Source organism: Elaeis guineensis, chromosome 7 (assembly GCF_000442705.2).
Source record: "Elaeis guineensis isolate ETL-2024a chromosome 7, EG11, whole genome shotgun sequence".
In the NCBI taxonomy this organism is placed as follows: domain Eukaryota; kingdom Viridiplantae; phylum Streptophyta; class Magnoliopsida; order Arecales; family Arecaceae; genus Elaeis; species Elaeis guineensis.
Genome location: NC_025999.2, coordinates 81,586,955 through 81,659,043, shown reverse-complemented (window position 1 = coordinate 81,659,043; position 72,089 = coordinate 81,586,955). Strand labels below are relative to the sequence as shown.

Here is a 72,089-nt window from a genome sequence, read left to right as displayed (position 1 = left end):
ACTTCTATCGATAGGATAAGAAATTTCTTTCTCCAAGAAAGATTGTCTGACAATCCTTCAGGAGAGAAAGCGTATGAGTAGAATCTCATATACTTCGATAGTAGGATCTATCATATACGCCATGATGTATACAAGATCGAATATGGTCTATTCATTGGGAGTAGTGAGTAAGTACCAATTTGATCCAGAAGAGAACCACTAGAAGGTTGTGACAATCCTTAAGTATTTGAGAAATACTAAGGACCAATGGCTTACCTATGAAAACACTGACTTGAAACTTATGAAATATACTAATTTTGATTTTCAGTCAGATCACGATTACAGCAAAAGCATGTCGGGCTACATGTTCACCATGAATGGAGGAGCGATTTGGCAAAAAAATTTCAAGCAACATATAGTGGCTGACTCAGTATGCGAAATGAAATATGTTACGGTATCTGATGCTTCAAAGGAAGCTGTTTGGTTGAAAAAATTTATCACTGAATTTGGAGTGATTTCCTCTAATGATGGTCCAGTTTTACTATATTATGATAGTACTAGAGCCATAGCATAAGCGAAGGAGCCCAAGTCCTACCACATAATCAGACACATTCTGCAATGCTATCATCTTGTCCATAAAATCATAGATCGAGATGACGTCGAGCTAAAAAAGATTAACAAAAAAGAGAACTTGATCAATCTTTTCACTAAAGCTCTCGGAATCAAAGAGTTTGATGATTATACATAGAAAATGGATATAAGATACTATCCTGATTGATTTTAGTCCAAGTGAGAATTATTGAAAATTATGTCCTAAGACCAATTGATTTATTATAAATAATTAAATTTTGTATATAAATTATTGATCAATGAATAAAATTATTTTGATATTTTCATCACAAGATAAACATCTTCATTATTAGAACTTTTGTGTTGTGATGAAGTCCTTGAAACTATATTATAATCGATAAAAAAAAATTTATCGAATAGTTATTTAGCATATTCATGACTAAATGATACATCATTAATAGGATGATGATGTTTATCGAGTGTAGATCATTGTGTACCATATAGATTGGTTGTCCTCATAATTAAGGAGTATGGAGATACTGGTATGGCATACAGATGAGATATAGGAGTACATCGTCACTGAATAAGTAACTCACATGTTGAGCGCTCTGCTGTCAAGAACAGCTCGTGAAACGTATGGGCATAAGTGTCCCTTAGATCTGAGATCACTATAGTGACTTGTAAGCAACTCACTGTGCTTAGGTATTAGACTACCTGTATTTCTAATGTAGTGTGGAAGGTTATTAGATACAATCAAATACTTGTAAAGTCTGTGTGTGAATCAAGATGGGATTGATCCATCTGAATTATAGGAGTTAATGCATCACTATATTTTAATTTAGTAAAATCTTGATCAAGATAATCTATGTGATGGATTTGAAAGATTGAAATATGATGTGGATGACTGTTTCAAGGTTGACAGTTAAATCCTAGGTCACTATGAGTATTAGAGTCAAAGAGATGAATTATGCAATAACCATATATCGAGGTTCTTGAATATTGCTTTACAAATATTCGACCTATTCGAACATTGAGTATCATTGCTAGATGGTCATTTTGATTAGTATAAGAAAGAGTTTTTATGCTGCTAGCTTAATGTTCGAACTTATGGAGTCACACACAAAAATCAAACAATGTAGGAAAGAATTGATCAGATATTTATATATTCGATTTGAAAGTATAAAATTTAATTAAACATGTAGATTAACTTGATTGAGAATTAAGTTATAGATCATATAGAATTAAATACTGACTATGTTCAACTAACACTGTGCATGAGGTGCAGATTTGACTCTAGGGATGAATTAAATCAAGTCAATTATCTAAGTAATTATAGGAGAATACATTGATTCTTAATTACTTTAGATCAGATCTAATCTAATTGGACTTAATTTTATTAAGGCTTGATTGGATTAATTTATCAAGTTGGATTTGGATAAGAATTCTAATTAGATTAAGATCAGCAGTCTTTTCGAATTTGATTCAATTCATATTCGAATTGGATTCAATTCATATTCGAATTGAATTCGAATTGATCCAAATATGAACTAAATCTGATTTGATGCACTTAACCATTTTTTTCAGACATTCTCTCTTCTTATGGACCAGCCAAGATGGTTGAGAAGGGCCTGAAAACTGCCCTCTCTCCTTGTACGTGTGCCATAATGAAAGGAGACACCTCTCCTACTTGGATTAGAATTTCTTGTGTTTTAGAAAGTTTGAATTTGATTCAAATATGAAAAGTCTTTTTCTTAGTACCCAAAAGAGTTTGATTTAATCTAGGATCTCTTGCCTATATAAGGAGGGGTGTGGAAAAGGAAGAAATCAATCAATTATTAGGCTAGGCATGGAGACAATCTTCCTTGGGCATCCCCTCCTATTGGCATGCTCCCTTGGGCATTTTCCTCCCTCTTGGCATCCTCTTTCCTTCTGTGGTGGCATGTGGAGCTCTTCGAAGGCCTTAAGATCTGATCACAAGGCTTCATCTCCTTCCTCTCTAAAGAAAGAGTTCATCCCTCTCTCCTACAGCGTTGGCGTGCACGTGAAGTAGAGGATCCACGCATCCGAATCTCGTGAAACATATTGATTAAGGAGCTTCTTCAATCTTGATCTTTTTTCACTGTGAATCAATATGAGAATTCATAAATATTATAAAAAATTTTAATTACTAATCTATTCTTCCTTCCAGGATCCAATGCGATTGAATGAATTTTTTCTTCACAAGGACTACGAGAAGTCTGAAGACTTCAAGAATGAAATCCTCGAGAGCAGCAATGCGGCCTACTAGGTCAGATATGAAGATGGCAGAGATACCATCGAAAATCTTGATTCGGATCTAGATTTGAGCAGCATCATTATCCTGACGGTAGAAGTAGAGCCAACCAATGAAATGACTACTCCGACTGAAGAAGCCATACCCACGTCGATCGAAATAGAGCTAGCTACTGAAGAAGGTCAAGAGACTAGAGCTGCGACGGTGATTGATGTAGCAATTGAGGAGATCGAGCAACAGTTAGCATAGATATCATAGATATTTATTTTTGTCATTGGATTGTAGTCCGACTTTTTCTTTTATAACCAGACCTTAGTCTGATTTTATAATCCTTTGTCGATAAATGAATGAAAGCAAATTTTTTTAAATATTGAACTTCTTGAACGTGTCATTTGTCGAAGAAAATCATTATCAGTGTAGACAAATATCAATCGACAATCGACTATCAATCGATGTGCCGACCAACAATCGGTATGCTGACTAACAATTGGTAGTTGACATCGTAGAATTTGCCTGTTAGTTAGGTATCAGCCAACTAAACTCTAGACATAAATTTTTTCAAATATTTGATATACGAGGGCTAACCAAATATCCTTCGACCAATTGGAGTCAAGTCGGTATATTTTCTGCTCGATCGAAGTTGAGACAACTTATTGTTCTGCTCAATTATAATTGAGTCGGCATATATAGTTGTCTGTCTGATGTCGATATATAGAGTCGATCGATCCGAGTCGGTGTATACAGTCGTCCGATCAGAATTGGATCGATATGTATATTGGCCGATTAATTGTCGACAGATATCATATTTGTAGATATAGTCGAGTATTCAAGGAACGTAAAAATCCGATTGTATCATTTCAAATAGGTTATACATGTAGACAACTTCATTGATAATACATTCTCAGATTGTCTACGTTCTACATTTGGGGGACAGTTATTTCATCGAGGATCTCTAGTTGGTACGTACTTGAACGAAGTATTTCGATCACCCTATAAGGTCATTCCTAATTTGGAGATAGTTTTCCTTGATCCAAAGATTTTGAAATTTCTATTTTTTTCAGGACCAAGTATCCAGGATAGAAGATCTTTGATTTGACTTTTGCATTGTAATATCGATCCCCTCTTTATCGGTATGTAGCCATTCATATTTGAGCTTGCTACCGAACCTCTGGGAGCAAGTCCAAGTCGGCTCTTTGACAGTCGGAGTTTCTTGGCTCTGCATACTATTCAACCTTCATTGATGGTAGTCCAATTTCCAATGGGATCACTGCTTCTATTCCATATGTAAGATTAAATAGTGACTCTTCTATCACAATGCGAGGAGTTATTGGATAGGCCCATAAGATAGGATATAGCTCTTCTACCCACAAGCCCTTAGCTTCAATTAGTCGAGTCTTGAGACTATGTAGGATTGTTTGATTTGTCACCTCTGCTTCACTATTAGATTGTTGATGGCTGACAAAGGTGAATTTATGCGTAATATGAAGTTTTGCACAAAACTCTCTAAATTTTTGATTGTCGAATTATCGGTCCTTGTCGGTGATAATGGTATGTAGCAATCCAAATCTACATATGATGGACTTCTGAATAAAGTCTTCCATCTTTTCTTTGATGATTTACGCCAGAGATTCAACTTCCATCTATTTAGTGAAATAGTCTACTACGATAACTAAAAATTTTTTTTGATCGATTGCCAGAGGGAAGGGACCGAGTATGTCGATTTTTCACTACGAGAATGGCCATAGTGCAATGATTGATGTCAATTGACTTACCAGTTGATGCTGTATGTTAGCATACCTTTAACATACTTCGCATCTCTGAGCAAGCTCAGCTGTATCTTTCCTTATGGTGGGCCAATAGTATCTCTGTTGTAAAATTTTATAGATCAGTGATTTATCCTCAAAGTAATTTTCACAAATCTCTTCGTGGACTTCTCAGAGAGCATAGTCGGCTTCGATAGGTCTCAGACACTTAAGCAGCGAAAAAGAGAATGATATTTTATATAGTTGCCTGTTCATCAACACATATTGAGATACCGTCCATCTTAGTCGTTTGGCTTTCAATAAATCTCCTAAAAGGGTACCATCGGTTAAGTATTGAATGATCAGATCTGTCCGGCTTGGTTCATCATTTATTTGATGCACTTCATCAACTTTGTCAATACTCAATTGTTCAAGATATTCAACGAACATTCTGTCGAGTAGATTGAAAGAAGTAGTCATTAGTCGAGATAGTGCATCAGCATGTGCATTTTCACTTCTTGAAATGTGAGAGATCTCAAAATATTTAAAGATTTGAATGAAATTTCTCACATTCTGAAGGTACTTCATCATGGTCGGATCTCGGGCTTCAAATTTTTTTTTGACCTGTCCGGTGATCAATTGAGTCGGTGAAAACTTTCAAGCTATCTACATCAAGCTCTCTCACAATCTTCAAGTCGGTAAGTAAGGCTTCATACTCGACTTAATTATTGGACACTTTGAAGTTGAACCGAAGAACGTATTCAGTCATAGTACCTTTAGAGTTAGTGAAGATGAGGCCGACCCCGCTTCCTTGGGCATTGGATGCTCCATCAATATGTAGCACCCATATCAATTCAGATTCGACCTCTAGATTCCCAACTTGATCCGACTTATCATCAGATTTATGATCAGAACTATCATCGGATATAGTACACTCAACAATAAAGTCAGTCAAGGTTTGAGCCTTCATTGATGGTCGTGGGTGACACTGTATATCAAATTCACTGAGTTTGATCGTCCACTTCACCATCCAATCAAAAGTATCTGGTTAACGTAAGATCACCTTCAAAGGTTGATCCGTCAAAATGACTATTGAGTGTGCGTGAAAGTACGATCAAAGTTGTTGAGTCGATATAATCAGAGTATAGATTATTTTCTCTATCTTCGAATATCTAATCTTGACATTGTGAAGTACTTTATTGGTATAGTATATTAATCGTTAAATCCAATTTTCATCCTTCTGGATAAAAATCGAGCTGACTACTTCTAAAAAACTTATCAAATAGAGATATAACACTTCTCACTCTTTTGGTTTTGTGAGTAGTGGGGGAGACATCAAGTATTTTTTTAGATCTTCGAAGGACCGTCGGTATTCATCCGACTATAAGAAGTCCTTCGTTTGCCATAGGATCTTGAAAAGGGGCAGACACCTTTCTACCACTTCGAAATAAATCAACTGAGTGCAGCAATCATTCCGTTTAGTTATTGTATCTTCTTCTTAAAACTAGGATGCTTCATGTCGATAATAGTCTTTATCTTCTTCGGATTAGCCTCGATTCTCTATTGTGATATAAAAAATTTGAAAAATTTTTCAGCAATCACCCCGAATACACATTTTGTCAAATTCAACTTCATCTGATGTTGTCGAAGTATGTCGAAGGCTTCTTCTAAGTCCCGAATATGGTCATGAGTTTCGACATTTTTCATCAGTATGTCGTCAACATAAATCTTCATATTACGTCTGATTTGTACCTTAAATACTTTGTTGACCAACCATTGGTAAGTCACTCTACTATTCTTCAAGTTGAATGGCATCACCTTATAGCAGTAAATATCTTTATCGGTTGTGAAGGTTGTGTTCTCCTCATCTTCAGATGCTATTCGAATCTGATTGTATCTCGAGAAGATGTCCATGAAACTCAGAAGTCTGTGCCCCAATGTTGCATCAACTAATTGGTCGATCTTCGGTAGAGGAAAGCTGTCCTTCGGATATATTTCGTTCAAATTGATATAGTCGATGCAAATTTTTTATTTTTTATTGACTTTTCTTATCATCACATTGTTGGCTAATCAATCCGGATAATTGGCTTCTCTGATGAAATCTACCGTAAGAAGTTTGTCCACTTCTTCATCGATGATCTTCTGTCTTTCCGACGTAAAAGGTCTTTTCTTCTGTCTTATCGATTTAATATTTGAATCGATGTTCAATCGATGAGTTATTATTTTTAGAAAAAATTCAGATATATCGACTGTCGACAAAGCAAAAACATCGACATTTGGCTCTCAGTAGTTCTACCAGCTGCTTTCGCTCTGACTCAAGTAATTGTGATCCGATTTGAATAGTTTTGATCAGGTCATCTTCTCTCTATGGGATCGAAACTAGTTGTTCGATGGGTTCGTCCCTTTCTTCGTTATCCCTCTGGTTCAGTTTGTCAACCGACAGAGGGTCTTCAGACTTGTTGCCTTCGGCAAAAATTATGAAGCAGCATCGGGCCAATTACTGATCCCCTTGCATCTCCCTGACACCACTCTTTGTTGAAAATCGGATGAGGAGATGATAAATCGAAACTATCACTCTCAATGCATTAAGTCTTGATCGTTCGAGTATGACGTTGTAAGCCGAAGAAACTCGAACAACCGAGAATGTTAAGAGGATGATGTTTATCATGGTTCAGTTCCTACAGTCAGAGGGAGAGTAATTTTGCCCTTCATACTGACTGCATCTCTAGTGAAACCGACCAAAGGTGCAAAGACTCTCCTAAGTCGGTCAATCGACAGTCGCATTTGAAAGAAAGCAGAGTAGAATAACACATCTGTAGAGCTTTTATTATCTACAATAATTTTTTTTATATCATAATTTGCTATCATCATTGAGACAACGACAGCATCATCATGAGGAGTTTGTACTCCTCGAATAACATCATCCAAAAAAGAGATTATATTATCATGTCATTGCTTTCTAGATGACTCTTCTTCGAAAATTGCTCCCCAGTCTCTTAATCGTCCGAAAATCATGTTGATGATTCTCACTTTGGTCGATTGTTGTTCATTTTCTGAGGTTGAAGCTGAGGTTATCAGTCGACAGGAGGAATTGAGTCGGGTGGTTGCATCGAAATTTTTTGAGGTAGTCTCGTCGAATCAGAACTTCTATTTCATCTTTGAATTGAATGCACTGTTTGGTGTCATGATCGTGATCATGATGGAACCAACAGTATTTTTTCTTATCGCGACTCCTCGGTGGTGCTTTCATTGGTGAAGGATGATGAAGGTACTCTTCTTCCTCAATCTCCAATATTAAAATCTGCACGCAAGGAGCAGAGAGAGAAGTGTAGGAGTCATATCTGGAATTAAAATTATTCGATCTCGAGCTCCACCGACAGAGTGAAGCTCTTTTGTTGTTTAATGTAAGACTTGGCTTAGTCGGAGCTCCACTCTTCTTTTATTTTTTCTTCTGACCTTTTTCTTCTGATTGATGTCGGTCAGTAGCACCTTCACCCACGCGAATATATTTATATGCGCACTCCAAAAGTTTGGCATATATTCGAGGGATGGTCTTATCCAGGGAGTATGTGAACTTAGATCCTCTCAGACCCGTCCTCATGGTCGAGATGGCTAAATCTTCATTGAGGTCTCAGACCTCAAGTGTGGAGGTGTTGAAACGCACCATGAAGCTTCTCAAAGTCTCTCCTTCATTCTACTTGATGGAGAAAAGACTGTCAAACATTCGTGGCATCCTCTTGTTGATGCTGAAGTAGGCCATAAATGATTGCTTTAATTGCTCAAAAGAGTAGATACTTCCTGGCTGGAGCCCAAAATACCATGCTCGAGTAGCTTTCCGAATTATAACCGAAAAGTCAAGGCATAAGAGGACGTCGGTTGCCCCCTGAATCATCATAAGAGCCTTATAGCTCTCCAAGTAATCGATAGGGTCTGTGGAGCAATCATAAGGCTCCATCTGTGACATCGATCTTGAACCAAGTCAAAATCAGTTCATCTAAGATGCATCGGGAGAAAGGTGGAGCAGTGTGGATGCCAAGGTCGTTGGATAACCCTCAGCCATCCATCCGAAGTTGAGCAAGTCGGTGGTCGATTTTTCTGAACTTATGTTCATAGTCGTTAAGCCACCGTTGCTGGAAGAATGCAGGGGTAGAATTCTCCGATGAACTGGATGAGGAAGCTAAGGGCATGTGTGGCCTCTTCCCCTTCTTGTCACTATAGTGGTGAGAGGGGGAAGGGGACCATTGCTGTCGTCGAGTGGCACGGTGGGACCAAATAGGCCCAATTGTTATTGGGGCTATTCATATGGCAGTCCAGTCCATCCCATTTACAGGATAGGATCGGGCCGGCCCTATTGGCCAAGCCCATTTTGACAGTCCTAATTGGAGGTGGAGGCGGAAGATCTTTCCGACAGGAAGATTGTCTAACAGAATCAGTGAAATTATTCTGGGCTCTTATCTTTATCATGACTGGATTCATTCTCCCCCCTTCCCAATGCTTCAATTTGTTGCGTTCAATCTCCGATTGCGTCTGACTCCAGTGAAGAGCAATCTGCAAAAGAAGTCCATTGGTCGAAATTATATCCAGCAGAAATCCTCCGATACTTAAGTCAGTAAAGAGTGATGAATAGTAGATATTTTAGAATAGAATCTGACAGAATCTCGCCCATAAGTGTCATTACCCTTACTATTCTCTTACCTCCCCTTTATATAGATAATTTGGATGTAATTATCTGTAACGGTTTGGCACGTGGGGTCCCACTTATCCCGGCATTATGTAATCATGAAGTGGACAGTTAATGCCCACTAATAATCGTGGTAAGTAGCCGTTACGCGCTTTTTGCACTGACGGTTTTTGATATACAGATTGTGTGTCGATGATGTGGGCATACCGACTGTATATCGATGTTTGTAATATATCGACTGACCATCAATTGGTGATTCTAATATACTGACTGACCATTGGTTATAAAGTCGATCGAGTCGTTATGATTGACTTGGATATGTCAGAAAAATTGATTGAGAATTACCGACTGTTTGTTGGTGTACCGAATGATAGTCGGATGTCCGTATCCTTGGTGCAAATAGAAAATCAGACGACGAGCTTTCTAGATATATCAAAGTTGAATCAGAACTCATTCATCAATCTAATTTTGACGGTTCTCCATAGGGTGTCAATACATATTCGAATGGTCAATCGTGAACCAGGGAAAGCAAGTCCGATTACCCCAACCCCAACAAATCTGTTGTTTACATATGAGAAATTTTTGTTGAGGATTTCTGATATTCTCTGTTAGAGGTGTACATAAATAATGAGGATTTTCAGAATATATGTTTTTATCAAATTCACACAAGCTTGCAGATTTACATCAGGACGGTAAACTTTGAAAGTATCTCCATCTAATTGAGTATCAGCATGAGATTGCCCCTTCATGGTTTGAAAAAATAATTAGAAATCCACCAAGAGTGCAAATTGAAAAAATCTGAAATAGTTATTCATTCTGATACATCAATGACAGATCATGCATGATGATTTTGAGACCTTCGTGGTGATCTCCCATTGGTTGTGATTATATATTTTATGAAAGGAACCAACAAGATGCGCATCTCGAAGGAGAGGCTAACAGTCTTGCAGCTTAGAACTAAAGATTTTCCCCATCTCCAGACATTCTTTCACTGCCAACCGAAGGATCATTAATGGTTTGAGTCATTGCTTGCACAAAAATTCTCTCATACTTGCTGGTTTAAACTCAAAACACCGTGAATCACCTTTGCTAAGACTTAATTATCCAACAGTGACTACACGTACTTTGGCAGTACAGACCAGAGCATACAACCAAACTTTTTCCCAACTATGATAGCAGTGGAGCCTTTTGATATTACTGTTAACTGGACAACTACATCCCTTTAGCCACTCGCTGGAAAACCATCTTTATAAAAAAACAAGTTTATGGCATTTTCCCTGAATATATCAACTTCCATAGTTAAGCAGCAAGAAGAGAGAGAAACAGGAACTCCTCATAACATCATTGTAGATAGCTACTTACATATATATATAAGCAGTAATATATAGTTACAACAAAACACTCCTTATAAGCAAAGACCAAAGTAGAGCCTGCAATCAGGGACTCAAGGGACTTCTCATGGGCTGGCTTCCATCTTGATCATAAAAGGTGAAGCAGCACTAGAGGAGGGCATGCCCGGATCATCATTGATGCCGTCATGGCTGCTGCTCCCCCTCATCCTCGACGTGCTGCCTCTCTCCCAGCTGCTTCTCTTCAGATGACTCCTAGCCACGCTCCTGTTGGCCCGACCTCTCTCCGGCTGCGGACGAACTTTTATTCCCCTTATCATCTGTCAGTTTTGCATGCATAACGCTCGAAAATTTCAGAAATTCAATCATCATGAGTAAAATGCTTCAAGGAAGCACGAAGAAAAAGTGGTAGGGAATCCCCCAACACATACATATTTTCCACACTTCATGTCGGAGTAAATGATGATGAAATCCCCTTCCTGCAGGCCGTTGGATCGAACAAATTCTCCTGAATCCCCACAACACATACATGAGACCAAAAGCAACAATAAGTATCAAAAGAATTTGACATTGAACAAGAGGAAGCTATCAAGATGAAAGATTTCCTTCCAAACTGTACCTGTGTTCTCCAGGAGATACATGCGGCTCTTGTTGTTGGGCCAAAATCTGCATCGATCACCAGATGATTATTTGCTCTCTTTTTTTAAAAGAAAATTATAGCAAACGTTTCTCTTTTCCAAACAAAAAAAAGAACTTGTGATGCATGCAAGAAGTAGATAGCATCAATCAAACTTAAATATATATTCTTTATACTTGATTTAATGAAACTACTTTACGTTAAAAAAAATTCTTTTTCCTTCTTTTGGGAGGCGTTACTCAAATCAAAAGAGCGCTATTACAACGTCAAGTACCTGTACCGCATGTTCCATACTTGGGAGGTGCCTATGTCCTCCACTGGAATTGATATCCCGTCCCTTGCTTCGAGCTCCGGTAGATGGATCTCCGCTTCCTTCTGGTGATACAGCAACATCAAATACTTCAAACCTTTGTTCAGACAAAGAAGAAAACCCTTCCATGGTGCCAAATTTGGGAGCAGAAAAAGGATGGAAACAAACTGTATATTAATTCAAACCGTGTCGGATTTCGCTCACTTTGGGTAGCACGATCCTCCCCAGGCTACCCACGTCACTCTGCTTCAACACCTTCTGAAACAAGAACCTCAAATTCTTCTCCCCTTTCAAACCCTACATCAAAAAAATTGCACCTTTTTCCTTGAATCCAGTTCCAGTCCTACCAACTCGACGGTCAATACAACGATACAAAGAAAGAATTAATGGAAAATTAGTCGAAGCCCACCTGCCGTCTGTCAGTAGACGATGCTGCATCTCGGTGAGAATTCTGCTGCTGTGGAGGCATGGATGGCGACAGCTGTGGTTGTTGCATGGAGGACTTAGGGGGTGGCGGCGCCTCCACCATCGGATTCTTTTGACGAGATGAGGAAGAAGAAGACCAGAAACTCCACGTCCTATTATTATTATTATTATTGTGATTATTATTATTATTATTGTTGTTATTATTATTAGCATTTGAGGAGCTGCTACTCGCTCCTTCAGCGGGAGCTCTCGAGGAGCTCGACTCAGCCTGGTGATGGTTCTGCTGCTGCTGCTGCTGTTGTGGCTGGCTGCGGTGGCTGTGGAGAGAAGATACGCGCCGCTGCCGAGCCATCCTCTTCTTCCGGGCCTCCTTCGTGACCGAGGCCATTCCACCGAGCCGCTGGCCTTGCTGGTACAGTGCATGGCCCGGGTACTGGTTGACAAAACCTCCCGGGTACTGTGCCTGCGGCATTGTAGCTGGATGAGGACCGGCGGCGCCCCCGAATGGCACGTACTGTGCCGGAGCTGCAGCATATTGCGAGGGCCATGCCGCAGCTGTGTGGTCCGCTGCATGCATGTCAGGTGATGGAGAAAATGGCTGGCCGTTGAGCACAATGCCGCTGGTGCCGCCTTGGTGGTAAGAGTAATTAGCAGCCGCTGCCGGACCAGGATATGCCGGCTCACCGCCGGAACTGCTACCACCGCCGCCACCATAGACCGGCATCATTACTGGGAATGCGACGCCGGTCGTTGGATCAACGTGATACGGAATATTCCAACCATGGCGTTGGGAATCTGCGTTGTAGCTGTAGTCAAGATTAGGGTTAGGGTTCACTGGAACGTCGGAGGACATAACAGGGAGATGGTGATTAGGAGAAGCAAATGGCTGCTGCTGGTGTTGGTGGTGGTAAGGGTACGGTGGTTGCGCGGCCCGTTCCGGCCGATCTTGGTGCTCGTTCTGGCTTCTACGGCGTTTCTTCTTCTGGAGGTGGTTGGCCTGGACCCAGGTGAGGACGAGCTTCAGCAGCTGTACTTGGGCTTGCCGGTTTCCACCGAGGTGGCGTACGGCGCAGTCTATGGTGGCTCTCTTCATCCGGATTTCTCTCAGATCCTGGGGAGAGATGGCGTCCCTGTTGATCCTCATCCATTCGAAGAACACCCTCGCCATTTCCTCCGGATCCTCCTCCGGTCCACCCACCGGCGCCCCCCTGGCAGCTCCCCCTCCGACTCCAGCCTCCCCGGGTGGCCTTACTTCTCCGGCCATAGCATGCAATGGTGGTGACGGCCCCGGGCCACTCGTGCTCGCTGTCGCTTCTCCATTCATCGTCATGCTGTCCGGAAACAGTGAAGCAGGGTTCCACTGCTCCGAGAGGTCGAAAAGGCCCATGTCGCCGAGAATGTCGAGCCCCTCCAACTCCATGCTCAAAAGATCGGACGCCACCTCCGACGGCATCATCCTCTCACCGTTGGAAGAGGACGCGACCGCCTGCAAGTCGCCCCCGCCGCTCCCACCGCCGTCCGAGCCGAAGAGGAAAGAGGAAGAAGACGAGGAGGATGAAGCGAGGCTTGTGTTGTGGAAAAGATTGCAAGCCGATGATGACGAAGGAGACCTGGCCGGTGAGGGGAGGCACGGGAAGTCGGGGAGGCAGGAGAAGGCCGCGTCGGAGAAGATGAGGTCGTCTCCTTCGATATCCAGCATTAGATCGTCCGGCGGATTGCTTGGTCCCTCGTCTGGAATCCAAATCCTCTTGCCCTTGTCTTTGTTATCCGCCGCTCCTGCCGGCGACGTCGCCACCGTGGCCGCGGCGGCAGCCATCGCCATTGCTTCCTCCGCAGCCTCTGCATGCTGCTGCTGATGCAGATGGTCACCGTCCGGCTCCATTTTCCGTACAACAAAACAAAGCCTTCCCCCGACACCGAACTCTAAATGCTCTCTCTCTCTCTCTCCCCGGTATTTTTCCTTTTTTTCCCCCCTTCCTCTCCTGTCAAATTGCTACTTCCCTACGTGGGGGAATCACCAGACGGGAAAACTATCTACAGGTCGGAAGTAAAGAAAAACTTCGTTTTTTTATCTACTTATTTTTAAATTTTTATGTACAAAATAGTACTGGAAACAAAAACCTGGATAACGATGTAAGGAAAGAGGTGGTACCAGGCAAGAAGAAAAGATTTAGATATATACTATAAAAGCAGAAACTAAAGAAAAGTAGGGGGCTTCAACAAAAGCATTCTGCACGGAGGGTGAGGAAAAGAAGCAGTGCATGCAGGACCCACTGGCTTCCCTTCTATGAGGAAGCAGCGAAAGCGACCGAAACCGCTCCTCCTCTCCCTTGCTTATATGGAAAGAAATAAGATATATATATTATATATGTGTCTATTCTAGAAAGAAGATACCAGATGAAAATATTAAAAAAATCAAGGCCAAAGCGCTGTTAAGGAAGTACAACGAGTAACAAAGAAGGAAAATATATTAAAAACAGAGATCTGATAAAAAAAAAAAGACAGAACACGAAGGGAAAAATAGAAAGAAGAGCACAAAAGATGGCTGAGAGCGGCAAGCCAGTTCCCTTCCCCGGCCAGCCGGAAACGGAAAGTCGGTCAATCGTTTCGTCGACGATCGAGCACCTCCCGGAGATTCCGAAAACCGGCACCGCTTCCGTTACCGAAAGCGCCACCAAAGCCCTGAACCCCAACCACCCCCCCACCCCTCTCTCTCTCTAACCCCAGTCCCACTTCCTTCACGTTCTCTCTCTCACACTCACTCTCTCTTCTTTCTCGCTTCCTCTCTCTCTCTTCTCTCTGAGTCCCAACTCCAAACTGTGGATAAGTACCACCATACCGGGGCTCCCCCTTTTTATATTATATTTGTGCTCTCCTCTTTTGCCTCTAGAAGTTTTTTTTTTTTTTTAGTTCTTCTTTTTTTTGTTGTAATAACAATAATAATAGTTTTGGACGATAGTGGGGGAGGAGGGGAAGTTACAACGTGGGTGGAGAAGTGGGTGAACGTAAATGCGGTGGCTCACAACTCTTAACTCTCCGGATTTTGCGCCCATCCAGCCCCCGCCATCCGTTGCAACGTGACCGGTCCCCGACGCGGCGCTCACGATCCGCCCTCGCTGTTCTGCCCTCAACAGCATCCACTCTGCCACCCTGACGTGTCCCCCAGCCATTGGCCGTCAGACCCGGGCCGAACCCTCGAGATGTTAGGCCCTCCTGTACTCCAAAAAAAACAAAAAAAAAAAATCTCCCAGAGGAAAAATTACGCGGATGACTTGTCACTCTCTACTAGTGCCACGTCATCATGGTGTTCTTTCCGTGTTTGGATTTTCCTGGAGGATTTCATGGAACGGGAAACCCACAGTAATAACTAATCGTTGAACGACTTGTTGGCAAGCGGTACTGCGCGCTGTTTGAGGTGACACACCGGATCAGCCGCGTGTATTTTTTGCTTGCTCGTTTGTTAGCGTGGGACCCAATCTGGTAACACGTGGTTTCGTCCCAAGTTGCACCTGAATAAAGTTTTCTTTTTTCTTTTTAACTTTTTATTTTTTTGCGCTTTAATTTTGTTTTTATGTTGGCTTTTAAGGTAGCGTACCAAGGGGGATGGCCTCACACGTTTTGTCTCGATTCGTCCTTTAAACGGCGGGTCCACACATCTGGTGCTACGTGTCCACCCACCGTGTGACGTCATCAGGCCCTGCATGATGGCTCCTAGTTCCCTACTGTTCATACTAGCTGTGCTATTCCGCTACGTGTCATATGCCTCGTCCGGATGTTTCTCTAACGGACCCTGGGGCATTGCCTTTCCCTCTTTTCGGATCCGGATCCTACTCGGTTGAACCCAACTTGTCAAACCGACCGCAATTAGGTTAAACAGGCTCAGGGTTGATGTTCGGATGCAACCATGGTTGCATAATGCCCATTATTTCCTGCAATTTATATTTGTTTGAGTGATATACATACATATATATTGGTGCATATATATATATATATATATATATATATGTGTGTATTTATGCATGTATGTGTTAGTATACATATTTATTTTGAATAATAATCAAATCAAGCAGGGTTTTTTTTTGTTTTTTTTTGGATAGTACGGCTACGTAGATGATGTATCATACCTGATATTGCAATTTGGCGTGTGGAATTAGTACGATTTTGAGTCTTTGATCCATGGAGCGAGTTTGGTCCGACTCGTACACGTTGCCATCTTTTGGACCTTATGGAAAGGTACCATACTTTTGTTTGCTTCTCTTGGGGCATCACCGTCACTTGGCACATGAATGATTGGATTGTAGCGAAGCGACATAAGAAAGGCAAAAAAAACAGATGGATCGTGCGTTTAGATGATGAATCCATGAGATAGCATTGTCCACTTTACATGAATACAAATACCATAACGTAACAATGATGATATGGCAATCTGAATCCGTATCTAGAATGGCAGCATTGTCTATATATTTAAATATCCTTTTAGTTTAGCCGAAACGGCAAACCTGCCGATATGCCTCACAAATACATCAACAGATAACATACAGAAATATCACCCAAAACCAAAAGCCCACACTGCATGTACGGTTGGCAATTCTGTCCACTATTTCATGTGATGAAATTAGTTTTAGATCCATTTTTATATTCCAATTTATCTAAATATAAAAAAATTTAAGTATTCAAATAATATCCATATTTGTATCCATATCCATTAAAAAAAATAGATATGAATATGAATAGATAATTATCCAATCTGCATATGAATATCCGATTCTATTAGCTAGTAATCCTATTTAATTTTATATAATACTTATAATTTTTAAAAATATATATATAATTATATTCATGTGCTATTAACTTGTTTTATCATCTACTTAGTAGTACCTTTAATTTTATGCTCATAAAATTTAATCATCTAACTTACATCCATTTTGATATCCATATTTATTATACAAATATAAATTTTTGTATTCAATTAATATCTATATGTATTTTTGTATATGTCAAACAAAATAAATATAGATATGGATATATAAATATCCGATTCATATGTGAGATTTCAACCCTAAATGATGGACTTGGTTATAGATTTATACATTCCTATGTGAGAGTACATCAGTGGAGGGCGAGACAATAATTTTCGAAGAATATTTAGATCTATAACCTGATAACAGTGGAACATATTAGCCACCTAGATATATTCTTGCTAGATGGATGAAGTACAAATTAGAATGGAATGAACTGATCCCGGTTAATTGACGTTAATCTCATCCCAAAAAATGTACCGAAAGAATGATGAACTTTTAAGGTAAAAAGAGCTAATCTAATTTCAAAAAGAGCAAAAAATAAACCCAAGAGAAAAATGAAAAGCAGAGTCAAAAAAAAAAAAAAAGATCTAGCTAAATTTATGATCAGATCAAACCTTAGATCGGTATATGAAATTAGAGCTAAACATAAAGCTATGATCAGGTGCTACATCAGTACTCAAAAAGATTAAATCCAAGACAAAGAGGACACGTACGTCTCATTTTCCCTTCTCGTTTCCAGTAGGCATTTCAAAACGACAGAGAGGACAGAGAGGACTCCTCTCCAGCCAGGCAGCAATACAATGCTGGTCAAAGATATGAGAGCATGGCATTTTGGCAACTTCCACCCCTGGATCAAAGTCCTCTAAACAAATGACACACTCACTCTCTTGGAAACCATCCGTCGTATAGATAACCCTCTCGAGTTTCCTGCCAGAAGACTTGCCCTCCGGTGTGCTGCCAAACCATTCTTTGCCATCAAATATTTCTCCTAAAGTAAGTGGCTCACTGATCTCCTGGACTCCTTCAAAAAATGCATGAAAGTCGGTATATTCGATAATAATATCGGCAATGAGCGCGAGACCATGGTTTTGCGCTGCTTCTGGGGCTGCTTGAGAAGCAAAAGAGCATATCTGGTTGATCCAGAAATCGTTATCTCTGGGATCAGAATGCTGGATGTGAGAGAGCATGTAGGAGACCTCCCTACGTCGAGCTTGCGGAAGCAAAACGTTGCCAAGGGTTGAAGTAAAGATAAAATCTTCGGACCTGCGCATAATCTCGGAGCTTTGATTCGAGAAGCGGGACCTTGTGACTAGAAGATACACGAGCACTGGAACTTCTGAGATTGGAGTTGTTGCAGATCTACTATTCCAAAGGGGAAATGTCGCACTTAGATGCATCAGTGTGTTGCCATGAGCGAGATTCCTTCGGTTCATGGTTGCCATTATTTGAGAAACTAAGGAGATGGCAAGCGAGCAAGATGATGAGTGAGAGAGAGAGAGAGAGCAAATTGTTGGGACGAAAAAAGAAGGGAAGTCTTTCGAATTTATAGTAGTTTCCTTTGTTTATCCACCTCATTTTGGGAAGAATGGTTTGGTTAAATTTTCAAAAAAAAAAAAAACCCTCAAAAAAGAACAAAAAGCAAAGAGTGGTGTCTTGGTGAGCAGCAACCTAATCTCCAACCTATACGATATGTGGTTTAATTACCCAGCATCCTCTTGGCAATCATCCACTCAGCTACCAAGCCTCCATTGGATCGAGTGCATGATTCATGGACGGTTGAGATGTGCTTTCGGAGGCGAAAAGAGCACCGATCATGTGCCCGCATAAAAGTTATTATGTACACGCGCGTATTGCCATCCTCACCGTCAAAAGGAAAGTTTTAATTCCCTGCCAAAAACTAAAAATAGTAAGGGAAGATGTCGTTACGACGGCTTGCAGAAATAAATTATACGACAACCGGCGATCAACCGTCCGCTTCTTTCTCAATTTAAGGATCGTGCCTTTAAGTTTTATTCGCACAGTATTGTATTATACGGACAAGGATGGGTCGGAATGGATGAAAGCAAATAAAAAGATTAGTTCCCCTTGGACGGTGCAATTGTTGACCTGCATTATATTTTTTGCCGTCTCCGTAAGACTCCCCTGTGTGGATAAGTTCATCCAGGATCGCCACCCCTGGCTCCAGAAACACACGTACGGAACCATTGGTTTTGGAGGGGCGCGGGGGTACATTAGATCCAATGCTCCCACGTGCATCATACCATCCGATCATGCAATAGTCACTTTGAAATAATCACTTGGAAATCTATGTAAATGGATGGACGAAGAAATTTAAAAATCTGTGCAGGATATGATTCAACAGTTGATATCATGAAAGAAGATCAACCATCCGAACCTCTTTTCCTACTTCACTCAATGCATAGTGCATTACATAAGGTGCTATATGCAATCCATGGACCAAGATTGTATTTTTGGCGTGAAAAAAAGATTCATTTTCTTTTACATGAATCCACCATTGGATTATCCACCGGTCGTTTTAAGATCTATGCAGGTAGATGAATGGAGTTCGAAGTGCTTTACGATCGATGGAATTGGGCCACGAAAGATAAATCCGTCGTTCCTGCAAAACCATGACACCCTAAACCCTGTAGGGTGGGTGATCCAAGCCGCTCTCCACCCGCTTGTGCGAATGGGAAGCGTGTGATGTTCTGTTTTATAAATTGTGCAGCATAACCTATCCAAACCTGATTTGGATTTTGTGGACTTTTGGGTCGAGGATGGGCCCAAAGTTAGACACGTAAACAAGTTCAAATCTTGTAATAACATCCCCAGTCAAGGACAAAGTTGGTGATTATACATATTGTATGTAACACGGTCTACATAGTTCTAATCTTATACCTTTTAACTTATTTTATCTTTTTGGTAAAGAAAGCGGCAACGATATGGTAAAATGTAGAAGAAAGCGACACAAGTACATGATGAGGGAGGAGCTGATACAGAAATATAAAGAACAAAAGAACCCCTCCCTCAGAACAAGAGTCTGGAAAAACAAAAATAGGTGCAGCACCAAACAAGGAAAATAGAACACAGCTCTTTGTATAGGTGATTCAAAACCATAAGATGAGGCGACGCGTTCCAGAAGATCATCATTTGGGTAAATAAATTCACAAGTTCTTGCAAGGATTCAAGAGCATAGGAGCAGAATAAAACGAAGATATCAGCAGTTAAGGGGTGAGTGCACAACATTGAAGAGCATCATTTGAAGCCGCTGACCTGTGAACTGAACCTGGACAGGAATACTATAAAAGCAACAGACAGCAGCCCAAACAATACAGCTACATGGAATATGTTGAGAATAAAAGGCTCTTTTTTGACATGGGTGCACACATAGGCTGATGCTTCAGATAACCATGGTGATTGAATTAAGATTTGCACCAATAAGCTTCAAATGAACCTGCAAAAAGTAAGTAGCAGTACCCAGAGAAGAATTCCATACCTTTTAAAGTATGGTGGGGCCAATAGTGAGGAAAAATATGGCCCAACAGTTCATCGCAAAATGCATAACAGGGTCAGCCCCTAATCTAAGAGCAGGATCACAACAAAACAAGATAATGTATCAGCTGGATGGCACTAAGCCAGCTTGGCCCCAGTGGATGAAGAAGAGAACCATGGAATGCAGATGAAGCCAAACTAAGAACGACTTGGTTGCCTCCAAAAGCCAATCTATTGAAGGCCTGCACATCGCTTGAGTGATAGTATCAGTATCAATGAGGTGAAATTGCATCACTATCAAGTAAAAATTCAGCTGGACAGTATCAACTGAACTTTCATTCACATCTCACAATCATCCCTTGGCCTCTTATGATACTATCATCTAAAGGCTCCAATCATCATTATGATCGTCAACTCTTTTTTTTATCATCGTCTCTAACTTCTTGTCTAATACAGTCTCTAACGATACTTTTTGGACCCAGCCAACATAAGATCTGCAAACTTGACTAATCTTACAGTTTTGTATCAATTAATGAATCAGAAGAGTTGAATCAAAACTTCAAAGCAGAATATTTTCCAGGTTTGACTCTGGTTCGGATGGAACCAATAACGCCTCTAATACTATATGATTCTTGCAAGATACTTCGCTAATTTAGATATTCGGAGAAAAAATTGTCCATAGGGATGTTGTACTTGCGATGTATCCTGACTAGAGGAAGAATTAAATTTATTGTGGGAGGATGACATCTTTAGTCTCATATCGGTTGTAAGTCAAAGAAGACTCTGACTTATATGGAATCGATGCCTTCTCTCCTCCAAACGATGCATCTTTTAAAGAGCAAAATCATAAGACCGTATGCTATAGGCCGGCCGAAGCAGACTTGCACATATGGGTGTAGAGGCCCATCTATCCCAACCATCTAAGTCCTTGGCCACAACAAAACTCAAAGCGGATCCAATTATCCAGAAAGATGTCTTCTAAAGATATTATGTATGATGAAACAACATCAAGGACCAAAAAAGTTACAGGGTTGTATTTTGTGAAAGGCAATCTTAGAATCAACAGAGACGGCAAGGTTCTCACCATTAGAATGAACTGATGTTAGATGGTTCACCATCAGAATCGGAATGCAAAAACATCCAACGCTGGCTATCTCACTATCAGAAGGATCTAATGACATCAAAAGGAAAGGAGGCTTGAAGGAGTCCCAAATTAACTCTGAAATCACAGACATCTAATGGGGCAGATACTACCATTCAGAGTCATCTGATGGCTGTGGATCTAATAACATCAGAAGAAAGCTTGAAGGAGTCCCAAATTAACTCCAAAATTACAAACATCTGATGGCGCAGATACTGCCATTCAAAATCATCTGATGGCTGTGGATCTAATGACATCAAAAAGAAAGGAGGCTTGAAGGAGTCCCAAATCAACTCTGAAATCACAGACATCTGATGGTGCAGATACTGCCATTCAGAATCATCTAATGGCCGTGGATCTAATGACATCAGGAGGCTTGAAGGAGTTCCAAATTAACTCCGAAATCATAGACATCTGCCGGAATCACAAACATCTAATGGTGCAGATACTGCCATTCATAATTAGCTAATGGTTGTGGATCTAATGACATCAGAAGGAAAAGGACTTTGAAGAAGTCTCAAATTAACTCCAAAATCATAGACATCTGATGGTGCAGATACTGCCATTCAGAATCATCTGATGGCAACCAAGTCCATGCTAGACATAGTTCGAATGGTCTGATGATAGATTAGTCACCATTACTTCCATTCTAATGGCAATATAACTGTTGTTCGATCCAATTGATTGAGCTATGGATCAAAAGACGATCATCATCCATAGGTGGTAGACATGCATGTTCTTTGAGTCTTCCAACTTTATCATGAGCTATAATGCATTAGATGTTTAAGGAGTTGGGTTTCGAGTTATCCCTTGATTAAGGGCACTAAATATCCTACAGTACTTATTTCAGATTTCGGATATACTATGCATGGTACACATCTCATGGTACCACCTATGCATGGTACACATCTCATGGTACCACTAATATGCATCGATAAAAAATTAATACCGAAAATATGGCTTTGTTAGAGCACCAATTCTAACATGAAGTGTGGAAGTTGGTTCAATATTTCTCTATTATTTCTAGGAGCCCCATGGAAGTTGGTTCAATATTTATATTTTCTGTAGGTTTCCGTGTCCTTTCAAAAATCTCTCGCACTCGACTAGGAAACTTATCTTAAGCCAGCTGTTGGTATGAAACCTGTGTCATATCACTCACATTCATTAGTAAGTGCGTGCCTTTTCATTCTCCCTTTTTCTGAATTATCTTGGAGAAAGCCAAACGATAATCTACTAGTAATAGCGGTGTCTTTTTCATTCTCATAAAAACAGCGGCAAAAGACATCAATTACAGATAAATTTTTTTGTGGGGAATTCTACGGCCAAAGTTTCCCTGACAAGAGAAATATTCTCTCTCCCGCGCTGCCTTCTTTCTAACTCCTTCTTGGCCCCATCTTGCATGGTATAATCCATGATAACATGTTAGATCATAAAAACAAGCCCTAAAAGACGAAGTTCTTCCATCATTCAAGGAAAGCAAGCGGCTTCATCATGCAAAGCAACAAAGAAACAATAGGAATAGTTACTGCAAGCATTTCCTTGAATTGATCCACATACAAAGGACCAAGCAACAGAAGTCCCTCAAGAAAGGTGTCAACCAACATGAAAACATTGCCCCTTTCCATTAAATATGATAAACTGTAGTCCTCCAAAATATGGCCTCAAGTCACATAAGTACATTTCTTTACTGTATAGGATTACTCACCACCAAAGGTTCTCTCCATGCAAATGCTAATTACATGGCCTACACACCAACATTTTGCTCCTAAATCATCATTGATTTGCCCCTTCTACAGAAGTCTTTAACATGAAATGGCAGCAAAATTCTATGTATACCATCTGCTTGATGAGTGTCAATGTGAGCATGAACATCCGGAACCAGCGGTTGCAGCCTTAAAGCTACGTTCCCATTGGTCCACTGATTGTGCTTCAGCATGTGGAACATGGCGAGGATGCTTCTCTCTTTTATCCCCCTTTATCTGCTTTAAAGCATGTTTAAGTGCCGGCATCAAGGCTTCCATGCACTCAGCAACAGCATTGGGATTACCAGGCATGTTGATAATCTAAGTATTGCAAAGAGAAAAATTGTGTTAAGATGGCAAGCACAATAGTTCGAAAACTGATGTCAAGAAAATAAAGCACAAGATAGGAAACATTTAAAAAAAAAAAAAGGAATGAAACTGAAGCTAGGAAACATTTAAAAGAAAAAAAGGAATGAAAGTGAAGCAGTCAAGAAAAAAGTGCAAAAGGAAGAAGAACTACAAGGATCAGATCCATGTAATTACCAATGTCGATCCTCTGATTCCAGCCGCAGCCCGAGAGAGCATTGCAAATGGTGTTACCTGTTCTCACATAAATCAATGCATTTTGTCATGGATTAGCAGTCTGACTATAAGCTTAGCAAAATAAAGGGACAATGTGAATAAGAAAAATATGCTTCTATGTAACTGGAATCAAGACTTTACGTCTTAGTATCAGCTCACATACTGGTACCTTACTGGTATAGTGAAGCAAGTTATGGTATGGCACTCAATATCGTACCATGTCAAGCCCATCTAGGATACCTATGCCATACCAGTACAATACAATACCGCTTGGCATGACTAAATGACTCTTAGTAGGTAAAACTTTGATTTTAACGAACAAATTCAAGAATTTTGTAGTCACCTACCAAATTATGATTCCCAGCATTTATTTATCAAAAAAAAATGCACATTTGCAGGTAAACATTTCAAGAGAAGCATAAAAACCTACAAACTTGACCAAAAAGAACATGCAGCAAAAGCTGCAATTTAGTTTGTTCTGTCATCAACCATATACACTTTTCTATGGTGGCCCAACATAATGGTCATTCACCAAGTTTGTGTGCATGTGAAATATTATATAGACATAGTAACAAATTCAAAATAAGAAGTCATGCCACCAATTGCAGATATATGTAATTCCATGAAAATTTGGGAATATTTAGATTAAGTGAGTAAATAAAAGAACAAAGTACTGAAAACATTCGAAATATTTTGGCATAATACATGAGAACAAAAAGATATTTCACAAAAAAAGATCACTCATAAAGTCAGATTCTCTTTTGATTAAGTTGGAATAGACAGGGAAAAATGCAATGTTAGAGAATAACCATAGGGTTTTAGTATTAGGGTTTATGAAGCATAAATGCATTACAAAACACACTCTTTTCAAACTTCTGTTGACACATTGACATGAAACGTGATGATACCTTGAGACTCTCTTGGAGCATCACAAGCACAAGACCAGGCGTCTCTTTCTCTATTGAAGCCTTTGTAGCTTCGGGTGTTACATCTCTTGGTGAAAAGCCAGTGCCACCTTTTAGACAACAATATAATAAGAAATAGTCAACTAAATAGAATGAAAAAGCATGAATAAGAACACAGATTTATTTCGGAATTAAAAGGAAAATGTCACCTAAAGTTAGAATGAGGTCGACTTTATCAACATCACTCCATTTTTGTAGCACATCCTGGATTTTATCTACTTCATCAGGAACCACAGCTGTAGCAACCACATGTGCTCCTCCCAGACTCTCTGAAGAGGAGTTCACAACAGAAATCGCTCTTGGGCCACTGCAGACACGGAGTTGATGTGCATGAAATAACCATAGCTTAATATGAGTTTTCAAAAAAAAACAAAGCAGCTAGGGTTTACTACAAGTCTACAAGTACATGTATTATTTTGAGCAGAGAAGCTACTTGAGGAACAAAACAAAAGTGAGTTTTCCAAAAAAAAAAAAAAAGCAGCTAGGGTTTACTACAAGTACATGTATTATTTTGAGCGGAGAAGCTAACAAAACAAAAGTGGGACCATGTTTCCTGCATTATTTATAAGTCATAATAATGTCAAACAGAATTATATAAAATTATAAATACAACTGGATTGGTTCCAGGTGGATCCTATGCACAAGGAAATTTGTAGAGTATTCACTGTTGTTTTGTTGCCAACTGTTGCGATGTTGCCACCGTTTGCAAAGAGCAATGGTAACTCAACCATGCTTCATTTTGCATCTTGTATGTGACCACTTCGAAATAATGATCCAAAGAAAAGAGGCTTATCAGGATGCATATTTTGTACAAGTGAAGAATCTTCTCCTTTAAAACAGAAAAAAGAAACAAAAATGCATAAAGGATTACAACCTATAATAAGATATTGTGGCTCGAAAACAACAAAAAGTTCTAACAAAAAATAGGGGACATGCCAACTTGTCCACAGCAATGCAGTCCTCCAATTTAATGAATCCAAAGCAATAAAGGAAATACCAGCAACTTGTGGTGTCTCTTAATTTTCAAAAGATATATACCAATTTCTAAGGAGATCTCCCACCTTTACACACCCCCAAATTTTCAATAGCTAGCTTCTTTGGATCCAGTATTACTGCATTAGCTTTTAAGATCAAATCTTCCAACCTCTTACAAAGGAGTAGATACTTTAAACACTTCTTGCTTAAAACACGGTACAGAAGGAAGGAGGAACAAGAAAGACCGGAACGATGGCAAAGAGAGGACCTTGTCAAAACTGGCTGGCACTACTTTACAGCTCCTGGTGAGCAAGGTAACCAATATTTGGGCATCACTTTACTGTATTGCACCCCATGGTGGATCCTTTTTTTTTTTTTTTTTTTTTTGAGAGAGAGAGAGAAGGTTGCTGATTAAATATAAGTCCTCATTCAATTGTGCCAGAATCCAGTTACCAAATTTTATCTAGGGAAGACCTTGGTTAGCTTTATGAATCAACAAACCACCACCATCTATGGTCTAACCAAAGGTTCGTTGTGCTGGAACCGAGGCGAGGGGGAGGGTGGGAGGAGAGGGAGAGGGAGAGAAAGAGAAGGCCTCCAAAGGCTACCGAAGGATTACCTTCACCATTGCTAACTTCACCCGAAAAAGCCAAAATAAAAAATGAAACAAAGGTCAAAGCCCCTATCTGGATCAAGACTTCACTCAAACTTTCCATCGGGCTCGACCATAGCACGACGGCCTCTACAGCCCTCTGGCAACCTCTGGACACCCTCTCTCCTTCTCCCTCTCCTTCTTTTCCCCCCTTTCTCTCTCTTTTCCTCTCTTTCCTTCTCCCTCTCCCCCTCCTCGCTGTTTTCTCATTTCGAACACTAGAATCGTCCAAGTCTGGTGCCAGCACAGTTTGGTACGCTCTGAATTGGCCGGTTCGGGACAGTTCTGCAAATCTTGGTCTATCCATCTCGTCATCAACTCCACCTCAAGTCAACTTAGATAGCAAAGCATTCTAGTCCATTGAATAATTCCAATAACTTCACTGGTCAAGGTACATAAAGAACAGATCAACAGCTTGAATCAAAGATATTATATCACAAGATACTATATGACAAGTGCAGACTTTTATAGTTCCAAAAATTCTCTCAAGTAACATTAAGTCTGCATGCTTGCTCGTCTCATGAAACATAGGTTCAGAAGCCATAGCTTAGTTACCATGAAATCATTTTACCCATAGTGTAACTTGAAGATGCATCTCAATCAAATAGACCATACTAATTCATGTTTCATCAAAGTTTTACGATGATTTGTACTAAACTAAACCACATTTTGCCAGTACCTCTACCATGCTATTGGATAATCTTCAAAACAGTACTCTTGTTGTTGAAGGCACACATAAGGTGCAAGGTGCAGCAAGAATGCTTAAGAAGTGGAAGTTTAGATGAAGATTTCAAAGCTGGAGCACCATCCTAGGCTGTAGATTCCTGCTGCTAGAAGCTAGCATAGTACCTCACCTCAACATGGGGGAGGCACCTCTAAACAGGCACTCAGAAGGTGCATAAGGCACTCAGGATACTTCAACATTTGTGTCACAAATTTTAAGGGGAGAAGACCTAGAATTGTGCATAACTTGAAACACAATAATCACAAAAAGTAATATTAAGCACACCAAATAATAAAAAATGGAAGTTATCAATGATGCATTTTAAAGATAATCTGATTTTCCCTTTTGTTTAAAATTTTGAGGAAAAGATGGGCAAAACCCCATCAAGCAAAGGCTAATGCTACAGATACAAGAAATCTTCCAAGCATTCAAGATCAAGGATGAGTCCAGAATAACAATGCAAGAGGTTCTTATCATATCAGTATAATTATATCATTGACTCCTTGAGTCACCTGTCATGAGAATTGTAGTGCGACTTCCATTTTTCAAATTTTTTTTTTTTATATAAATCCAAGGCACTGAGCAGAAATTGCAGAGACTCCACCATTCTACCCACTTCTATAACCACTTGTTACTTTTAATCAACATGTTCACTTACTCTAGGGAAAGAAACAGGAAGTGCACCTGCTAGAACTTACAGCATATTTATCAAGTTACATAAATAATAAGATATACATTTTTTAATCAGATGGGAAAAACACAAGCATCCATATATCATCTCATATGCACCACAACCATCTACATTTCACCTTACATGCCAGTGCTAGTCACAATTGTTCAATAATTCATAAAAGTTCACTTTAATGGTCCTATATCCTCATACTAAAATATTTAAACTTGGTGCTCATGGAACTTCAAGCAACAAAATGCAAGATGGTACCTTTTCTGGCCAATCTGCTATAATTATGCTTCTGTTGCTCATCCTTTAACATAATTTGCAAAACATAAAAAACATGAATCACAAAATTTAAGGGACACTGTATTGTACAAAAACATAATCTTATTCAAATCATTGAATTGAAACATGCTGAGTAAACGCATGTCTTGCAAAAATCTGTTAATAGCAAGATGCACTGGATCATGGTAGAGGAGAAACATTTACATATACATCAAAGCTTGTATCTATCTCCAGATGACAAGATAGAAAAGAAATTTAAATATTAAACATAGAAGAATACTAAGTAATGTTTGAGCTAGTGCATGAAAGAACTAATTGTGCAGAAAAAAATTAAAGTGCGCCTCTAAGAAAGGTCATTTTTTATTATAAACATGGAAAATGGACCTTTAATCAATAGAATGGGAGAGAAATAGACAAAAGGTTCTTTTCTTTCCCAGCAGAATAGAACATATGTTTGACTTATGGCCAAAATTTCATTGCTTTCCCAATGAAGAGCGGTGGCATGCATAAAAAGAAAACCACGAGCAGCATTCAGCTCTTGAGTGTAGGACACCATGATGGAATCACTTCAATCATCACATCCATGATAGTAAATAACTTCTGTATCTTCTTTCTGGGTAACCTATAAGCTAAACTTGAAGTTCTTGACTAGAATGAATTCCTCGTGCAATGAAGCCAAGGTCCATTATTCATGAATAAAATTAAAATATGGAGTTAATAACTCAGTTACATCTGAAAAATATTAAATAATATTTATTATATTGTTTAGGAGAAGCTTGGAAATTTTACCCCAACATATGGTTGATAGGAGAGGCAGAAGACAGCATGACATAAGAATAACTCTAATGGATCCCAAATGATGACTGTCGCAATCAGAAACATGGAAAAACAAATGAAGACCACTGTATTTAGCCTAACAAAACATTATTTTTAAAAAAATAATAATAACAATTTTCCTACCCTCTCAATCAAAAACAAAGGGTAAGATTCAGTTAGACTGATTGCTCCTAGTTTGACAGGTATATTGTTGTAAAAATCTTATGATACCACAATCAGATCAAAAACATTCTAAAGGCCTAAACTATCAGGATCTCATCCTTGGATCAGGATAAGCTAGGCAAATAAGATCAAGATCTATATCATGAATCATACAACACCTTGGATCATGAAAGCCAACTTGATCATGCTAGTTACATATTATCTGAAAGTTCATTTTATATGATTAGTTGAACCATATCTATATGGTTTTGAGAAGTACTACTTGTATCTAATAAGTCCAAGCATGGAAAATTAGCTGGCTCAGTTAGGGTTTTTGACTTCTAAACAGTAATTGTTTTTAAAATTGCAGAGTTTATAGAATTAAGATCGAGATGTAAAATTTTTATATTTTTGCGATCACTTGTTAAAATCCGATTCTTTTTCTCCTAAAATATTCTGCTTACACGGATAATTGAAGTTATAAATTGCAAGCTTTTAGGTCCTGGTAGGATGGGAAACATCTGGCCATCCCATCTCGTTCTTGTGAGAAAACTAGATCTGGATGGGGTCAGAACTCCGAAACCCATCCATGCAAGGTGAGAAGAAGAAAGAGAAAAGAAAGGAAGAAAAATGAAGAAAAGATAAAAGTGAAAGAAAAGAAGATGAAAAAGGACAAAAAGAAAGAAAGGGTGAAGAACAAGAAAGAAAAGAAGGAAAGAAGGGAGAACAGAAAGAAAAAGAAAAGGAAAGAATGAATGAAGGAAAGAAAGAAGAAAAGAAAGAAAAAAGGAAAGGAAAAAAAGAAGGGAAGAAAGACAGGGGATATCGACCAGGATGCATGATTAGGCTTGTCATCGAAATGGGGCAGGACAAGAGGGTATCCCATTCCATGGAAAAACCAGGACACCCTCGTCCCACGAGATTTAAAACCTTGGTAAATTGTATACAAATATTCTAAATAATTATTAATGATACTTGCCTCATTAGACATGCTATAACAGTGAAGCTAGAATTCTCATATGTATTGTATTGTATTCTTCACTTATCTACTCTATAATTGACCTTTTTTCAGTTTTAACATTTTTAGATTTTAAAATTTTCTAAGTAACTAAGAAAAAAGGAATCTTGCAATCCATGGGTCAGTCCATGGCCTGATCCATCTCCTAACCCCCTTGACCATTCAGGCCCCATTTGGCATTGCTGTAGGTAGTGGAGCTTTCAACTATATAGATTTAAGAAGCACAGCTTTTAATAATTTTTTTTCTATTTGGTAACTACATTTCTAAAGTGTTGTGGAACTTGAACATCAATTCAGTAACCAAACCAAGAAAGTGCTTTTAGTAACAATAGATTACAATTAAGGATATTGCATAGTACTTTCAATTATCTAATTGTTTGTACCATCAAAAACTGTTATTATAAAGTATTCCAAAGTTATAAATTATTTATTTAAATATTTAATCTAAATAATAAAATAAACAACAATTTTGTACTGAAAAATTTTTATTAAAATAAAAACAGTTTTCAATATATCTCAAAGTGGAGCTTTGCTCCGTAGTAGACTATTTTCAGCTTTTGAAGGAGCCAGAAAGCTATTTCAAAATTTTTACTGAACACCCCAAAATCACTGCAAAGCACTTTAGTCTCTCCAAGAAGTGCTTTTTTGGCACTCCAAAAGCAACGTTACATGGAGCTTTATGACTCGATCACAATCCCAATAGCATTTCAGAGTATAGACTCATCAATCTGATGGTTGATCTTGTCCAGTCAAATGACCATTGTTGCTATTATCTAGTTGAAAACTTTCATCAACCAGTACAAAGCTGATAATTTTATATTGGAAATGGCCTGTTTGTGATGGGTCCTGAATATCGATGTTTTTATATCAGATGATAAAAGTAAGTCACGAGAATAATCTTGTACATGATCGACCAGGCTACCTACACAGTCACAAGAATTAAAGAGAGCAGTAGTGATGACATTATATATGGATGAGAGAGATCTAAAATACAGACCATTCATATAGCTAGCAACGATGGAAAGTCACAATTCCAGTAAGTACTCAATAACAAAAGCAGTATACAATTACCTCCTATCAGGGCCAGCACCTGATGCAACAGTATCACTCACAGTAAGAATTGCTACTTTAACCTTCGATGCTTGAGATGCCAAAGCTGGTTGTGTAGTTGTGATATTACTTTGAATACCGTATCCTTGATGAAATGATACAGATGCCATGCCATCAGCCATCTTACTCAGAGGAAAGCTGCTTATGTCTGAAATCAGAATAGCTCTAACAGAAGTTCCAGCTGTGAGTATCTGCCCAGTTGCAGGCAACTCTAACAAGGCATTCGCAGACTTCATGCTAAGAAGACGGCTGCTTATTTGTTGGCCAGTGCTTTCAGCGACAAAACTGCAAGAAACAAAAACATATGTATGTCTTTTAAGAAACAAACTTGAGTTTCACTCTTCAAACCCTATACCAATCATATTTCTTACCCAGGTCCACCAGATCCATCATCAAGCTCCCATCTTATTATGGCACGGTGATGCTCAGGACGATGAGGGTCTGTCCTTATAGGCTGCGCAAGGCATGCAGACACTCTGGACAAACAGTTCCATGATATTTAAGGTTGTGTCCAAAGAGGATGCTCTAAACAACATAGACAATAAGGAGTTGCAGCATAGGCACTCATATTACGAGGTCCATCTTACAAAACAAATTGTTTCCATTATTTTTTCCAGATAAGAAATGGTTAAGTATGTTGAAATTAATTGGGGGACAGCAAAAATAAACTAAATAATAAGAAAAACCAAATGGCAAAATTATAACGGCAGTTAAGTTTTAATGCAATGAATCTTATTTAACATGGCCATCAAGTGTAACAGAAGGGGGGGACTATTCATCAAAACCAGATGATTAATTTCATTACATCAAGACTGACAAAAGTTGTCAATTTACTAAACCAATGACAAAAGAAAAAAAAGAAAAAATACTGAAATTATATGCCCACTAAAAATGTTTTCATTATTTATTGTTATACTTATCATGACAAAGGTTTCAGTAATGTTGATATACCCTAATAGAAGACCCCTTATGAAGTCATTATTCATTATTATAAAGGAAATGGCCTCTGTTATACTGCCCTGGACTAAAATTTTTTGAAATGCAAACTGTTATAACCAAGGTTTTCTGGTTAGCAACCCCTAAAAGGTGGTATGAGATGTTCCCTACCAAGCTGGTACAATGCCAGTATGAAGGTTTAGCATCAAACATACGTGGTATAGCTGTTATGCTGACTCCAGCAATATATCATTTCTCAACAGGAGTGCACCATACCAACCAACTGATGCTGGTAAGTTACCAGTATGGAGTCTGGTGCCAAGACTACAAACCTCAGTTTATTTCCATTATGGAAAATAACTGTCAGATAACAATGATCATTCACAAACTATATTTTATTCCTAATACTGAAATTGAGATCTTTAAATTTATATTTTTTATTCATGTGAATAACAAAACCACAAGATGTGACTGTTATTTCCATTATGTAATGGTTGTTGAAGCAAGAAGGCCTCTAAATAACAAATAGATACATGTTACATATAAACAGAGAGTAAAGTTAGAACCAAGCTTCACAATCTTGGTACCAGTTACCATGTTGGTCTGGTATCAGGCAATACAATACCATACCACATTTTGCATGCAAAAGCATACCCGTATGGCACTAATTCACTATTTATTTTTGTTTTTTTATTATTATGGTTATTTTAAGACTTAGGGATTTCTTGGAAATGTGATTTAGGTTGCTTTAATTTTATTTTATGACATATTGGTCATAGAGACTATATGATTGCTTGACGAGTACACATAATAAATCACCTCATTCATTACCATGAATTATATAAAGTAGATCCACTCCTTTTCAAAAAATAAAAATAGTAACTTTTAAACATATTGGTGAATTTTATATTTTTAATTTTACCTAATACATGTAGTAATTTATAAAATAATATAAAAAATATGCATGTTGTCCTAAATATTAACATTTTACACTGCCATATCTTTTGTGATTTTTAGTTGAATTAATGATTCTTAAGTTATTAAATATTTAAAAAAAAAACTTGATAACTTATTTTTTTAATGCAAAAATAGCTGAATTACTTCAGAATATACTTGTAAATTATCTATATAGAATTCTAATCTTAATATTTGTAATTTTTAAAACTAATATTAATTATAAATATGCATTAACATGGAACCTTAAAAGGGTACTGCATATTTTTTTAAACCATAGATATGCTTACTTACCACTCAATTTTTTGAATTTATTTGAATTTGGGCTTAGGTTTGAATAGCCATAGCTATAACAAAATTCAAGAAATTGCTTTCCCAAAAAAAGATAACATATACCATGCACGCCCTTAAACATGCTACCAATTTTCCTTAATTTTTAAACATTAAATTATTACTATTATTTTTAAACCAAGAAAATATTTTTAATCTAAAGAATTACATGATCAAAGAAAAAATTATGATTTCTTCTTCATGCATAAGAGGCCCTTACATCTACATCATATCACAAAATCATGCCAAAATATAAAATTTTGGCAAGACTTCCCCTTATTTTACCATTTTTCAGTCTATTTTAGACATAAAAAGACAAAAAAGAAAGAGAATAATTAAGAAGAGGTGGAGATTATATCTGATCTTGCCTTAGATTGGAGCTCAAAACCACAAAAAATCCCTTCTCCTCTTATTTGCCTCATTTTCCCACCCTTTCCTCCACATTTTTAGCAAAAGGAGAGGAGAAAGGCATCAGCGTGCCTTCTCCCTTTTCACTCATGGGAGATCCACGAACCAACTCTAACCAAGTCATGCCAAGTGGAAGCAGGCAGCTCCGCTTAGTTTGGACCAAGTCCTAACCAAACCAGCAAATTGACCTAGTTCCACACTGGTCTAATTCAATATGCCCCAAACAGGATGATTTGGGTTGGCTTTGCAAACCTTGGCTAAGATGCTACGGAAGTATATGGCTCTAAATTCATCCTATGCAAAAGAACAAAAAAACAATGCAAGCTCACATTGTTGATCAGTATCTACAATGTTTAAATTGCCTAGACCCCAAAACCATGTACCTTGGAGGTTTCTTACCTATCTATCAACTGGATATAGTAATGGATAATTTTAATAGTATAATACTGTATTTTTATCTGATTAATAGTTTGGATTCTTTAGAAGAATCGAAATCAAATGACTCTTGGTTTCTATGTGTTTTAAGATGTCTCGTTATCAATAGTTTAGATTCTCAAACTATGTTATGACCTAAATATATTTTAGCTCACTAACTATATTGCTTCCAAACATTAATGCATAGGTAAGGAACTTCCAAAACATGATTTTTCAATGCTAGGAAATAAATTAGTAAATGCATGATTCCACTTTAGCAAGGCTATCACTAATTTTTTTTTGTATTGCAATATTTGGGGCATAATTTCTAGGCACAAAAGTTCACAAGCATTATCCAAAGATGTTAGTGGCAACATGAAATTTTTAGATATGATCTACAAGGTCTCTGCATGAAGGAATGTTACATGAATGCATTTACATTTGACCTCTCTAATATCTAAATATTCTTCTTAAGGAATTTTACCCAGGTGCCAGACAAATAATCTTGCATAGGCATCAAGTGTGGTTACCTGAAGACAGATCTGGCAATTGGGTGCAATTTTGAAGCCAAGTTCTCAACAAAATATTAATGTTTAGAATCTTGTACTTGGTCATTTGAAGAAGGTCTAGGGATGTTAGAGGGCATATTCAAGATGTCTTCTAGGAGCTTTTGATGCCAGATCACCCCCCTCGCCACCACAAGTAGGTTATTCAATAATAAGAAAGAATATTACTGTCTTGTTACTATACATTATTATGCACTATTTATTCTGCAAAAACAGTAACGATTTTGATTCTTTATTTACAAATTTGTAGTTAAACTTGGACCCAGAAAGCCAATATAGAGGGGTTATTGTTTGTAGTCAAACTTAAGAGTCTAGTTAAACTTAATTTGTAGTTACAAACTTGTAGTTAAACTTAGAGTGGTAACTTGAAGACAGATTTATGACTATATACAGGATTCCAGAGATTAATTTTTTGTCAGCAATCGGGTGCGATTTCAAAGCCAAGCTGCCAACAAAAGTTAATGTTTAGAGCACTGTATATGGTCATTTGGAGCAAGTCTAGGGATATTATAGGGCACACTCATGAGTCATGAGGTATTCTAGGAGCTATTTGATGCCAGATTTTTTTTTTTACCCATTTGAAAGTTAGGTCTGTCCTTAATTTGCGCCTCCCAGGGCCCATAACTGGGTAATGCCCTTCCTTTTAGTAGATCATCAATAATAGAAAAGAGTATCACTATAGCATGCACTGTTCTTGCTACTAAAAACAGTAACAGTTTGATTCTTTATATACAAATTTGTAGTCAAACTAGGACCCCAAAATGCAAGACCGAGGGCCAGATGCTGGTCCATATAAAGGGTATAACTTGTTGCTAGGGACTGATTTTGAATTTTTCAGACTAAAATGAAGTAGAAAGGACTAGTATGGGTACCACATTCCAGCATGGTTATTTGATCTCTAATCATTTTTTTTTCTATTCCTATTTCTCTCTCTATTTTCCAGTTTCTTTATCACCTATTGCTATCGATTTACTGCACCACTGATCAGATATAAGGAGCCCTTTCTAGTATGGTTATCACATTCTGGCATCAGTGCTTCTTTTATAACTGAGTCTTGATCCTACAGGAACCCCTAGAAGACCTTTATGTCTAATTCAGACCGAAGAAGCCTTTAGCATTGGTTACACCTGTTCATCACTCAAACCTAGAAAACCCGTGCACCATACCATTGGCTTCTTATTATAAATTCCTTAAAAATCCTTTTAAGCCTTATTATGAAAACCCAAAGACTAATCTCCATCATTAGTTACGAACCCCGGAAACCTTTGGAGACTTTGTTTATCCTTTCTCCATTATAAATTAGAAACTTAATGTGATGACCTAAGACCTCATCCAAAAAAGTCTTGTTATAATATGTCATTTGGGTTCCTCAACATTGTATAAATATCTAAGATCTCCTCAATGAGTAACCAATGTGGAACTAGACACATGCCCACACGACTCCTTACATACTTTGTTTTAAGCCCTAGCATCCTCGCTAGGCTGAGGGTCCAAATCCAGTCAAATATGATCACAAACACCACAATCAGCCTATGTCCAATCTTAATAGACTTGTGCTGCAATGTCCCCTAGTGCATATGTGTCATGGACCGGGTCCACTCCCATAACATTTGTAATGATCTAGGATCTCATCCAAAAAGACTAGTTAAAAGGTGTTATTTAGGTTTCTTAGCCCTATATAAGTATCTAAGATCTCCCAGCAAATAACCAATGTAGGACTAAACAAATGCCCTCATGCATCCTCCTACTCATGCTCATCTAGCATATTCAGAAGTCTGTTGTGCGACAGCAAATCCTAGATCCTTGAAAACCCTAACAAGTGTCGACCCTTTTGACCTAGCATTGATAGTTAGTGACCCTAATCCCCAAGGTCCTTTGTCATGGATACATCAAGAATACCATCAATTTATTGACTCATACAACAAGAAATTATATAAGAATAGCATGATAAACATTAATATCTTGCATATCATAAGAGAAGCTCATTGTATCATCTTAGTATAGCACCAACTGATAGAAAGCATTAGCACATAGATTACAAATAACCAATTGCTACACACCATAAAGGCTGGACTTGAACAATAGGAATCGAAGAGTCAATTTTATTTGTATTATGTTCTAATGAATGAGAAGGTAACACATTTGGCTAGATGGATACATGAGTTGCCCAATCGTTTTGGATGCATTTCATCTATGAAATTACTGTATGGTGCATAAAGAATGATCAACACAAAGGTGGAATGCTCTTCCAGAGATCACATAGCTCAAATATTTTACAGAACTGGGCTACACAAGGCTTTAAAAATTGAGATATGGCCCATATCGGTCGTTGGCCAGTCCAGTACATACTGCAGTAGGTACAAAACTGATACAAGGTACTAGCCAACACAGCACCAACAAGCAGTACCAAGAAGTAGGCAGCTGGCTTTGGTCCATTTTGGGCTGGCTTGGGCAATTTGGTGCACAAATCAGTCCCGAAGCGGTGATGAGCATCAGTTATTAGCTGTTACAGGGCACATGTGCTTGCAAGTAGCATGATGGCCTCAAATGATGCATCAGCTGATCTTATGTTTCATCTAGAACAACTTGATGTAATGCGAAAAAAATAAATAAATAAATAGAAGTTCTAAAGTATAACATAGAATGACAGCAACCTTTGCAGCTGTGGATTCAACCAACCAGAAAGATGCCGAATTGCAGGGACCACAAAAAGATTGAAGCAAACCAAACAGCTCACAGGATTTCCAGGCAAACCAAATGCAAGGACAGGCTTAGCAAGTTTGTTCTCTTTTGACTTAATAGTAATCTGTGCAAACGTCAGGGGCTTCCCAGGTTTCATGAGTACCTGCAGAATTTCACAAAAAGCAAAGCTATTGGTAAAAGCTCGCCAACTGTTTAGAGTGCTAATTAAGAACTGGTGGTTTTCAAACCTACATGAACATTGTATGGTGGCACATATATGCATGGAATTATTAATCATGATGTTTGTTTCTTGGACATGACATATACAAACTACGGTCATTGGAAAATGAGATTCTTATGCCCTTATGGTGTTTTCTTTCACATTCAAATTACAATTTAATAATGCTTTTTACTTTTCATATTGTTTTACCCTATTTAATGTCCATAGAAAATCAGGAAGAATTTTAAAATCCATGACCCCACCTGATCAAGTTCCCTCTTAATATATGGCAAGTTTCCCTTTACATTTTAGAATATAAAAGATTTTTCAGCAGAAAGAGAAAAGAACACAAATAAGTCACCGATATACCTTTTCAAAATGAATGGTTCCCCTTTTTGCCAAACAAGGCTTAACGAAATCCCTATCTCCCATGGAAACACCACCAGAAGTTAACAGTATATCAATACTAGAATCAATGGCAACATTTAGAATCTTATCTATACTTTCTTCATTGTCTCTAGCAATACCAAGATCAATGGTTTTACATTGCTGCTGCATAGCAGCTGCTAGTAGCATAGCACGGTTAGAATCTCTAATCTGCAAAATGGAACAATACCGCCATTAGAAATTTGCAGCATATTTAAGGCTCAGATGACTGATTACATAACACATATAAACTGAAGGAAGTGCACATACTCTGACTTTGCAATGCTATGAAGCTTACATAATTATAGGGTAGCAATAAGGTACAACCTGGCCACGGCTTAGAGTTTTTGTCGCTGGCTCTATTAGCTCATCACCCGTAGAAAGCACTGCAACAGTTGGTCTAGGGTATACCTGCACTCAAGAAGTTCAGTCTAGTACCAGTTTATCCATTTATCCAGGTAGACTCATGCGAAAACCAAATGAACATGAATACCTTCACCATTGTGACTCCAACAGTAGCTAGCAGACCGATCTCAGGACTGCCTATTTGCTCTTCTGACTTCAATACTGTGGCATTTTTCTCCATGTCAAATCCCTGTTTCGTCATTTAATAACAGAATTTGGAACAGTTTGTTTATTCGGCAAATTCTAGAAAACAATTAACCTCAACTTGTTTACCAGAAACTGATTACTGTTTTCAAGTTCTAGCTCTAAAAATCTTATTGGCAGTAAATGTCTGAATATGTGCTTTTACTAACTGCATCACAATTTACAAAAATGGAAAATCATATGCTATCTAACATGATCAAATACATCGACAAAGCAAAATACTGCTTATATAAAACTTCCATGTAACAAGATAATAGACTAGCTGATCCAATTATCCGAAGATTTTGTCATATCTGAGGTCAACCATCCAAAACAAGTTATTCTCCTATCTCAGATAGTGGATCTAGCCTCACACATTCCAGTAAGCCACTACATAAACTCAGCAGTTCATAATTCGGTGGCACAAAAAAACTTGAGCCCAGGACTGATATGTCAACAAAGAACCTCTACCCCCATAGGAGGATCCATAAACAACAGGGAAATCATTCCTAATCTAGGCTTGGAAAGGTGGCAATCAAGGATAAAATCCGTGTGCCCATCCAATCTGGTCCTGGGTTGGTATGGTATCCTGACAGACTAGAAAAAATGGAACAACCATTAACAATAAGAATGAAGAGAAGGAACAAAGCCAAAAGAAATTGTCCCAAGATGCCAAGTCATCGTGTGACAGGATGCAGCCGTCCCAGTCCACCCCAGTTACCACAGTTGGGATGTCTCAGTCCATGAGGAAAGCAGCGTCCCAAGTGTGTCTCAAATCTTAAGCAATCTTTTCAAAATGGTATAGTACCAACGTGATACACCAACATACACTGGACTCAAATCCTTGGTGGATAGTTCCACCTCTAAACCATGAAGAACATGATGCCAGACCAGCTCAATGTTTAAAATGGACCCTTTGCTAAGCAAAAATAAAGACCTTTTCTAGCATGAAATTACTTTCCGAAACTTGTTATGCAACCATCCACACAAACTCACTGCAATAAAAATTTCAGGCTCAAACTTACTTGTGATCTAAATGATGATCAAGAAGACACTTGAAAATATTTGAGAAGGATTTGTATGATAAACATATTGCATTGCCCATCTATAATCTCAACAATATGTTATATTTACTAATAATTTTTATCTTTATTATTGAGTTCTGGCTTTATGCTTTAGTATTCATTTTATCATATCTTCCTCGCACTCTCCCCCATTTGCAAGGCCCACATATACCAACTATTGTCTGCGAGGCACATCAGAAAAACCAAAAGGAGGCTAAGTTCAAGTGCAGTGGTCATAGAACTACACATAATATTATGGTATAGATTCTTATTAAGTTATGATTCATTATAAATGCCAACTTGCTGTTTTATGGAAGAGAATTTTATTATCAATGTAAGCCCCATCATGATCAGGTTGAATATACCCATGAACCTGTGAAAACGATGGAAGGCTGACTTTAAGTTAATGGCACCTTGTAGAAGAATTTTAAATCACAAAGTAACATTTTTTCAGTATTTGCTGTGAATGCATTGCCAGATAAGCAAAATATCAACATAACCAAAAAGTTGTTAAGAAGTGGGTAAAGGTTCGCTGGGTCAGTGTCTACAAGCAATGCATGAATTATGGTAGGAAATGGCTTAGAGTCAGATTATCATCAGTCAGCAAACGCTACAATCTTGCCCTAAGTATACTGAGAAAAATGGGCTAGAGATAACTAAGCCATCAACCAATGGTGATAAACCCTCACTAATATTAATCATGATGAACAATCTACGAAATTTAGTGGCAGTTAGTGGCTCGCTTAGAAGTGATGCTTTTGCAACAATGCCCAATTAGAGCAAAATCAAAAGTCTTCTGATCAGATGGACCAGAAGCAAGAAAAAATTTAGCCCCACAAAAGAAGACATGGACTTTTGGAATCTAAGAGTAAAGAACTAGGAAAAAGAGATGTGGAGTGCGAACACTGCATGCTTACAAGAAACTAAAACAGCTAGGAGCTTATACAGACCATGCAAACTAATACTATAAATCAAGCTGGAATATAAAATGAGAAAAATTTTAGATGAAACTATTCACGGTAGAAAATAAGTGATAGACTGGTTTTTTTTTAGATTGTCAGAGCACCATAAGTAGCATTAAACTTAAGGATAAGCTGAAGTAATTTTGGGAAGAATGGGATGGATTTCAGAATCATAGTGTAAGAAAGGACATCAATAGGCTATGCATTACACATTCCTTTCAGGAGAAACAACATGCAATATAAGAAAAAAGGTAAGTATTTGCGGGACGTCCTAGGATGTCCGTGGGACACTAGGATGGGATACCATCCCATGTGTTGGGACAGGCCGTCCCGCTTGCATCCCAGCATCCCGATCGGGACGTCTTGGGACATCCTCTATCCCAAGTGTCAAGACGAAGCGGGACGGCAAACATTCCATTCCATGAGAAAGCCGGGACAGCTCCATCCCACAGGATTTAAAACCTTGGACATAGATTTGGCATTAGAAATCTGATGGAGGATCCGATACGTAATTTTGAAGTGGCTTATAATCTTACTGAAGCAAATATATTTATAAAATGAGAGAGGAAAATTTAGTTACAATTAAGTGTAGATTTGAAGTGTTGCTTTTACTACATTGATAAATTTCAACAATAACATAAAAATGAACTTAAATGAGTTACAATAATATACCACATTACGGATATCATGCCCTGGAAGTACTTGAACCAATATCTTGACCCTCTTTGAGCCATCTAAAGCGTCAGTCACTTTTTCAGTATCCTCAACTTGCACAACAGAGTCAGCACCATCAGGTATTGGTCCTGAAATGTGAATAAATAAATAAATAGATAGATAAAGGAAAAGGGAGAGTGAAACATAAGCAATATGTTGATGCAAGAGTGAAAAGGGTATCTAATTTAAGTGGAAGGGATAGAACATTTTTGTGTCATGTACGACCTCATAATTCTCTTTTAAATCTAACTTGGATGATCTTATATTCTTGATAAATATTACCAGTATTCTCAAACAACTTATATCAACCACAAATTGCTAAGGAACTGTTTCATATTTTAGGTCTTAAAAGTTCTGGAAAGAAATATTTCAAACAGAAAAAAATGGAACAAAAGGAACCACCAAAAAATTTGTGTTGGAATTTGCAGAAAAATGTACAACAGTCTATCATATTAGATAGTTGCACATCTTTCAGGAAAATTAACTGAGATGATGACACACATCACAACTGTTGCACTATAATATACATCTATATGACCCATAATCTGGCATATAACTTTCAAGCTGTGGTTGAGTGACAATATATAAAGTTCCTAGGTTAATTTAATGAAATTATTTTATGCTTCTGAACTTCTAGTTTCACCTTAAGTTTGCACTGGCCATGCTACAACAGAAAAAATTTAAACCCCACTACCCCAGAATTGAAAGAAGATTCCAAAACATCATTTCAATAAGACAGGAAAGAATGAGGTAGACTCAAGGTGAAGCTTCAGAAATCAGAATAGTGAGAAGTGAGAACTGTCAAAACAATACCAGGTAAAAGAAGAGGATAACAGCGACATCAAGGACACAGAAAGTTTTCTGAAAGCGATTATGAGAAGGCATTTTAAAGAGTAAGAATATTACATGTGATTGCATTGCTCATGAATTCTATGGGAACAAAGGAGTGGTTTAGCAAAGAAGTTACAAAATCAATAAAATCTTTGAACCCACTAGCAGTTCTACTCAAAGTGCCCTAATTAGAAACAGATCTACCTGAGAATTTTTTTTAAACTCCATGAAGCAGTAAATAGAATATTCAAAGAATAGTGAGAAGTCAGAACTGTCAAAACATGCCAGGTAAAAGAAGAGGATAACAGGAACATCAAGGACACAGCAACTTTTCTGAAAGCTTAATTTCTAGGATTATAGAAGGCATTTTAAAGAATAAGAATCTTACTTGTGATTGCATTGCTCATGAATTCTATGGGGAAAAAAGGAGTGGTTTAGCAAATAAGTTACAAAATCAATAAAATCTTTGAACCCACCAGCAGTTCAACTCAAAGTACCCTAATTAGAAACAGATCTACCTGAGACATTTTTTTTAAACTCCATGAAGCAGTAAAGAGAATATTCAAAAGAGTGCAAACTTTCTATAACCATAAAAGGATAAACCTTGGCACAACAGAAAGGTTGCTCCATTGAAACGTGGGTGTCAGGGGTTAAAAAAATGGAAACAACCACTCTAACAAAAGAGTGTAAGGCTACACATATCCCCCCTCAAACCCTGCAATGGTGGGAGCCTTATGCACTAGGCTGCCCTTTTTTAAGCTTTCTACAACTATAAGAAGACATCACAGTTTTGAGTTGAGCTTCCAAATAAAATTCCAATTAAAAGTTGGTCGTGAATGACCCCAAAGACATTTGTTTTTGTTCTTGTCCTGCAAAAGAAAGAGATCCAAGATTTCTAAGTCTTCATTCTTTCAAATCTTGACATCAGACATTACCTGATACTCTCAGATCTTGATATCATTGATAATGGAGCATAAAATGAGCTAAATTGATTTAGTAAAACTGTAAAATATCCTGCCATTCGCTGGATAAGTTCTAATGCACAAGATGGAGGGAAACCAAAATAAATTCAGGGCCTATATGCACTTGTACCAATTTAATCTCCTTAAGAAGTTCTGGTTTATGACAATAACATATAATGAAGAATATGTTCGCAGAAATCATCATTAAAATATATCCGTAATCTCTTCTAAGTTCATCTACCAAAAAACAATATTAAGATCCAAAAGGAATCATAGGAATCAAGTCAACCAACATCTTTAAGTATCAAGCACATGCAATGCACCAGCCAAAATTGGAGAAGTGCAATGCCCTTATCATCCCAGACAGCTATTTTACAATTTATTAAAAAAATAAAGAGACCAAAGCTTAGATTGGCATATCACATGTTAGTGGCAGAGACGGAGATAGGAGGGGGCGGGTTGGGGCCCTGGCCCCCCCCAAACCTTTCAAAAAAATCAATATTATATGTCGGGATATAGGACTTCGCTCATTTTAGTGGCCCCTCCAAACTTAAACGTGTTGTGGGAATACAGCTGAGAATGTGGGATTTGATTAATATGATTATAAAAATATAATAGAAATATTATGAAACTAATAAAAAGGAAAGTAAGAAAGGTGCTATTGTCAAAAATTACTAGAGCCTAAAGGCGCCATTTTCAAAAACAATCAAAGACTACAAACTTCTCGTGTAAGTCTCCATTCTTATTAAAAAATATCAACTTTGGTAATTCATAATTGGTCCCATAATTGCAAGTTAAGGGCCAACAAAATAGCTTGTCAGAAGAGGAAAAAAATATTCACAAGCAAGGTAAGTTGCTAGTTGTCCCTTCATTTTCTTTTTTACAATCCCCACAGAGCGAACCCCAAAGGCCATAAGAAATTGTAGTCTCGGGTCCTCCATCCAGCCCTCACCTTCAAGCTTCAACCCTCCAATAGGATCATGGTCCATGATAATATGTAGAAGGCCATTATACTATTCAAAGCATGATTTTTTAACATTACAGGTACAAACGTACCTCTTTCTTCTTTAGTTTTTTTTTAATATATATTTTATATTTCTGGTAAGATTCTAATATATTTTTCTTATCTTTTTTTCTTTGTAGTCCAAATTAAACTTGTGCCTTTTGCTTTGATCTTCCCTTTCCAATCATTAATCAACTTCTTTTCAACTTTCAAGATCCACAACTGAAGGTACTAAACTTCTTCCTCTTTTTTTTAATAAATTATGAAATAATAGAAGATATTGACAATTTCTTATTATTTTTATTAATCTTTGTTAGAAAATTTTAATATGTTTTGATTATTTAGTTTGAAAAATATTATATGCAATTTTTTTTAGTGTAGTCTGGCCCCCTCAACATTAAAATCCTAGTTCCGTCCCTAGTTAGTGGCATGCCATTTTGACACTAGCTCCATATGTACCATGCCATGTCATGCCGAGATGTTGTTTGTCATGCACTGGAACTTGGCTGCATACCAAGCACCACCATTCAACCAGTATCTTGTGAATGCCACGTGCAGATGTGTGGTACTCACCATGCCATATCATGCATGCCAAACTTCACTTTAACCCGTGAAACAAAAAGGTGTGTATCTCGTAAAAATGGGAGTATGTCTATCAAACAGATAAGGATCGAGTACCATAAGGCCTCATTGCCAGTTTATGACAGATTTTGCATAAACATAATAGACATTCCTGAAAAAACCAATTCATTGGCCTTCAAAAATATGCTTGCCAAGAAATTTATTGATTTGTTAATAAAATGAAAATTATCTTCGTAGTACAGTTCCATTGTTAACCTTTAATGAATATTGTATTCAATATGAAAAGAAGTTCAAAAATCTTGGTCCATTGATTACTCAAGGGAAAATGAATGTTCTGTGAACAGAAGGACCGACATGGACTAAGGTCAAAAAAGAAGCATCATCAAGGTTTCTTTAGTAAAACAACTAACAAGAGAGCATTCTTAATACACCTTCTGCACTTCATGATCTGACAATGTAAAACAGCGTGATTTTATGATCTCATGCTCAGAAGCAAAGATAGAAAAAGGTGAACAAATTAAGGAAAATTACTGAGTAAATATCCATGTTGCACTCACTCACATCTTGTCAGTTTGATTTCTCTTATAAATGCTGATTCTCAAACCTATATTTGTTAAATATTTAGACTCTTGCAATACATTTTAGAATCTTCTGTTAAAATTTCTTGAATTAACAACATGAAGGATGCTCCTTTTCCTTCATGCTCCTTCGAAAAGCAAAAGTTTTACATTAACTGATCTCTAATGAAAAAGCTTTGCAAAGAAAGTGATTATTTATCATCAATATGGAAATGAAATGGTTAATTTTGTGTGGGCAGGAATTGTGAATGAAAGTTATACTTCAATTCCTTCTGCTGTAAATTCCAAAAGAAGTCTGAGATTAATGTGTTGAAATCTGCACAATTTGCATAGAAAAGGCACCTGTCTAGCCACCTAAATTTTCTGAAATCAGAATTATATAATGCTGAAAAGATAAAGATCATGATAAAGTACGATCACCTCCGGTTGTCACATATGCAACAGTTCCAGGAGTGACTCTCACTCCAATGCCATCATTTCCAGCTCTTGATTCAGTAATTACCGGATATTCACCAGGCCCATCTGAAGCCACTACAGCATAACCATCCTGCAATAACAGTATCATCTTTGATAATTGTTGAATTCAAAAGGATTAAAGATAGTTTCTTCATAATTATACAACAAGAAAGGAATGAAAGCCAAGAAAAATGGTAAGCCTAAACTATTTTATATATTTATATATATGGAGAAGAAAAATATAATTGGATCGGGGAAATGATACCAAAGCAAGTCAAAAGTAAAATTACATGGATTAAAACAATTAGCCTAGTAGCATACCCAAAAAAACCATGTTGTGATATCTGAAACTTAAGATGTTATCATTATTGATGACCAAAAGGAATTATCATAACCCCTACGCCCTTATGATACTTTCTTTATTTATTGTTTCGTAAATGTAGATGGTAATTCATCTGACGAATATATGCTGCCATAAATCTGAAAAGCTTCATCCATTTAGGTTGTATTTAGACATCTTAAATTTAAAAATCATGATCTTATCAGCTTTTTTACAACTTTCCAATTTTGAAAGTTGATTTATTTTCTAAGTGGAAGTTTGATTGCATTAGCATCAGCATTCCTTTCGATATTTTTCCAATCCTCACAACTGCACTCACGGTGCTCGACCATTTGTATCAATCAAAATAGAACTTTTCTATAGCGAAATTGAATGCTCAATATCCCATTGATATTCTTTCCCATTGCGCACAATCTTCTAAACAGACTTCTTAAAAACTTAATCTAAGCATCAATTTCACAAAATTACAAGAAAAAGCATCCAATCTTTATATTTTTATCCAAGAATTCTTGAAACCAACGAGTCATGAGATTTAAGAATTGGCATGAGGCAGAAGGTGGATCTACAAACCTTGATGGAGGCCCGATACGGTGGTAAAGGATCAGGGGCGCAGACGTCCTCGGCCAAGACCAGCCCGAGGGCTTCGTGGAGCGGGACGGTGACAGGCGGCAGGCGCTCGGCGACGCTGAGGACGATGCGGAGAGCTTCCTCGGCGGAGATCATGGCGGAGGAGGTTGACGACGGCGATGGGGGCAGGCTCATCGGGGGTACGGACAGTGGCGGCGGCGGCGGCTACTCTCCGGATAAGAGGCTAAAGCAGTAAAGCTTTACCTTTCCGATGCGCGTCGTCTTGCAGCTTTTCTTCGAGAGATAACGTCCCTTTGACTTTGAGGAAAGTATGCTGATTGTTTCGACAGCCAACTCTGTTTCGCCGAGACTGGGACCGAGATTCGGAAGTACGATGAGGTGGGAAGGTGGGCGGCAATAATCCTAATAATCAATCTCACGTACCAGTAAACTCACATTGGTGCGTCCAAAATCACCGGCGAGCCTAGAATGTTAAATCCGTTCCCCATAAATTGTTGAACCCGATGGTATGGTAGATTTCTAAATTTAATGGAAGCACGTACTGTTAGACTGAAATTTAGAAATAAAAATATTAATTTTTTATTAATTTATTATTAATTTTAAAATAATTTATAAAAATAATATTCTTTAAAAAATATTTACAAAAATACCGTCCGAAAAAAAAATCGCCCTATCACCCTATGACAGGATGATTTTAGGTGCCTACTAGCCCACCCTCGTGCCATATGGGAGGGGTGAGTCAGCCAAGAGAAAATCGCGGTTTGGAAGGACAACTTTATGAGCCGCCCTATCAAAAGACGATTCACAAAGCCATCTTTCCACAAGGAGACTCACAAAATCGCCCTACTAAATGGCGACTTTATATGCTCCGTTGGATTCCAGTCGGATCCTCCTCTATTGGATGGATCGGCGCTACTAGGCAAATACTCTCTCACTAGTTGGCAAATACTCTCTCACACAAGTTGAAGTGTTTCTCTCACGTATCTTGTATGCCTACATGGCAGCAATGACTTAAAAAGGAGCGGATGCTCGTGACCTAACAGGAGTGTTTTTGGGTGCTCGTGATCCAACAGGGCAGTGCAGTTAGGTTACGGTGAATCCTGCCTTCGTGTTGCTGTCTGGAAAATAGGAAAGAAGAAGATAAGTTGAAAGAGCTAAGATTTGAACTTTGATCAGAGCTGATTTAAACTTGGATCAAATAGAAGGAACTTTGAAATCTGCACGTATGACTGATCTTCTTGTCCGTATACCTGAGCTGATGCCGATGACCTAACAGGCAAAGTGAGTGTTTATGATGCCCATGACCCAACAGGGCAGTGCAATTAAGTTATGCTAATGCTGCCTATAATGAAAAATGGAAAAGAAAAAGATAAGTAGAAGAAGTCAAACTTGGATCAAATAGAAGAAGCTAATTTGAACTTGGATCAAATAAGAGGTAAGATGTTGACACGAAAATTGATCGAAATATTGCCATGAAAAAGAGGAGGTGCCATAGGAAGTAGGTGCCGATAGGGATGTAGGCACCTACATCCCACTGATGTAGGCGCCTACATCCATTCTATTGGTTCCGATTTTAGACGCCTTCGTTCCATCGTTTTTATATTCATTGGACCCAAGGCACCGAACTCGTTCAGAATATCGACTTCATCTTCTTTCCCTTTCTCTTTCGTTCTCTCAAAATCTCTAGCTCCATCTCCATAACCATCAGACTATCTCCACTCGCATCTTAAATCTCAAACCAAAAATCTTCTTTCCATCTCCGACCAACCTTCAAAAGATGGCTCCAAAGATGCATCTTCCCCAACGTCAAAGAGCAACCAGAAGTGAAAGCATAAGGGAAAGAGGAGCAAGCGAAGCACTGACTTCATCACCTCCTTCGAGATCACCTACCAAAAGTGAAAGCAGAAGGGGAAGAGGAGCAAGCGAAGCACCAACTTCATCACCTCCTTTGAGATCATCTCCTCCAAGAACTCCAGTAAGTGATAAAAATATTATCTCAGCTCGTATTGTTGATATGAATTTCTTAGATTCAGAGGGATTCGAGATTGCAAACTTGATTAGAGTTATGGGGTGGAAATTCATTTGCACAGGTGAAGCCCCAATGTTTATGAAATTAGTTAGAGAATTTTATAAGAATATTTTATTTGAAGAAGATACCGTATCATCTTCAGTGAAAGGAAAGAAAATTTATTTTGATGATAAAATACTAGAAGAAATTTTAAAACTTCCAACCGTAGGTGACTTACGGGACAGTAAAGGAGATAGAAGTGTAAGAATAAAAACTGTTCTTGAGGTAGAGGATCACGGTCAATTCTGTAAAATTCATGGGCAACATTTAAATATTGAAATGAGACTCCTCCATATCATTGTTTGCTAGACTATACAAACTAGAGCAGGAGGATTTGATACTGTAACAAAGAGGACTTAGCAATTATGTATCATGTAGTCCAAGCATCCCACTCAACCTTTCAAAAATGATCATCAAGACTATGCAAGAAGCGGTAGGTAGAGTACAGACATCCTTACCTTATGCCATGATTTTAACCCACATCTTTAAACATTATGGAGTAAAGATTTAGAATGAACATTCAACAAAATCAGGCAGAGGTAGCAAAATCAATGAAGGAGCCCTCCACATAATGCATTGGTTTAAAACTGATGATGGTGAGTGGACTAGAAAGGATGGAGTAGAGAACATGAGAAAGCTGAGGAAGAAAGACCTCAATTTAATAGAAGTGAAGCAGGACCTTCCAGATCTAGATCTACGAAGCGTATGGAGCCTGTTGATCAAGTTAGAATGACTCCAGATATGGTCAGTGCAATCATTCGGGAGGTTGTATCCATTCTTTAGTCCTCATCTTCAGGAGAGAGTACTGTACGTATGGATCCTAGTGACATATATAGTTCTTCGTTCGAGCAAAAATTAGATAATCTTATTTCAGCGGTGCAGGACATAAGACAGAACATTCAAATTTCGTCTGTCGTATCGAAAAATTAGAGAGATGCTTATCTCATACCGATATGCAACATTAGCTAGGCAAGATTATTTACACTCTTAGAGTGCTCCAAACTGCGATATAGAGAAAATCATGTGGGATAGAAAGACAAAATATTCTTTCTACTGGATTGGCTACAGTTTTATAGAATATTGTCTGGATCGACCAACTGATGGATATTCTTGTTTTGAATCTCTCAAGTGATCAATCCAGTCAACCTCTTTCCAGTCAGTCTCCTCTTAGTCAGCCTCCTTCCAGTCAGCCATCCTCCTTTAGACCATCCACATCTATCCATCGCTATCATCCTGCTATCCAGTCTGATCATAAGGATGAGACTACATCAGATTTTATGTGTTGTGTGTTGTAATGATGTAGTATTTTGATTTTGTATGTTGTATGTTGTGATAATGTAGTACTGTATTTTCTTGAATGTAGAGTGGTTTATATATTGAATTGTTCAATGATTTACATGTATGAAAGGATGAAAGAATGATGGTTTAAGCTCAGTTGTACAATGTATGACCCTGAACACTATGATTTGCTGTTAGATTTTATGTATCTACCTTGATGATTATTATAAAATTCAGACAACTAATGTTGCATGGATATTTACTCCGTACCAGTGACAGCGTGCCAAATCAAGTCCATGCCAAAATAATGTTCTCAGTGTCATATCAATTTGTAATATAATATATGATATTATTTTACTATTACATATTATTATAATAATATAATAGATATGATATTTTTTATATTAATATAATATAATATATATTATATAATATAATTATATATAATAATATAGTATAATATATTATATTATTATATATTATTATATTATTATAATATGTTAGAAATGTTAGACAATCTCAAACTCCAACCATATAACCTATATAAAGATCAATAATTATTTTTTTGTGCAACTAGCATAAATTGTAACATTAATTTAAAATAATATAATTTGATTACAAAATTGTTTTAGCAAAAAAAAATGTATAAATATCGCAACTATAACTATCGAGAGATATATATATCAAGATATTGGGACCTCCTGCGCGTCTATCTCTCATAAATACGTGTCATCTCTTGTCACTGGTGTGATGGCTCAGGCGCGGTATCGATCAATGGGGAGAGAGGTAGAGGCTCGCTCACTCTATGTGATAAAGACGAGGGAGGTGGAGGCTTGCTCACTCTCTGTGATAGAGATGCATCATCTATAGAGAGGTCGAAGTCCGAGAAGTTAGGATATGAGGTGTGCTGGACATACAAAGAGGTACTCGGATCATCCGTCGATGGTACAGTCTGAAGTTATCTATCTTCTGAGACAACTCACATAGTATCAATAAGGCCATCCATAATATCCGCAAGTGCTCGATCCTTGCATCCAATAGTGATTGAATAGAATCCGCTCCTTGTCGTATGATATAGCGACGTGATCCTCTGAAACTGTCAGAAAAATAAATATTATTCATAAATATACTAATAACAACATAACAAAATGAGATAAAAATAAAATATACTTACGATAATGTCCATCATGCCACCCGAAGCACGAAACCTCATCTCAGAACTCTCACTCATCAATGGCAAGATGAATCGTCTAGTGATGCTCCTGTACCACTGCAAATATGGATCATCATAATCCATCGTGGGAAGCATGGGTGGACCAGCCACAATCAAATCTTCCTATCGCTCTCATGCATCAATATACTCCCGATGCTCTCGAACCTAATCATGACGATGTTGCCCTCATCGATCCAAATGATGGAGAGCATCTCAAGTGTCACATAATGGGGGGACATCCTGATATATGCCAAACTGTCGCATCATGTGCTCCAGATAATAGATCTCTACGATGTTGAAGCAAATGAGAGGTACATGTGTCCTTCATACATGCTGATCTGATCGACATATCTCGGACAATGCGGCAATATCTCTGGTGTGTAAGGTACTGGATTGCTAATACCAGTTAGTCGAGTCCTCCATCTGTCCAAAACAAAGCCACTATGTTATTATATGTAAATATGCAGTCATTTATCATGTAAAATCAATGCTACTTTACATACCTGCATCCTAGTGGATCAATCTGATCATGCTGTATGCCATCAAATGGATCTCAAAATCAGCATCATCAGTAGGATTAGGATCATAACTAACAGTAGCTTTATTTTCAAATAAAGTTGTCTCAGCCATTACAGTTCTCAATCCTCCTAGTCTGGCACATGTTGTATGTGGCTGTTAAGTGATACAGGATCATGCTCCATGTGCTCCATGGTAGCTGCCACATAACTAAGATCGGCATCCGTATCATCAAATGTGGTGTTATATGAATATTGATATGCAGACTCTGTACTTACCATGTATTGAGGACTACTAGTCACAGATGTTACTGGTCTACCAATGGTACATACATGGATGCCTTCGTACTGATATCTAGTTTCATCGGCCATTGGAGCTGCATCAGATAAAGAACCATCCATCTCCGACTGTGCAAGTGGGGCAGATACAACCTGAGACACACTAACATGCTGTTCGTCACCATCCAAATTCCTATTGCTGCCGGCTCAATAAAAATTTTAACAGCTCGAAAAACCCCTTCTAATGGGATGCTCAAGATGATGTTCGTATTCTGATCATCTTCAATAGATACAGTCAAATACTGTCCAATGGTATGCATCGAAAATCTACATAATAGAAAAACTCCACAGTGATTGGAGTTCCATTCAATGACAGCATAGCAGACTCACACAAGTTCTAGATATGTTATGTTTCGATCTACCGTGGTCATCTGGAATATATGCACCATTAGCATTATGACTGATCTTCTCATCCCAATGAAAGATAACAGTGATAAGATTTGGATCTATTTTTTAAAATTATTGTGAGAAGTACCTGCATGAACATATAAACAGATGTTCACTAGGAGGAAGTACTTAATATTTCAAATGACTTACATAATAAATACATCCTATTGCTGTCTACTAGGTAAAGTTAGGTCATATCCCATTCAAAAATTATATTAATTATATAGGTAATTATGGTAATCAACCGACATGCAATAGGGGTCAAAAAAATTTTGGTAGTATTTTTTTTTAGTTCTCCCCACACAGTGAAAATGTGTGAGGAGAACTAGAGAAAAATACTGCTCAAAAATTTTTTTAATCCCTATTGCACATCGATTGATTACCATAATTATCTATAAAATTAATTGTAGTTCTCAAACTATCCAAACTGGACAATCAATTGACCAATGTACATAATTCTCTCATTCATACAAAAAAATATAATTGTATGGATATTTTAGAATATGCATATTAATCAAAAAATGGCCTATGGTTGCATGTAATACAAAATTTTTAAAAAATATAGACTTAATGGTTGGGCCATGAAGCCATGGGATTTTGGGCCAACCAACCACATTAAATTACTTTCCTCCTATACAAATTACCTTCGTTATAAAATTATAAATAAATATTATAAAAATAAATTTATAATTCAAATAAAAAATAAATCATAAAAATAAAAAAAAATATCTTGAGGAATGCCGGCGGCAGTACGGGGAGGTATGCCGGGGAGGAGGAGGAGATCGGGGTTCTCGCGCTGAGAGGAGGGAGGGCCGTCAGAGAGGAGGAGGGGGACGGTCGCAGGGGACTGAGGTGGGGACGTTTACATCGGGGATCGAGAGGAGCGATGGGGTTCATGCGGAGAGGAGGGGGGACTGAGAGGGAGAGATCGTGCGGGGAGGAGGGGGCACCGAGCGGCAGGGATCATGTGAGGAAAGGGGGGACCGAGAGGGAGAGATTGTATGGGGGAGGAGGGACCAGAGGGAGGGATCATGCGGGGAGGAGGGGGACCAAGTGTCACGAGGAGGAGGGAGGACCGTGGAGGGGGGATGCCGGGAGTGGGGAGGAGGGGGGACCGACTATGGGGAGGAGGGGAGTGGTTTTTTTTTTTGCTTAAGTGTCGGGAGTGGGGAGGAGGGGAGACCGACTGTAGAGAGGAGGGGAGTGGTTTCTTTTTTTTGCTTAAGTCCCTTAAGAGTTGGCATTTGGAAGGGCGACTTTCATAGTCGCCCTTTGGGAGGGCGACTTGCTGTTTCAGAAGACGACTATGATAATCGTCCTTCCATAAAGCGACTATAAAACTTGTCCTTCCAATCATCGATTTTTTTGGTGACTCGATAATTTTTTTGGCTGACTCATACTCCCACACGGCATGGAAGGATCCAAATGGCACCTAAAGTCATCCTACCATAAGACGATTTTTTTTTAGACAGTAATTTAGTAAATATTTTTTAAGAATATTATTTTGATAAATTATTTTAAAAATAACAATAAATAGGTAAAAAATCTAAAAATATCCTCAATTTCATAAAAAAATTATTTTTGAAAATGCCAACCTTTGGAAAGTAATTCTTGTAGATTAGAGAGATCACATTAAAAAAAAAATCTAATTAGAAAGGTTTAATAATCCCTGTAGAGTTATTGTTGATATATGGAATGCCCATGATATATATAAGACTTCCGTGATGCAGCAATTTTTTTTGGATGGTTATATTAACTACCCAACCCATTTAAAAGAAGAAAAAACTGTTAAGGAAATGAAACAATATGTTCTAAAAATAAAACAGAACAAATAGATAACTCACCAAATCTTTCTTAGGATTCAAGAGTCCTCTCTTACTCCACTATTTTTTATAGGCTCTTAGACCATGCAAAGTTAGTATCTTTATATTGATCACACTATGCACTAGTCGGTAAAGTAGCCAAAAATCTATTTGAATCAGAAACCTGTAAGATTGGATTTGAGTTAAAATTTAATTTCATTCTTTAGTTATTTTAAGAGATTTTGATTAATTTTCAATATGGCCGAATTAATTTGGAACAATGATTTTTGATAATTTGATTTATGTTCATAAATGTGTTTTTCTATAAGTTATTTGAGAATTTTGTTTGATAGCCATAAATATATGAAATGCATCAAAAATAATTTCTATATTATATAATTAGTGATCAATAATCAAAAAAATAAAAGAATTCCAAATATAGCATTCTGTACTGGTCCAAACCGATCGATTCATCCCGTACCAAATCGTACCGACGGTGAGCCGGTTCAATTCAGACTGGATTTTTGAAAAATGGCTAAATCAGATCGAACCGTTTAGTTCGATATGGTATCAATCCGACTGCCCAATACCGTGCGGTTTAGTTCGGTTTGGGACCGATTCAATCTAATTTTCTTTTTCTTAATGCTGGTGGATGAGATTTTTTTTTATTTTTTTTATTATCAGTATGGTATGGTAAGGTACCATATCGTACTGACGGGCAATCGATATGGATTTCGATATCGGATCTGTTAACCTCAGTTCTAAACAATCATTAAATTAAACACAAATCTAAAAATAAATTCAATATGAGAAGAATTGAATCTAAAGCAATGAATCAAGACTTGGATATTAACAGGCAAAACTCTTGAAAATCCAAGCCAAGCAACTAAAACCAAGAGACATCATAGAAAAAAAAGATATAACTCATTTGGAATTCAATTCAATATGAGAAGGATTGAACTTTATGGTGATAAGATCATTGGAGGGTGAGAAGGCTGAAAAGGGTTTGAAATTTCCCTTCATGAGCCCTCCAACGTAATCTTGAGTGATACCACTCCTGGACCACTCCAAACCAAGCCATTCAGCCTCAATTTCGATGCAAAGAAAACCAAGTAGTTTTTAAGCGATTTGCTCAATTTGCCTATAACTCGATTAAATTCACTACTAAATCAAGTGAGTTTTGGTTGAGATAGGTTGGTATTATTGTTCTAAGAATCGATCCAACCAGGATGGCAAGCAAGTTTATTTATTTAAGAACTCAGATGAATGGCTAAGCAAACTGAAGGGGTCGATCGGAGATCACAACATGGTTTCGAGGAAAAAGTATGGCGATCATTGTACTCGAATGGACTTGCTCCAACATGAGTTTTCTTAAGATGAGAGAAGAGGGAAGAGACCATGCTCAAATCTTTGCATTGATGCCGAATTCGATTTGAAACAATATAAAGATGAAGTCCTCTTACAGGAGGGTATCTAGTGAGGGATCCTTCGATACCTTGGCCAGACTAACTCTCAAGGAATAGTCAAGATGTTATGAGAACTATCGAGTGACGACATAAGTGTATGAGCGCTTGAGAGAACTTACTTGGAGGATTTTTGAGAATGGTTATATAGACAAGAGTCGACATCCATCATCGAAGAATCTGATTGTACAAATCCACCATTTTTGATAGTTGATCGTACATGCCAAAAATCTTCATGGGCATTCTGCTCATACATCATATCCCATGCATCTCGCTCCATGGTCATGGAATTGCTGATGATTATAGCCAAGGTGTCACTAGCTAAAGAGAGAATTTGAAATCTCTATGCGCCTCTAGATCACTACGTGACAAAATGACTGATTGATTGAAAGCTTCATGGTGAGCTATAATTAATCAATTTATCACATCAATTGCGGTCAATCCTAAGGTGTGTCTAGAGGAGAGGACAAAGATGGGATCTTTTGAACTATATAGTTAAATTGCTTGATAAGAAGCATTGCTATCATATTGCTAGAGTTGTCGGCAACTAAAAATATTTTTATCTCTCTCTCTCTCTCTTATTGTTCTCTTTATATTTTGCTCCAAATCTATATTTTCCATTTCTCTCTGAATATACCATCCACAAACCTATTTTCATCATCAGAATGCTACAAAAGTGGAAGGATCGGATATGATGGCCAAGGTTCATGATAATAAAATACCCTAATAATGACAATAATGCATATGTAATATAAATCTCTATAAATTCATGAATTTTACAATAGAATCTGATCTGTTGTTCAAAAACATCCTATTTGATGAATGGATTGAGATCCAACATTATGAATTATTTACTTGGACAATCTAGCAGGTGTTTCTCATATGATGCTTGTCTTATTATTATTTACATTAAAACTATTTTTTAACTCCTTGAGGTTTACATACTGAATATTTAAGGACAAATAATTTAGTTGTTAATTGATCCCTGAACTCTTTTTCTATCATGTAGGCTATCTCATGGAGGGAATAAAATTCAAGAATCTGCTCCACAAGGCCTTTAGGCTGCGTTTGGTGCATTGCTAGACAATTTGGAAGATAATCTAAATTGCCTTCAAGATAGATTGCCACCATTAAATTACTAAAATATTAATTATTATATTTGGTACATGTATGTAATATTGCAATAAAATTACTGAAAATCTTGATTGACATATTTGGTATGATAATCAGATTACCGGTAATGTGAAATCAAATTTTAAAATATCCCCATAAAATATTGTGAAATTTTGAATTACTTGAAAAGAGTTTGGTTAAATTTTCTAACTTTAAATCAAAATTTTTAAAATACGCCTATCGAGAGAAAAACCCTCGAGACGAGCCCTATCGCCTTGACCTTTGACATCGAGGCCCGTCATCTCATGAGTGCTAAATCATCGGTATTTCTGTACCCGACGATAGCTGTTAGTCGGATAAATATCCATCTAGCCATTATTTCACCAACTCTAAAGTCCATCCCAAATCCGACAACCCCATGGTAGTACTGTAGACTCCACCAATATCTGAACACCCCTCCACTAACTCCTCTTTCCTCAAACTCTCGAACAACTTACTCTTCATTCCCTCCCAAACTGGGGCTGACAATTTTTACATGACCGTTGATACGGACACGACACAACATGTACTTAAGCGGGTTCGGATTTGAAATAAATGGATTCGGATCATAAATGGATTGCTCTATTTATGACATGATAAATTCATGTCTTAAGCGGGTTGACTAGTGTAACCAATTTTGACCCATTTAACTAAATAGATTAAAATAGGTTAACCGATTACACAGGTTAAAACAGGCTAAAACAAGTTAAATAGATTAAAACAGGTTAACAGATCCTCTTAAATGGATCGTTAAGTGAGTCGTTAGGTGGATCGTATACCCATTTGACCAGCCAACATGATTATTAATCATGTTAGATGGGTTATATCATGTCAATCCATATATATTCATGTTGTTTGTATTTCACGGGTCGATCCATTTAATTAAACGGGTTATGTTCAGATTGAGCTAACCTGTATTATATCTTTAGATCGATATGATCCGTTTACGACTTATGAACATGAATTACCAATCCTATCCCAAACTCCCCCACCACCTCCTTCCCCCACCCATGCCTTCCGGTGCTTGCCACGTCGGCGTCATTGGCAAGCTAACAAAACCCTCCTTGAATGCCCCAACACCCCTCGATGAACCAAATCCACCATCACTCCCCATCCCAACCCCTGAAGAACATGACACCAACCTCACCTTACTCAGCTGCAGCTTCCTCATCCCATCGGGACCTCATTCACCACCTCCGCCCCCACCGACGAACCAGTGGTGACTCCAATGTCGGCGACATCAAGATCGATATCAGATTAACCTTGACGAGGTGATCAAATTCTCGGATCGTCAGGTCACGCTCCATAGTACGACTCTGGGGTGATCTATGGCGACAACCTGGAGCTCTAGAGGAGGAAGCAAAGCTGGATAGGGGTGTGCACAATGAAGTAGACACAACAATGACGAGCAGTGCCATCTTACAGGACTGGGTCTGATAGTGCACTTGGTGGAGCCAGCTTTCGAAGATCCCATGGGTGAGGTCACAAGTGTCACAACGCTCATAGCGGTCGACCTTTCGAAACTCAGGACAGCGGCTGGGTAGTTGGAGGAGGGGGCGGCGGTGATGGAGGCGAGGGAGAAGAGGTCAATGCCAGTATAAAAGTGGGGGCCGTGGCTAGAGATGATGAGGGCACGGGTGGAAGGGAGGTAGTTGAGGGGCACGATGGAGTTCAAAGAAGAAGGGAAGGGTGAGAGCCTTCGGGGGAGGGGGTGGAGGGATACATTTTTTGTGATTTTTTTTTGAAGATAATTTTATCCAAATTTATTTTTTGTAACATTGTCAAACAAGTAGTAAACTAAATAGCCACCTCTCCTCAAGGCTATCTAGATTGTCTCCTGAGAAGCAATTTAGATTGCCACCCAAAAAGCATACCAAATATAGTAATCCGATGGGCCCACTTTAAATTACTGGCAATCTAGATAGATTGTCAATTACCAAATGCAATCTTAATATTTTTCTCTTCAACTCAAATGACAAACTGATTTTTCAGGAATGTGACTTATGAGATTTAATGATAGGATTTGAATGCACAGTGGAAGGTGAGATTTTAATATTTTATAATGAATTCAATAATTGAAGACACAAGATCCGAATCCAAATCTAAGATCATCTTAATGATTACAATCAAATACAAACTAAACAACAATCAAACGAGAAGGGAGAACATGAATACCTTCAAGAAGATCTTATTTGATTTCCACTAGGCACCTAAGCGGATATCACAAGAACCAATCAAGGACCTTCCTTCAATTCTTTCCTTAAACTCTTTCTTCAAAAATTCAGTGCCCCTACTCTCTCTCTTTTCCTTTTTCCCTTTTTGTCATGAACTATTCTTGGGCATCAAGGGTTTTCACGTGAGATGAGGCTTGTATTTGAGGCGTGAAGCATTAAAACCTCTTGGGCATGAGAGAGTGGCGTGAGGTATCTTGGCATGAACCCCTTTTAATGTCAACTCTTTAACATGTTAGTTACTTAGCGTGAGGTATCTTGGCATGAGGGACTCATGGGCATGAGATTCCTCTTGTAGTGCCCCAACTCATTAGCGTCCACACTTTAACAAGTCAACTCTTTGACGTGTCAAAGTTGTTAGAGGGATTAGTTAGTTAGGGTTTGACATGTGCTTGCATGCCTATAGCTCTCTCTGGGATTTCACATAACTCCTTAATCTTGATCTTTGATAATGATTTACTAAGTGTGTGATCCATTGAATTCTATATCTAACCAGCAGTAGGCTCAGACTCATGTCTATCTAACTTAATTAGAACTTTTTTAACTAATTAGATCTAGAACATATTAAGCCCAAGTGAATCAATTAATTAGAACTCTTCTAATTAATAACTAAATTAAACTCTTTAATTCATGAGAGTCTACAAGTTAAGATTGACATTTAGCAACATATCATGACTATCAAAAGATATAAAATTTTGATAAAATAATCAAAATAATTTTTCGTAAAAAATTGCTATACAATTAAATCCTTCAATCACACATCCTAGATAAGTCATGAGCATAAAATCATATCAAACCTTAATACTTATCCATATGTACCTCAATCTGATGATGATGAATCGGTTAATAAAATATTAAAATTTTTTTTTAATTTTAATCATACTTTGGCCAAAGACTTTCTAAACCATCCTCTTATGAGATCACATAGGATATTTTCTCTCCTTACAAGGAGTAATTGATTTCTTATTGACCACTCACAACCTCCATATATACTTTATCATGTTCAAAATATTTCATACATATCTCAAAGAGTCGTGCTAGGATATGAACCAAGACATAGTTTTATATATACAAGGTACTATAGTGATCTCAAGTCTCAGGATCACTTGCACTACTTCCATCATTTTGACATGCTGGTAAACTCATTCTTCAATAAGTATATATATCCTTGTATTAGTATCACCACACAAGTGATTGTGATATCAATCACTCTCTCTATTAAGCATATATAGAATGTACTAGTCTTATCGATATTATTGATCTCCGACTCAATGATCCTATGATTGAAAATATTTTAGATATTAGAGCTATTAAGATTTTAGATCTCACTGGTATAATCTCATCATAGTCATAAAACTATTATCCTAATCTATGGGGTTCATTATAATCTTAATTAAGTCATAAATGAGATAATAAGATACAGCATATAATGAAACACAATGTCTCGTATTATTAATAAATAATCAATGCCATGTATATGAGTAGAAAAATAAAGAAAAAAATTTCATCACATCATTTATGCGATTAGCTTGCAATGTACTTATTTTTTCAATCTTTCACTTATACTAAAGCCAATTATCTCTGTACCTGATGCCCATGCTATCAAGATAGCGATCAAATCACTGCTGTGATAAAGTCTTAGTGAATGGGTTCATTATGTTGTTCTTAATGTCAACTCGCTTTATGATCACATCTTATCTTTCTACAATTTCTCAAATGAGATGGAAGCATTTTAGGATGTGCTTGGATTTCTAATAAGGCCTCGGTTCCTTTGCTTGACAATAGTTTTGGTGTTCTCACAATAAGATGGCATGGGGTGTTCAATATCTGAAGCCACATCTAACTTAGTGATAAACTTCTTCATCCAAATAATTTTTTTAGCAGCTTCATTTGCAGTAATATATTTTACCTCGATAATTGAGTCAGCTACAGTGTGCTGTTTGAAACTCTTCCAACTCACTGCTTCTTCATATAGAGTAAATACATATCTTGAGATGGATTTACTATCATCAGGATTAGATTGAAGACTAGAATTTGTATATCCTTCTAGTTTCAAATCCAATCCATCATATATTAGAAAAATATCTCATCCTTAAGTATTTAAGAATATTTTTCATAGCTTTTTAATGATTCTTTTCTGGATCTACTTGAAATCTACTTGTTATGCCCAAAGCACAAGCCACATTAGGCATGGTACAGAGTATAACATACATAATAGATCCCACAGTCAAAGCATAAAAAATTATACTCATTCTCTTTCTCTCTTTAGGTATTTTAGAAAATATATTCTTAAAGAGATGTATGTCATGACCCATGAGTAAGTACCTCTCTTGCATCCATCCATGTTGAATCTCTTCAATCGGAGTTCTATGTATCTAAATTGAGACAAGTCTAGCATCCTTTTAGATCTATCTCTATAGGATTTTATACCAAGTATGTAGGATGCTTCATCCAAGTCTTTCATGAAAAACTTATGTTATAGTCAAGTCTTAATCGATTGCAATATGAGATATCATTCCTAATGAGTAGTATATCATCCACATAAAAATTAAAAAAATAACGGCACTCCTATTTATCTTCTTGTGCATACACGATTCATGGCCATATTGCTTGAGGCTTAGAGTTATTTTTTTCAAATCTTTTTTATTTCATAAGTATTTAGATCTAGGCTTGGTGGAAGTAGATTTAGGTTTGTTTACAATATACAGGATTTGCATGGCCCTAATCTTACCCAACCGAGCCTTGGATATATAGACTATCATTCTTATTGGTAATTTATTCATTCATATTAAATATATTTGCTCATTAATGGCACACTTTTGCATGGACTACCTTTTTATGGATGTTGTAGTTTAAAGAATTACATTCATAGATTTATAAGATGATAAAAAAATAAACATCAAGATTTTTAGTAAGTCAATGTGATATTAATCTAGTATGGCATAACATAAGATGAAGAGAGGTTAGAAGTTTGTGCTGGATTAGGTTCAATATTCTAAAGTAGCTTTAGCCCTAATAAGAATATGTAGGTGGATAAATGGGCATAAAGAATCTATAAGAAAAATTTTAACAGAAAACTAAAGTTTAAGCACAACATTTCTTTACATGTTAATTCCATAAAATTTGATATATGAAACAAGTCAAAGAATATAACCAAGTGCATCTATGGTTCTTGCAATAAAGTAATTTTATTTGGAGCCAAACAACTCAAAAATTGACAATTGCATGGACATATCTAACATCATATGACTATTGAGATACTTACTTTTGTTTATATTATTACCTCTGAAATAAGAATACACTTTATTTTTTATAGCAACCTGAAGGTATTTTTTTATGAAGGTCATTTTATGAAATCATGATTTATGATTTAAACTCAAATCTAGAGCTCTTTTTAAAAAAATATATATTCTTTGCATGATCATCTCACTTTTATGGATTTTTTTTAATAAGCATAAAGCTAAATGTTGTTTCCTATTTCTAATGTTATTTTGAGAATTAATTTAATGAAACTCATGATGTTATCTTTGATTGTCAGTTCTTATTGAAGCTCAATATTTATGTTGCTACTTTTAAAATGAATTTTACTTCGTCACGATTAGGATTTGGGCTATCTTTACTTGAGAAATGAAAGTATAATATATTTTTTTCTTTTTTTCTTTTCTTTCATCTTGCTTTACTATTTATGTGTTGCAAAAGGATAGTCTTGCTCAAACTTTCTATTTATTAGTTTAGAAAAATTGGAGGCTTTTTTGGCAAGCTAGGCATGGAGCATATTTGGTTAGCTCATTTAAAAGACATCCTTAATAAAGCTGCATTAATATCATTTATAGTATGCAACTTACTGTATCTCATTTGTTTAGCTTAATAGTTTTGGTTGTTTGATTAAGGTTGACTAGCCATGATATTTTATTTTATTTGAAATTATTGTGAAAGTTAGTTCTTATTTCTTATCTCATCATCTGGATGATCTTTTTTTTGTCCTCATATATCTTTGCTATTATTATTATCCTGATAGGAAAGATCTACAATAAAGATCATTTTTTCTTGAGTGGGGACACATACCTATTGCAATCATCCTTTTTATCATAATTTAGAGTTATAAAAGAGAGCTTCCTTGGTCCATTACATTGACAGTATAGCAATTCTAATCTTCTCTACTTTATGCTTTAGAGTACTTGGTAATAAAATTTTACTATTTCTGAAATATGAGTTAGAAACAGCTATACAAATGAAATTATTGGATGAATTAAGTATGTCTTTTGAAAAGTTGCCTATTGATCAGTTCATTCTATTGGACGCATGCTATACAAGGCCCCTTTTGATAGAAACTAAGGAGAATATGAGTTTATGTCCTTTTACACGACTGCTTCTAATAGCTTTAAGCTTAAATATCTGTACTTCTATAAGGATCAAATTTTCTTATTTCAGTCGATTATCTATTCTTCATTATCTATTATGTTAATTTACATCAGAACTCTAATAAATTGCTGATGTGAAGCATGTCAGTTAGGAATAACTGAGGGAAGCAGAAATTGGTGAAGATGGTTTAAAACTATCTTTTTTGGTTCAGGCTGGTTATGGATAATTTCTTGCTTAAGTGGTGGGATCATGTTGGAAAAGGGACACTTCAGGGAGGTAGCTGGTGTCTAATATTTGTTTAATCAAGGAAACTACTCCTATGTAATATCTTTACGGCAATGAGAATAAAAAATTGAACTCTATACTTATGTACATGGCAACTTCCAAATTATTTTTAGTTATGACGTTTACTAGGATATATGCTAAATTAAGATAAAAAGTATTCTATTATCGATTTGAGATGTCAGATTTTATGGTGTTCTTAGATTTAGTGAGAGCTTGTACAGCATGATTGACTATCATATATACGTAACTTTTTTGATATGGTATATAATTTTGTGCTTTTTGTATCTAATATTCTTGATCTTTTATTTAGGACCCTCTCCTTTCATCTTTTCTTTAAGAATAATGGTTGGAGTGTTGCATTTAATTTCAAATCTAGAAACTCTCTCTAGTTCTTATATTGGGAAGAGGGGTGGCTCTGTTAGGCTTCTATTAAAAAATCTAATCGTGGTATGAAAAAGATTGCCTAGTGTATATTATAATGATATGATCCATCCCAATAATAGCTTGAATTTTCAAAGGCATTGATATAGTTCTTTTCATTTGATAACTTCATGACTTATTTGCTTCTCGGTGCTTAAATTCTATATTAATCTTAGTTGCAAATTCAATCTACAAGCACATAGAATGAAATATTTCTTATGCATAAAGAGAAGTCAATGACGACCAAGGAGTGTAGTCGGCTAGTTTTTGGTAGTGTTTGGCATATATGATGCATTTATTTAAATAGAGAGAAGGGAGTGCTCAGGATGGATTGAAGGCCCTATTTGAATGCTACAAGATTTTATTGGTCCAAGAAGATTTTTTGGCAGCATACCTCTTCATAAATATATGGTTCAAGATAGGATGGTGAAGAGAGTGTCAGAAGCAACTCATTCTTTATTTTTAGTTCCCTATTCCCATATTTATGGTCTCTAAAACTAAAAATTAGTTAACTATCTTGTAGTCCTATCTCTTTTAACCACTCCAACTTTCATTATCTATTCAATCAAAAGAAATATATCGTCGGACCAATAAGGTTATCTAGCATCCAAAGAATCCAAAAAGATCATAATTTCTGTTATATATCATACCATCACATATGAAATGCAGTGTGGGACCATATAGAATCATGCTTTTGAAAATTTGTATTTAATAATAGCCAGAAAGAATCGAGCTGCCCTCCAAGAATAAAAGAGATACAAAAGCATACTTTTGGAATGAGAAAAAAATAGAGAGTTGACCCTTAATGGTGGAGCTATATGATCCACCTTAGTTTGTGGCATAGAAGAGCAATTTGGAATAAAAAGAAAATAGGACTTGAACCCCTTGCAGTGAAAATATATGGTCACATCTTAACATTTAATTTATCACATACATATATACATATATGCTTTGGTGTCTAACTATAGGTGAGATGCATCCCTTAAGGTTCCTATCACAAGAATAAAAGTAGATAATGAGTACCCATGCTTTTGAGATTGGTTTCCAAGCAAGTATATTAAGAATCAACTATGAGTGCGGCACCTATTAAAAAGCTAATTTACTTAACCAAATACTTCAGTGTCATATGCGTATGCACACACATAATAAAATGAACCTCTCTCCATGACCATTCAAATCTTACTATACTAAGATTCGAACCTGAAGCTTGGTATTACCAACTTAGTAAGCTTGCATCCTTTTGTTTTCCATATACGAATTAATAACTTGTTGACCACTTACCATAAATTCATACCTAAGCATTAGTACAAGCTACCATTGATTTTTTGAAAAATGATTTTACTAGTGATATTATTATTGTCATCATCATCATTATTTATGCTTCAAATTCTATATCTTAGTATTTTTTTAAAATATAATTCTACTTGTTGGGTTGTAAATTTTTAATCTGTAATATATCAAAACTTAAAGAAATACGTGTGAGTCATGTCTATTGAATTTTAGAACTAGAAGATAATTAATCATCTGATCTATAAAATTAAATATTACAATGAAATAAAACTTCTAATCAGAGATGTGAATAACTACATTAGCATTGGATAGGTACCCATGATACATAAAACTTTTTGGATCCATTCTTTTTATCTGTAAATCTATATTTTTTTAGATAAATATTTTTTAAGCAATATTTAGATAAAAAAATTATTTATCCATATTCCTTTATATATGAAAAAGTGGCTTCAAGATTTATTACCAATGTTCTTTTATAGTACTACTTTTCTGGATAAGTTGCTAAAATTTATCTATATTTTTAATAATACTTTAAGCTTTTTAGATTTGTAGAAAGTGGATGATTGAGTTATTATGCATTAAATGATGGAGGTATTAAAAATAATAATGAGATATTTTAGAAATAAAATTAAATATCTACTTTATTGACTGATAAAAAAATGATTTAGTTACTTCCTAGATGGATAAGATTTTTTTTAATTTTATGAATAAATACTATCCATGAAAAATAATTTATCTATTTTAAAAAGCATAAAAATATAGATAAGTTAGTCAGTAAAAAAGTTAACCAATTTTTTCATGATATTTACTCATAAAAGAATGTGCCCTTAAGTTAAAGAATATAAAATTTCAAATATGTTCGGCTCTAATTTGCTGAATCTGGGGAAATGAGAATATTAAGTAAAATTTTATTTATTTAAATTGTAAAATAATTTATTTTTATTATCCTCCCAAATCTTTGCAAATATGTATTTACTTACTAATTACCTAATTTATCTAAAAAATCTAAACCATGACACTAATAAACTTCATACAATATATCAATTGGTAATTAGATATTTAAATTTGAAACAACAGTTAACGAAAAAAATAGCAAATCAAGAAAGATAAATTTGAACTGGAATGTAGAGAATCAATAAATCAAGTAATAAGATAAAAAAAAGAAACGATAGTGGATAAGGGAAATGCTTGAATCTATTTATTTTATAGGCAGTTGATCCTCTACAAATCAAAGCAAGAATTTTCTTCAAATTACACACATGCTGGTTTTTAATTGGCCGAAATGATGATGGTCGGGATCGGCTCTCAATTCCAATGAGTCACATTTCATAGGAATTTTCTAAAGCCTAAGTTTATAGAGATTTTCAATGTTGGTGCTAAAAGAAAGAGGATCTAGATGGAAGTACTAATATACCATATCTCATACCATATCCATCCTTTGCTTATAAGCATCCATGATGTTATTCTTAATATTGCTTTTTTAAAGTTGGCAAGCTCCTTGTCATGTTATCAACACACACTTTGAGGGAGATCTTATCACACTTCGAAATCCTTTCTCTTATTGGTGTAAAGCATTCTATTATTCTACTTGAAAGAATTATGCCCTACAAGTCAATCGCATATGGGATGCGATTGGATATTTTCTATAATTTATCTTCTAAACTTATATAATTGACATTGTTATTTAATAAAATAGACTTTTCGATTCATTATACGCTGCATCTTATTATTATTTTTAACATTATAATGAACTCCATAGGTCTAGCCAATAGTTTTAGGGTCGTGATGAGATCACGCCAGTGAAATCTAATTTCTTGATAGTCATGATGTAAAATATTCTCAGTCATTGATTCATTGAATTGAAGATCAATGATATCGGTAAGATCGGTACATTCTATGTATGCTTAATGATAAGGGTGCTTGATCTCACAACTACTTATGTGGTGATACTAATACAAAGATATGGGTGCTCATTAAAGAATGAGTTCACTGAATAGACCTACAAGAGAATATCTGATGGAATTTTATTTATATGTCAGCTGATGATTTTTTAGTGGGAGTTGTGTAAGTGATCTTTTGATCTGAGATCACCATGGTACCTTCTGTATATGAATCCATATTTTGGTTCTCTTCCTAACTTGATTCTCTGATCCTTGTGTGGGGTATTTTGGATATGATGAAGTGTGCATGGAGATTGTGAGCAATCAATAAGGGATCAGTCACTCCTAATAAGGGGAGCGAACATCTTATGTAATTTCATAGGTTGATGATTCTGGAAGTCTTTGGCCAAAGCAGGATGATAATTAGAAAAGAGTTTCTAATGTATCATCAACTGAATCATCATCTTCTGATCGAGATATATTTAGATAAACAATTAAGTTTGACATAATTTCATATCTACAGCTCATCTGGAATATTGCTTGACTGAAGGATTGAATTACACAGTAACTTACCACTGAAGGATATTTTGATAATTTTTATCAAAATTTTATTTCTTTCAGATAGTCATGACATATTACTAGACATCAATCTTGACTTGTGGACTCATCAAAATTAAAAAAAATTAATTTAAAAATTAATTAAAAAGAGTCCTAGTTGATTGAGACTCATGAGCAGACCTAATCTGATCGGCTAGGATTAGACAAGAGTCTGTATCCACTGCTGATTAGATTTGGAACCCAATGGGTCGCACACTTTAAAATTTGAACTTGGTTTGATTTAATTAGAATTTAATATAAATTCTAGAGGTTAATTTGATATGCTAGCATATTATGTTTGTTGGAGTTTTATGATTTCATACATGCAAGTTTTATAAAAGGAGTATGCAGTGAAATTTTAAAATTTTTCAGATTAAATCTAATTTAATCTAAGCAGACATAAGATCATATCTTCAAACCATAACTAGAATCATCATATGTAGATAAGATTCAGATATAAAAATTTAATATAAAAAAATAAATATAAAATATACCTGAATATGGATCGATCTTCAATGCGAACAGATGATCATGGATGTCTTCTGAAGGTCCCTTGTAGCCGCACAAGCGTCCAACCTCTACAGATATCTACACGAAACTCTGATCTGATCAGAAGCTTTTTGATCTCATCGAGGTGCTAGTTTTCTTACAGAGATCGCATCTTGATGGTTGAAAATCTTCTTTTCTCCTAAGACGTTCTTAGAGAACAAGAAGATATAGGAGGATCTTGATCTCTACACTAGAAATCATGAGAAGAATCATTTCTTTTCTTTTCTTCCTAAAATCTATGCACTAAATCTCTACAATAGAGATGTAAAAATTTTGTCCAATTTTTGGATAAAGAGAGGAGGAGACATCCATGTCTAAACATGGACAAAAGGGAGAGATAGAGATGTCCTAACACCAACTTTTGGTTGTTGCAAGAAAGAAGGGATAACATCAACTTACCTCAGGCCAACTTTCTCCACGCCGTCCCCTTTCCTCCCATGATTTTTCATGCACAAAAGAGGCTTCTATTTGGGCATCAAATTGTTATCTCCTTGCCATCCCATATAGGTGGGGTTTAAATAGACAAAGGACGAGTTAGAGTTTGAATGGGAGATAGAGTCCACAGAGCATTGGACTCTCCCAAAAATTGGACTCCACCCCATCATGGAATCACGCCTCATATTACACAGGATAAGGGGGTTTATAACTCTTTTTTTTACATGCTAAAAATAAAGAAAAAAGGGCATCAAAAAAAGTTGTGGCGTGGGACCTATAGGTGCACAAATCAGGTTCAAGTTTGGACTCCTTTTGGCACATGGATTGGAAGTTATATGGGACTCAATTAAATGGCTGTTTTAAACCAAATAAAATCTCAATTAATCTTAATCATATTAGGACTAGATTAGACTCAAAAAGATAAAAATCTAAATCTGATTTGGAGTCTAATTAATTTAAATTGGATGTCTCCTAATTGGAGGAGGAGTCCTAGTCCAATTAGACTCTTTCTTGGTACTGAATTTTAATCCTAATCCCATTAGAATTTGATGCAGCATGAAAATAAAGATTCCTAGTCTAATTAAAAATACATATATCCTAGTCTAATTAGAATTGGATCAAACTCAAATTCTAATTCAACTGAGACTAATCATCCAATCCTTTTGGGGTTATACTACAACCCTATAGGGTTGATCAAATTAAACTCAAAATGAGTCAAATTAAATCCAATCAAATTAAATTTGATACAAGCCCCATTGCTCAATCAAATTAAGCTAATTAGCAATCCTATTGCTAATTAATTCTCCTATAACTCACTAACTCTTTAATAAGTTATATATAATGCAATATTTACATTAGATTAATTATCCATCAAATTGATAATCAAATTCTGTTACGATTCATAATCGTAATTCAACCATCTGATCAGTCAAAAGTCTCTTTTGTATGTAAATCCATAGGTTCTATTCTGTCTGATAGTGAGATATATTATGATCTCTATCATAATATCATTGAAACTCTTTTCAATGGATTGAAATAATTTCAACTTAGCCAACTAAGGATCATTGATCATCAAGATGATCCTTGTGAGTTTCACAATACACCAGTGACATCTAGCAGAATGTAGTGATAATCCAGCAGAATAAAAAATAAACCTCTTGGTGCAGTTAACGCATGATACAGTCTCTCTATCTTGAGTTCCAACCAGATGACAGGTCATGGATGAATCATCAAACCTCAACATCGGTCATATGATAGATTCAATCAGCTTCAGTCCATATGTGACTCTATGAAAATTCTTTTCCATCAATCACAATGATATGGCCATAGACTTAAAGACTCAGCCTCTTTAAATCCTTTAGGACTACTCTCTTCTGTTAGGATCGATAGATCCCATCTTGATACACACCTCACTCCTACAGTGGACCAACTATCGTCAACATCCACTACAAGGGCTCCTTGAGATCCATGTTGATGTGTCAGTCAAACTCCAGCAGCCTCACTGTGAGCAGTAGTGTCATCTCAGGTCAAAGGACCAGTCATACAACTGCAGCATCGAGAAAGTCACTAACGAGTGAGCAGACATCCATGTGATTTCTCATGTTGGTCACACTCAGTGCTAGTTGTTCTCTAACAACCACCTGCACTATCGCTCCAGTGTCTCTACACTGCAGATTCGAGATCCATCTATCCAAAGAAAGTAATTCGTGCACTGATCTATCCGGATCAATCACCATCCTTATGATGATCCTATGTTCAGAAGTAATTTAGGAATTAACCATCAATGACACATATCTTAAATTATCAACTCTTTGAGAATATGTGTCATCATCTCGTTAATCCCTTGGATGATTTATGGACACACAAATATGAATAGTAATATAAATGCCCAATAAGTACAAAATCATGTTCTAGAAATATAAAATGTGTCAGCCAAGATTGACTTCTAGGGCATACATCCAATAATGTTTCACTTGTACTAAAGCCAATCTGCCATGTGCCAAATCCCATCTTCATAAGATAGGCATTAGTCTTAGGCTAGCTAAGTGACTTATTAGTGAATCAACCACATCACATATGGAGTTTGCTCTCTACACCTCTATGTATTTCTTTTCGAGGTAGTCACATTGTTGCCCAGCTATGCAACCCAAGAGGGGGGGGTGAATTGGGTTTCTAAAAATTTTAAGCCCAACTGATTACTTATGAAGAACAAAACAAAGACTTTAAATCAATATTAATTACCTAAAGCAGTATTGCAAGGATATAATAAAGAAATAAGATAAAGCAATAAAGCACACCACAAACACAAGGATTTATAGTGGTTCGGTGCTAACCTTGCACCTACATCCACTCTCCAAGATCCTACTTGGGAATTTCAATCCACTATCCTTTGTATTCAACCCGAATACAAAACGTCGGAAACTCCAACACTAGCTATCCCAAGCTAGATCACTTATTTCTCGGGTACAAGTAAACTCAAAACACTCCGATTTCAGGTTCGGATCAACCTTTCCTTGTTTTGAAAATCCTCCAAAAACAAGAACAAAAACTCACAAAGAGTAAGAAAATTTTGAACACAGATTAATACAATAACAGCTCCTTAAATGAGCGAATATAACAATAAAAGCTTTACTCAAATGAAGAACCCCTTTTTCAGGTTTTCTCAAAGTGGATGAACGCTTGAATGCTTGAGAAGAGGTTGATTGTTGATTGAAGATCTCTTGAAAGCTTTGAACGATCTCTAGATCAAGGTTGAAACAATAGGCGTGAAGAATTCTCTCCTTGAAAGATCTTGCTTTTCTCTTTCACAATCTCTCTGGTATATTGTGGATCCTCTCTCTTTTTCTTTTTGAATTTTTCGTTGATCTCAGGCTTTTTCGTGCAAATTTTGGATCCTTTCTTCTATTCTCTTCATTTTTTGATTTCACGTTTGATCCGCTATTTAATCTGCAATTTCTTTCATCATTTTAAGCATTTTGTAGCATTAGAAGCAAGAGAAAATAATTTAGGTAGATAAAGAGCCGTTAGAGGATTTTTAGGAAGCATAAATGGCAATTAAAATGGGCAAAAAAATAGCCGTTGCTGACATTTCCCGTCGCAGGGGTCGACTCATGA

At 36.9% G+C, this 72,089-nt stretch overlaps 2 protein-coding genes and 1 pseudogene across 5 annotated transcripts; all 3 read right to left on the bottom strand.

Moving 5' to 3' along the window:
* Nucleotides 1-10,557: 10,557 nt before the first annotated feature.
* LOC105048837 (regulatory protein viviparous-1) lies at nt 10,558-14,733 on the bottom strand. Of its 3 annotated transcripts, none has more exons than XM_010928303.3 (6): nt 11,950-14,728; nt 11,745-11,837; nt 11,505-11,605; nt 11,213-11,259; nt 11,025-11,101; nt 10,558-10,913 (listed from the first exon to the last, which is right to left on the bottom strand). In XM_010928303.3, the coding sequence occupies exons 1-6, from the start codon at nt 13,846-13,848 to the stop codon at nt 10,701-10,703; spliced, it is 2,430 nt and encodes an 809-aa protein (XP_010926605.2). In that variant the 5' UTR covers nt 13,849-14,728; the 3' UTR covers nt 10,558-10,700. The 3 variants fall into 3 exon arrangements, with proteins under 3 accessions (XP_010926605.2, XP_010926608.2, XP_073117350.1); XM_010928306.3 differs by having other exon boundaries at nt 10,715-10,913; nt 11,726-11,837; nt 11,950-14,730; XM_073261249.1 differs by lacking the exons at nt 10,558-10,913; nt 11,025-11,101; nt 11,213-11,259 and having other exon boundaries at nt 11,709-11,837; nt 11,950-14,733.
* An 8,261-nt stretch (nt 14,734-22,994) lies between these two features.
* Nucleotides 22,995-47,182, bottom strand: LOC105048838 (molybdopterin biosynthesis protein CNX1). Of its 2 annotated transcripts, XM_010928308.3 has the most exons (13): nt 46,692-47,182; nt 45,746-45,872; nt 41,328-41,458; nt 38,535-38,636; nt 38,369-38,452; nt 37,985-38,212; nt 37,368-37,558; nt 31,477-31,581; nt 31,067-31,390; nt 24,840-24,997; nt 24,634-24,740; nt 23,687-23,743; nt 22,995-23,464 (listed from the first exon to the last, which is right to left on the bottom strand). In XM_010928308.3, exons 1-13 carry the CDS (start codon nt 46,881-46,883, stop codon nt 23,255-23,257), a joined length of 2,016 nt encoding a protein of 671 aa, XP_010926610.2. In that variant the 5' UTR covers nt 46,884-47,182; the 3' UTR covers nt 22,995-23,254. The 2 variants fall into 2 exon arrangements, with proteins under 2 accessions (XP_010926610.2, XP_019707553.2); XM_019851994.3 differs by lacking the exons at nt 45,746-45,872; nt 46,692-47,182 and having other exon boundaries at nt 38,535-38,608; nt 41,328-41,394.
* Nucleotides 47,183-51,915: 4,733 nt separating this feature from the next.
* LOC140859335 (zinc finger CCCH domain-containing protein 20-like) lies at nt 51,916-68,989 on the bottom strand (annotated as a pseudogene).
* Nucleotides 68,990-72,089: the final 3,100 nt, after the last annotated feature.

What these genes read in the sequence shown, in the direction of transcription:
- LOC105048837 (XM_010928303.3), bottom strand. Translation starts at nt 13,848, where the DNA reads ATGGAGCCGGACGGTGACCATCTGCATCAGCAGCAGCATGCAGAGGCT. An exon ending in GTATGGAACATGCGGTACAG is followed by an intron (nt 11,260 to 11,504) that starts GTACTTGACGTT and finishes TGATCGATGCAG; the next exon opens with ATTTTGGCCCAACAACAAGA. An exon ending in GTATCTCCTGGAGAACACAG is followed by an intron (nt 11,102 to 11,212) that starts GTACAGTTTGGA and finishes GTGGGGATTCAG; the next exon opens with GAGAATTTGTTCGATCCAAC.
- LOC105048838 (XM_010928308.3), bottom strand. Translation starts at nt 46,883, where the DNA reads ATGAGCCTGCCCCCATCGCCGTCGTCAACCTCCTCCGCCATGATCTCC. An exon ending in TTGGAGTCACAATGGTGAAG is followed by an intron (nt 38,453 to 38,534) that starts GTATTCATGTTC and finishes TCTTGAGTGCAG; the next exon opens with GTATACCCTAGACCAACTGT. An exon ending in TGCTCCAAGAGAGTCTCAAG is followed by an intron (nt 23,744 to 24,633) that starts GTATCATCACGT and finishes ATGTGAGAACAG; the next exon opens with GTAACACCATTTGCAATGCT.